The 72,089-nt window shown below is 37.5% G+C and overlaps 2 protein-coding genes across 2 annotated transcripts; one reads left to right on the top strand and one right to left on the bottom strand.

Annotated features, from left to right (window-relative positions):
* The first annotated feature begins 4,509 nt into the window (after positions 1-4,509).
* On the top strand, positions 4,510-9,317 carry ERMN (ermin). Its single transcript, XM_090280054.1, has 3 exons — positions 4,510-4,884; positions 5,519-5,611; positions 8,469-9,317. The coding sequence occupies exons 1-3, from the start codon at positions 4,644-4,646 to the stop codon at positions 8,960-8,962; spliced, it is 828 nt and encodes a 275-aa protein (XP_090136180.1). The 5' UTR covers positions 4,510-4,643; the 3' UTR covers positions 8,963-9,317.
* A 6,124-nt stretch (positions 9,318-15,441) lies between these two features.
* On the bottom strand, positions 15,442-61,297 carry GALNT5 (polypeptide N-acetylgalactosaminyltransferase 5). The gene is made up of 10 exons (XM_090280042.1): positions 59,322-61,297; positions 44,869-45,035; positions 42,722-42,841; positions 32,525-32,660; positions 31,852-31,971; positions 30,205-30,322; positions 28,918-29,241; positions 24,320-24,400; positions 21,045-21,206; positions 15,442-17,502 (listed from the first exon to the last, which is right to left on the bottom strand). Exons 1-10 carry the CDS (start codon positions 60,770-60,772, stop codon positions 17,362-17,364), a joined length of 2,820 nt encoding a protein of 939 aa, XP_090136168.1. The 5' UTR covers positions 60,773-61,297; the 3' UTR covers positions 15,442-17,361.
* Between the last annotated feature and the right edge of the window lie 10,792 nt (positions 61,298-72,089).

The raw sequence follows: 72,089 nt of genomic DNA, 5'->3' as shown, positions 1-72,089 counted from the left end.
GGATACTGATTGATTTCATTGTGTTATGACATTTTATATTTCTGTTTTTTCAATTTGTAATGTTAATCCCTTAAATGAACCATTTCAGATAATTCTGCCTCTCACGGACATTCAGGGTTACAGACTTCTATGGATTATTGTAGGGTTTTGAGCTGAAAGTTTGCATATGGTACCACTCTGGTTCGGAGAGGTGCTGAAAGTCCAAAGCGGTGATGTTATCATGTGTCAAGCTAACTAGTCTAAACTACATTTGCCAGAATTCCCTTTGCTCGCTAATTCCAGAAAAAGAAAGGTGGGCTAAAAGAGACATTCTTGGGTGAAATCTCGAGGGCAGAAGTGAAGCAGCAGCTATTCCGTAACTCACACACGCTGCTGGTTCACCTGTGCTGGGGGTAGCACTGGGCCTGCAAGTGCTCCACCTTCCCCTGCTTCTTCCTGCAGCTTCTCTGAGTCCTGGGTCATGACCAGGGGACAACTTCTGGAGGACTTTGGAGGACAGAGACAGTGAGAACAGACACAACTTAGTTCATCCTTTTGTGTTCCAGCTTGTCCTTGTGTCTCCAGCTTGCTCTTGCCTAAACATCCATTTTCCCTTCATACTTCCTGCCCTGTAGATTTTAAGCTCCAACACAAGACTCAATGACAGACTTAAACAACTTAAGCAGCAGCCACAATTGTGTAAGATCAAATCCCTTCAGAGAGACAGATCTCTTAGTAGTTCTGCCTTTCTGTGTCAGCCCTGATTGATACAATACCCCTGTCTCAATTCAAGCAAATATATGTTTGAAAAAACATTGGCCTCAAGCTGCCAGGATAAGAAAACCAATCTTTAAATATATTTCTTATTTTTAATTCGGTGCTCATTGGTTGTATGAACTATAACATTTACCTGTGGCTTGGCTTTTCACATATTATTAAAGGCCTGGAGCTTATGGCTTTTCCTCAAATCTTGTTTCTGGACCTAACATAGCCTTAACATTAATCATTTGGAGTTTGACAAGTGGAATGTTGATATTTATATACTTTTATTTTGATACTTTACGTTCTCATGTGAAGATCCTATCATTATCATATTTTGTTTTGAATTTAATAATTGATACATTTCTATGATGCCCCTCACTACTAAGTATAATAAATAGAAAAAATCCAGTAAATAATCTAAAAGATGTCATGTTTCATGCAGTGGAGATTATGCAATGGTGTTTGAGTTGAAGATCATTAGTGCAAATTCTAATCTACCTTACAGGTAATAGGTTGTTACAACCAATGGGTGGCAACTTACCTCTATATGAATAAAATGCCCTATGTTTTATTTTTTTGTTTGGTTGACTCATCTTGGTGCTAAATATATCTAGAGTTGCCAACTACTTGTAGGAAAATTAATACATATTGCAAACCAATCACCTGACCCCCGTTATTCTGCAGGACAGTGTAGCAACACTGCTTTTTATAGAGGTGAACACACTTGTTGGCTGATGCTACTGGAACTATGGATCATTTTTCTATTTTTAAAAATATAAAATAATACTAATGCCAGGAAAATGTCAAAGCATGGTATGAAAAAGAAGATACTTTAAAAAATTAACTCCCATAAAAACTAAGCCAGAGGTATAAATTGCAGGTTGCTATAAGGTCACAGAAATCTAGGGGTGAGAGAGACTAACTAAACCTCTACTCTGCTGTGTCCTGGAACTGACGTGCTTGGGAGCCTCCAGGGATGTGAGAGTGATTGGAGACAGGTCTTAATGTTAATGTGAGCATTGTATGTTTATTGCTGGGCGTTGGGTAGAACTAGTATCACTTCCTGCTCTTGAGATTCTCACAATCTAGTATTCCTAGCTTTGGTGACAGTTTCTGCATCCTTCCATCTAAGTCTGTGCAATATTTTCTTCTTGCCTTCGATCCTGGGCTGTTTTCACTCCCATCAGTGGAATGGACTGACCTGGCCCTCAAGCTTCAGATTCTGATCTTTGAATTAAGTGATTAATTCTGTTGTTCCTGGTGATAGGAAACTCCCCAGCCCTCCTAAAACTCTCCTCAGCAGCTGGGGTGTCTATCTTGGGAAGGGGTTCCTACCACCTCAGGCACTCTGCTGCCTTTTCCCGGCCACAACTACTTCTGTTACACCTTGCTGCCAAGGTGGTTAATTCATCAAGCTGGAGCCCAGTGGAATTTATGGTCAAAGGAAACATGAGTACCCAGGTCAGGGATGGCATCAGGTTTGACCTACATGACAGACTCTCATTGGTAGTCTTTCTAGTTGTGTGACCTTAAACAAGTTCCTCTCTCTGTTTCACTTTTCTAGTCTGTTAAAGGGACTAATAATAGTACCTACCTTACAGGGCTTTTATGAAAATCAAATGTGTTGCTATTTGTGAAGCTATTTGAATAATACCTGGCATGTAATAAGTGCTATATAATGGCTTGTCAAACAAATTAAGGACAAACAAATGAAGGGTAACAGACAATACCACCCAAAAATATGTCTCTTTCACATAAGGATTATGTTGAGTTAATAATTTTTGAGAAACAGCAGACCCTGGAGAAGTTCTGAAAACAAAGCAGATGATGTAGGAACATTCCCCTTTCGTGGGGAAAATGGACATTAATAAAGAAAATCTCTATAAATGTGTTTCCCTCTCTGTACCAGCAAAAGAAGGATGACCCTAACATCACAAGAGAATTTAGTCAGTGGAGAAGGCATAACAAACTGCATAACAAGCCTTGCCCTTGTTTACATGCTTTTCCTGATAATGCCTCATAATGGCTCCCACCCTCCTCCTCAAACATTTCTTTCTTTTATCTTTAGTTGAAAGTTGTATTTAAGTTGGTAGTAGCTTGGGCCATTTCAGGGAGTTACTTAGTTTCCCTGGGTATCCCCTACGCATATGTGAACTACACATGTTAATAAACTTCTGCTCCTCTTTCTCTTGTTTATCTTTTATTTTTTCTCTCCTACACAAACAAATAATTAGTGTCTTGGGTAGAGGGGAGATAGTAATGGCAAGGGGAGAAATCTAGGATCCATTTGAGATGTCTTCAAGGTACTTGGGAGAAGGATGGGACATTTTCATGTATTTGTCATTCTTGACATAAACCTTAATGAGTTCAGCTCTAGATGCAACTTTAAAGGTGATAAATTTACAATTACTATCCAACCTTTCTTCTACTATTTAGAAAGGAACTAAAATATTTATCTTAGGAGTAAAATCTATTCATTTATTCAATAATATATATATTTTTATATTGAGTACCTGTGTAATTCAAGGCAGATGCTACATGGTGAGGATACGTGTAATAAAATTAAACTTGGTTCTTGCCCAGACAAAGCTTTGGTTCTAGCTAGTGAAAGAGACATTATAGATAATTGTTCAATCACTACTTTAATAACAACTGTGAAGAGCACTCTGAAGGACAAAGATAATGTGTAGCAGGAGTCCTGTCTTAATCCTGTAGGTCAGGGAATGTGTCATTTAAAAAACATTATTTCAGCCTCAGAGCTGAGCCTTAAAAGGCCTGGTTAAGACAGGGGTTTGGCCTTGAAGAGGAGAAGGCCTTCCAGAGTGGCGGGTAGCTTTAGAGGAGACAGCATGGCAAAAGCTCTGGGAACATTTTGCACTATATGAGATCCAAAAAAAGAAAAAGAATTGATGTCTTCTTGAAAAAAGGAAGGAGTGGTAGTAGCAGATGTTTTGTATATTAACCTGTTTCCCCCAAGGGTAGACACTGTGGGTGCTATAGAGCTTTACTAGCATCATGCAATATCAGTAGGGAGAATATTTCTGATTTGGGGAGGCAAACCTTCATGGAGGAAATTATATTAGGGCTTTAAAGGTTGGGTAGGGCTTTAATAGGTATAAATAAACTAGAGGATAAGAAGCTATAGACCAAATGAATTACTATAAAATTGCAATATTTTTGGTATTAGCAAGATGGCAGAATTTTTTTTTCCCCTTTAGGTCCTTTCTCTGGGCTCCTGAAAGCATACCGTGGAATCTGCTACCAGAATCACTTATAATAAAGTTGTCCTGTTTACAGGTTTTTGATAAGCTGTTTTATTCTTGAATAAATAAGAAATGATGCTATTGTTCCCTACAAAATAGCTGAGTCTTTACTTGAACAAAATCTGTTTGGAAATGTTAAGCTGGTTATGCAGAACTAATATGCATCAAGGTGGTCATTCTCTCTGGATTAAAGCTGTGGAACAATTGTGGCTCCTGTTACAAGGAAAATGACAAAGGACCATTATGAAGAGGGACAAAAATCTCTGTTCCCAGAGGGGGGCTGACAAGCTGAAAGTCCCCCTCTACATGCCAACACAAAAGCCCGATTGCCTCAAATTGTTTGTCTATGTAAATCAAAAGGCAGCCATTAATTCTGCAGTTGGGACTGCTAAGCAACAAAGAAAGTGGCAATTGGCCCCATTTGTGGGCTGGTGGCAAATCTGACAAATACCATTGCTTTTGTTCCAAGCTCTATCTGGGCACCTGTAGAAAAAAAGAAGCTTGTTATTATGCACTGAAGTAAATATTCTTAGAGTAGGAGTCGGAACTATAGGACTTGAAGGCAAGAGAACATATTATCCAGGATCTATTTCCTCAGTTTCCTCGAGGCTCTCTCTAATTTGGACTCAGCTCTACATCATGACAGATGTTCCAGTGACATTTAGTCAGGTGGAGTGCAATGGGGATACACCGCCTGAAAATGGTAAACCACCAATCACTGAAGCCAATGAGGAAGCCAGTGATGTGGATAGCGCGCCACCATACTACAGGATAGAACCCAGCCTTGAGGATTTACTCACAGAAGGAAACCAGGAGAAAAGTGAGAAACTACAAGGGAAGAGAATGCTTAACTGGTCCATGGATAAGAAGATTCTAAAAGGTAAAACATTTTCCTTCTCTTTAATTTGTTTGATTTGATTTGTAAACTCACTCAGGATTCTTTTGATAAATTGCTAGGACAGGGATAAGCTGTACATCTTCCCATTCCTGTCTCTCCCCAAATGTGCCCCCTTTCCTACTGTGTCTGAAAAGCATAAGGACTAGACCTCTGCTGCAGGTCAAATCCAGACATGCATTTGACAGCTCTGTGACCCTGGACAACTTTCCTAGCCACCTGAAGACGTAGTTTTCTCAGTAGAAGGGAGAATAATAGTGCAGACATTTATCGGGTTGTTGTGAGGATTACACGGTATTGGGCAAATGTTAGCTACTATTATTTATTAAGGACAGCCCCATTAATACTTGAGTGAGAGGAATTCAGTAGTTCAAGTTTTCCTTCTACATATACCTTAAAGTGTCTGAATCATGGTTATATACTTTAGATATTAAAAGAAGATTATTATGTTTATAAGTAAAAGGAACCAATGAAGAAATGAGGTGGAAGAGTAAAATAGTTATTTTAAGTGATCACAATTAAAAATAAAAGGATCTCTGTAGTTAAAGTTTAAATTGATAATTTATTTAACCTTGAACTACTTAAATATTAAAATATTAATCTTTGTGTTTTTTTCCAGAAAAACCAGAAGAGAATCTCTTTATTGTTCATAAGGCCATCACAGATCTTTCTCTCCAAGAAACAAGTGTTGATGAAATGACACCCAGAGAAGGTAAGAGGGGCCTACCTCCACTTTGTACACAGAATTTGTTTGACTGGATATGGGCAGCAGTTTTGGCATGGGATGTTGCATGAGTGTGGTATTGAGAATCCAATCCAGGCAATGCCTTCCAAACCTCAAAGCTGCTATAGGCAGATAAAGGAATCTTCATTATCTGTGGGTTCCACCTTAGAAAGTCGTCTAGAAGCTTTAAGACTAAAACTGCATGGACTGGAATAACTGATTGACACATTCTGACCTGATAAGACACCTGTCTCTTAATAAGTCAGTTCACTAAATCAACCTTTCTTTTTGAGTTAGTGTCTCCAAATCTGTATCAGGCACTTTGAGAAATGTAAATATTTATCTTAAAAGTTTACCATTGATATAGTTTTAAATAACCATATAAATTTATTCTATCTAAAAGAAAATTCCAGGCCTCTGATCTAAGCACAAAATGGTTACCTATTTCTTGTGAAAGAAATCTCCCAAATTACCAAGTTAATTTTGATTGTGTTTTACAGAAAATGGGAGAATAAAGAAAACATTGGTTTTTAAGTGACTATATTGTATTTCAAATAAACTCAAGAGACTAAGAGATATACAATCTTTCAGACTTTTCTTCTAAGAAGACACCTACATTCAAGCAATTTCCAAATTAAGTGAAGAATAGAAATTATTATTTATGTTCTTTCTTATAGCCATAAATGCCTTATTTCAAAATTGAAGTCAGCTTGTTAGATCTAAGCAATTTAGTTCAGTTAGAACCTTAGCAGGAAAAATAAAGTAGAGATTATTGGCCGAATTATTAAAACATCACGTAAAAAGTAGATGCCAAAGAAGAATAAATGTGACTGGCAGTTTCCTGGGTTTGTCCACTTTGCCTGGACACCTTTCAGACTATCCACTGACCACATGCAGCGGTCTTCTGTGTAGACACTTAAGGAAGAATGTTGTAAGCAACAGGCATTGTCAAACTCTTACATTATCACAGATAATTTATCAGACTTAAGCTTCAATAAAATGAGCTAAACCTCTTTTCCCTAATCTTTCTGCTTCCATTGTAGTTCTTGGAGGCAGGGATCACATCTTCCACCTAGTGCCCTTTTCAAATTTCTAATCAGAAAGCCAATGGAGACAACAGTTTTTTAGGATCTTTCATTTTCATCCAAAAAAAAAACAAACCAAAAGCAGTCTGGAATTTCAGATTAGTGGGTCTCAGTGTGAATTTTCCCCTTAATGAATCCTTTTGTGTTTCGTGGAACATATGTGTTTTTCCTGTAAGCTAGAGGTATGCATATGTTTTGCTATCTTGTATTTTCACAATGGCAAACAGCTATAAAGTCTTCAGAGAAAATACTCCTGGGTCAAAAAATAGAAAGATGCTAAAAATACTGAGGGAAAACTATGATTTAAATTCAAGAAGAAATTTCATGCATGACAACTTTATGCCCAAGTCATGAATATGAGCAAAAAGAACAGTTTCTTTGGTTCTTGTGGAAATGAAGAAAACAAAACTAAGCTCAAGATGATAGCAAAATTCTAATGCATATTTATTTATAGTGTAAAGAACATTGACTGGGCACCTGTGTACAACTAGACATAAGTGATAATCGATCTTTAATTCTGTTTTTTTAAGTTTACAATTTGAGTCCTGTGGTTGGGGGGGGAAAAAAAAAGAGAGAATGAAAAATCTTTGATGGAAATGAAATTGTGAACATCTTTCAGTGAAAATAGAAAATTGTGGAAGGCAATGGCAAAGAGAAACCTCATCTCTCACTTTAGTTAAAAACTTTTATAGTGTTGAAAGGGAATAGTGAATCCAGGCCTGACAAGGAACTCGACCCGGCAATGTTTATGAATCATGCACATTACAAACTGAAGCTTTCTACACAAGTTCTCTAGGTGTGAAAGCTCAGAGAACTACCTCTACTTTCTTATAATTCATTCTTTTTTGTATTCCCAACAAATACTGTTGAGAATACACTGATATGATCTGTTTGTAAAATGAAGTTTGCAATGAATTAATCTTTTTAGAAGTCAGGACAGGGTATCAAATAACTTGAATTAATTAGTTGTCATTAGAGACATGTCTGAAACAATAGGCTAACCAAGCACTATGTACATATGACCTCAACATTATTTTTAAATCTTGGGTCTCTAGGAATGAGTGGCAGGTATGAGGCTAAAGTGTGTGTGCTTAGGTGGGTTTGGTGTTTCAGTTAGCTCATGACTTCTGATCATCTGTGGTCCTCTGGTCCTCCTACAACCCCTGGTACCTTAGGACAACTCTGAGCAGTGTGGTGGCAAGTACTAAATGTGCTACTGTGAGTATGACCAGATGTGGGCAGTCATTGTTTTCACTATTGGAAGAAATCCATTTTTTCCCTTGTGAGATACTTTTGTAATTTTCCTTGAGGAAAGTGTATGTATGCCTGTGTGTATTTAAGATATAAGTTCAAATATTTATTTTATATATTCACATCCCATCATGACAAGCTAAACAAAATGTTTAGAAGTGTGTCTCAGGGAGTACCAGTCTCACTCAATACAGCGGCCCACAACAACAACAAAAAAACCCATAGTCTAATGAAGTAAAATTGTCAACTTTCTTGGAAATTTATAATGTTCATTAGCATGGCTTGGGTAAATTCTGAAGAAGCTTATTTAACTGTGTTTAATGCAGTGTTTTCCAAACTAATTGGATAATATCACCCATTTTATTGTATGAAATATATTAGTAACTCACAAAATATTATTTTATAAAACATTTGTGGGAAAATGATTGTCCAGAAAAATAATTTGGAGAATAACATCTGAGTATTTTGGAACCTCTGCACATATCAACTACCAATTGATTTTGCTGCAGGGCATCAATGGAAGAAGATTCCTCTGAGCAGCAGTAACCAGGAAATAAGTGGACAAAAGGAAAAAATTGCTGAACAACTTCTGGAAGAAAGAGAAGATGAGGGTAGGAAGAATAAAACTTACCAGGCAACTGAAATTGAATGGCTGGGATTTCAAAAATCTAGTCAAGTTGATGTGGTGCATGAAGAGGAGCAAGAGGTTTGGGATGAAGAAATTAATGAAAACGATGATGAAGATGAAGTTCGAGTGATAGAATTTAAGAAAAAGAATGAAGAGGGTTCTCACTTAAAAGAAGAAGGTGATCCAGGTGAGGACTCCCCACTGAGCAGCCCCAGTTCCCAACCTGTGACACCTGATGAGCAGCCAGCTTTTGGGAAGAAGAGTGATATTTCCAGAAATGCTTATTCAAGATACAACACAATATCCTATAGGAAAATCAGGAAGGGGAATACCAAGCAAAGAATTGATGAATTTGAGTCTATGATGCATTTATAAACTAACTGAATCTGAGAAGTTCTTATGCCCACTAATGCAAAGCTAATTCTATTTTGCAGAGATGCCTCTTTGTAGCCCTTATTTCACTTATCCCCTTTAAAGATGTGGAAGCTTACTTTCTGTTTTTCTGTAGAATAATGTAGAAATAATCCTAGACAAAATTTAGTCTGGTAACTTCAAATCAGAAAACTTTACATTTATTCATGGACATTTGCTTTTAAAAACTTCACTAACATAATGTTATGGGATAAGCCCTTACTGGCCAGAACTCCTGGGAAATCTGGCATAATTTGTCTTTAAAAGGAGCAGTGCTGGGAAATGTAGTCATTAAATGAAGAAACTTATTTGAATTGATTCCAATGTGTCTTTTGGGGTCTTTCTTCCTCTACCTTGAAGCTGATAGAAAATCTGTTATCAACTCTTTTTTAACTTTGAAACATTATTTTATAGACTCTGGCAATAAACTTTTCAAAATACTTTGCTCTTCTTGTCTTCAAAAATAATTTGAAGTGGTTTCTTTGGTATCCACAGAGTGAAAATTCTGTATGGGCCTTCTTCCTCACTGTTACCATTCACTGAATTTCCTCACCAGAGGAGCTGAGCAATTGTTATTTAGGAGAATTCTATTTACTAAATGTTGCCTTTATGCTCTCAAGATTAATTAAGTCCATTGTGAGGTTGACACAGGGAGGGGCTAAAAAATTGATGGGCAATAGACTAAAGAGTTATACTGGATAGTTTAATTCCTGTGACAGAAAATAAAATCGTGTCTAGCAAAGTTAATGTCATTAAAAATGAAAATGAGAGCTTTAGCACATTTTAAGGAAAATAACCCCCTTTTATTATCATTCTTTCCCTTATTAATGATACATCAGAATAATTTTATTTCCTTAGAAACCCAAGACAACTCTAGTCATAACTGTACTAGTTACTATGAAAATGGAAGTAATTATCTTAGAATGTTCTCAAAGTAGAGCGTGAGCATGTGTTTTTAGTGAGAAAGCTCTGATAGTCGTTGGGAATATATAATTTGCTGGACCTCAGCCCAAATCAAGATGCTTAAAACCGTGCTTATGGAGTTTAATCAAACCAGTGTGTCAAATAATGTATTGAATATTTATGAAAAGGAGAGTCTATATTTACATAGATTTCTTAGATAGTTTTATAATTTTTTATTTCATGTTTCCATATATCTTATCCTGTACTTTCTGTCACCACAGATAAAGAAATGTTTTGGCCCTGCAAATAAAAAGACAATTCCTTATTGTCTGAATGTAATACAGTCTTCATTGTACTATTCAATCCTTTATTTCTTTTTCATTTTGTAAAAAAAAAACAAAACCCTGGTTTAGCTCTTAGATTATTGCTTATTTATGTGTAACAAATCCCACACATTCTAATGACAATTTTTTTAATTCTTCCTGGTCATATTATATATTTCCATGGTATCATATACTTTTATTTAGTGTTTACAAGACTCAATTTTGAATTAAGATTGCAGTGTTTCCTTTATTCTTTCAAATACTTTGCAACTTGATCATATAAAACTTCTGCCATCCTTAATTTGTAGAACCTGTAGAATTCATTCTTGACAAGGCAAATTTCCAGAATAAAGCTAGGAAAATTGGGTCTTTATTGATAAACTTAGATAGAAAATTGATGTACTAGGACAATTTCCTATTTATTTAGATCCTCTAAACCTGTCTACCTGGACAACCTATTTTGTTTTCTGGATTACTGATGATGCCTACAATTTTCTACTTAATTTCAAAGCTCAGTATTGTGTTATCCACCATAGAACAGGGCCATAGTGCTAATATACCATTAACAGAGCTTGTATTTTAAAATATTTCAGGGGAGGTGATGATGTGGTGGTGGTGGTCTATGCCTTTGTGATCTGGCCAAGCAACTAGCTCTTCTGGAGCAGGTGTGCGTGTGTGTGTGTAAAATATAATTAACACTGACCTTTATAGCTTTGTATCCTTTAATGAGATGATTAACCAACCATGAAAGATTTTGTCAACAAAGACATTTTCAGGGTATATTCAATGCGTAAATACTTAATGCTAGAGGATGAGGCAATGTAGTTGCAAAAGAGACTGAAATTATTCTTTGGCATTGCCCTATGTTGCTGTCCTACCTTAGGACACAGAGGTAGGTGACCATAAGTAACATGACACTGATGGGTAGCTGTTTGATTCTTTGTAATCTAGGGAAGACAGGGGTCTGGTTCAGATTGCATGAGGATTATTATTGTATTTGAAACTCATATGGGACATATTAAAATGCTAATTGTAACTACAGAGGACAGTTTACCACTTCTGTGATTCAAGGTTCATGGTTGGAAGAAGGCCTCTGGTACCTGTAGGAGGGATAATTAATTTATTGTGAAAATGCTGATATTTCTTACATGATTTTTTAATTTTCCTGAGTTTCTAGGTGAACAGGAATTAATAGCTGTATTTCTTTGTCAATTTAAAATTCACTTTTAATATAATGGTGATTTTGAAGACACAGGATATGTCAGAAGCTATATATCTATCTAGTAAGAAATAAATTAAAGAACTTCTGTGTCTGACTTGCTCTCAATAAAAGTTTGTGTCCCTGTTTTTGGTGTCTAGATTTTATTTTCTTTGGCTTCCCTTTAAAACTGAGAAAGAACCCTTGCATCTCAGCAACTATTAGTATGAACAATGAATGCTGCTTCAGAAAGCAAGAGAACACATTATTTTAATTCATCTACATTATTTACATTAAAAGGTATTAAAATGTATATGAAATTGCAAAAAAAAATATTTATAATGGGTAATATGGAAACTTTATGAAAAGTTTCCACTATTTTTATAGAAACTAAGCTATTGTTTTAGATGCATCTTTACTCCAAACCTTGAAAAACATATGTTTGTAATCATCAGGTAATACTTACAAACTATGCCGACACATTTACTGTAATTTTTTCTGCACATTTACGTAGGGTAGTATTTTGGTATACTTTCAAATGGCAAATGGACATTTCAGTTTTTCAAAGTGATAGGTAGGAAAAACATTTAAAATAATAATAGAGAATAATGGAAAAAGATGGAGCACCAGCATATCATAAAGAAGAAATATGTTTGACCATATGAGAAAGGCAACTACTTCTTTTAAAGCCTCAATTTTCATTGCTCTATAGAAACAAAGGGGCTATAAAAAGTAAGGTCAGAAGTTATAGCAAACATTTAACAATTTAAAAATATCAAACAGTAACATAATAAATAATACCAAAAGAGGTATGCAACTTATGAAGAACACAAAGCGATCAGGTCATACAATCAACATAAACACAATGACTTAGGTAGAAATCAGCAGCAGAAATCACTCAGATACATGACAAACTGTAAAATCAAATGAGAATGTCTAGTAATTAACTGCCAACTAGGGAACTTTTTGGAAATGAATTTGTAAAGTAATTTAAATTTGTTTGTACAAACTTAAAAATCAGACATTACATGTTTGATACCTTCTTTATAGTAACTTCAGTTGGCCAGAGGCAGAAACACTGGATACTTAAAAATGTTCACATTATTTCCAAATTCCTTTATATTCTGGAGTTTTAATGTAGTTCTTCCATTAGCAAATGTTTTCAGATATAGTAATCAAAAACAAAATTCACTATTTTGACCTTTGCCTTCTCTTGTTTCTATGTCCACCTCTTATAGCTAATAAGTATAAAACTAGCAATATTTGGGCAGTTGTTTTGAAGAAGAAGAATTAAAGTGTATGTATAATCCTAACCTGAATAACAAGCATTTTGAAAATTTAGAGTTTGATTACTCTTTTCAAGTATGAAAAACAATACCCAGAGTGAAAGTCAATCTGCACTTTTGTCCAGAAGGCTGGATGCAGACAAAGCTATGCACTTAAAGAGTTAAAAATGTGCAAAAATATTTCTTAATTTTCTCAATTTTTAAGTAGAAATTCTTGGTTTTACTTTCTCCCAATTCAAAGCATAAAATATAGGGACTCATATACACATACATATGAATATAAATAAATATATGTGCATATATGTATATGTTCATATACAAACATACACATATATTTACAAAGATCGGTATGTTTTTGAATGGTCAAGTACAGACAATCTGTGCTTTATTTTTATAGATATTTATGACCAATATCCTTAAACTGGAAAATTATCTAACAATCAATAATAAAATAGCCTCTGTTTTAAAAAGAATTATTTCTTATTTGATGACAACTGTCATCAGGAACTCAGCATATTAAAAGTTGCTCTATTTACTGGGAAATGAGAATTTCATGCATGTTTTCACAAAGCAAAGATTCATATAAACTTGCAGAGATCCTAACTGGAGTGGTAACTATTAGTTGACTCATTAGGTTGAAAAACAGAGGCAGTGAGTTTGCTTAGTGTGATGGTAATTTTTACTTCCTTTAAGACAGAGGTACCATCAACATCTAAAATACCATCCATCAAAACTTGTCAGGAGTACATAGTACTTTACACTGTTCATTCAAACCTGCCCATGAGATGGCTATTTGCCAAAAAAAAATATATTTCCTACATTAACTTCAGTTGGTGTTTCTTTTCTCATTGTAAGACATTTTGACTTGCAGCAATTGTTGAGTAATATGCAAAAGTTGTGAAAGCACTAGTGACAACACAATAAAGGAATATTACAAGTCTTATCTGTGTTTTAAATTAAAGGACCCCTGTATTTTTCATGTCTCATTTCTGTTCAGATCTGTCATCTTTGATTAAAGTTTGGGGATGAAAGGTTTGGTAATATTACAGAGAAGCAATCTCTCTTTGTCCACTCCTCCCCACCCCCATATTTGTTCCAGGAAATGGAAAAGAATGTGTCCAGCATGAAGTCAAGTAGGTAGACCACTGCAGAGCAAGTGGGGATTGCTAACCTTAAGTCTACACTTCAGTTGTTTAACAGAAAGGGGTGTAGATTCTATTTCCTGGCTGTACAACATTCATGAGAGAAAACAAAGAGGTTTGACTTCATAACCAAGGGATTTTAACTGAGCCCTACTGACCTGACTGCCCTACTTAAACAAAACAAAACAATCATGGCAGCATAGTGTAGTGAAAGAAACTCTTCCTCTTTTTTCTTCATTAAAAAAAATTTTTTTTTGATCCACATAGAATAGAAACTGGGTTTTTATCTTTTATGAGTGGGATGATGGGATGAGACAATCCCTCTTAGCCATCCTCTTGCCTGCATACAGATGAAAATGAGACCCACCTCACTTGAGTTGTGCACAACGGTGAGATGGAGCACAAACTGTGCCTAGCACACAGTAGGTACTCCTTATCATTTCCTTGCTTTTATCCAAGATATTGGGGGTCTTCATCTGAGGCATAATTTATTTCCTGTGTTTGAATGTAGAAGTTAAATTAAAGATGTTAAAACAAAGATGGGATTATCTGGTGCTACTCAACCTCATTCTCTTGCATAGGAGCCCTTTGGAAATCATTCTAAGCGATTCATGAAATCAAGGTTGACTGCAGAAATTAAATTCCTATAATATAACTATACCTTTGCCTCTCTACAGATCCTGAGGTCCTACTAGAAGCAAGGTATTTAAATACCTAAGGGGAATATTTCCAAATGAGTGTGGAGAAGCTAACAATGCATTGCAATCATGACATGGTGGTTTTTGGCCCAGTGAATGACAGTTGATTGAATGTCAGCAAGCAGAATTGATGAAACTTGATGCTGGTGATAAAATGGTTGTACCAACAACAGCTGTGCCATCCTTTGGGGAGGGGAGGGTGAAAGCTTTGGGTAGCTGTTGAAAAAGAGAAAGAAATTGTGCAAACTGAAAGGCTCAGAAGCACTCAGATGGTTTGCTAAGTTAGTTTTTGGTCAAATGAGTTCTGTAACATATTAACAAAACTACACTTGTGTTTAAGGTAATGAGATACATAGACATTTTTCTAAGAAAGGCAATAACTCAAGCCAATCGAGGGGAAACTGAAACTGTGAAGTCCCCAGTAACACAGCCCCCCAAGGAAAAATTCAGGGCTGATACAGACCTTAAGGTATCCCATCCGAAGATTTCTCATTAAAGTATGAGAAGATCTTTATTTGTACCTTTATTATAGTCTTCTGAAAACAAAATTTAGAGGGCAATGCTAAAGAAAACATTGGTAGTAGATTTCACAATTAGTCAACACTGTTAATTTTAGGCCTATAAAATTCTTAACTAGTGATTAGTTTTTGCATCTCAGAATAACTGAGCAAATACGTGCTAAAAGCTGTTTTCAAAATTCTACCCAAGAACAACTATCTGATGTATGAAAACAATCCTTTGTTATATTGACAATATAGATTCAAATATATCTTTATATAATGCATATGTCAAGGTAAAGACAGGAAGAACATACACTGAACAGACTATATAAAAGTTTTTTTCAGAAAAGCATTCAAATTTCTTCTGCTTTTATACCTGAAGTGGAGCATCCAAAACATAAATCATCTTTTTTTTCTGAAAAGAGTTGAAATTTTTAGTGGACTCTGTTTTTGAATAAAAATAGAGTCTTTAGACTGGGGGAAAATAACCTTCCAACATTCTTCAGTTACGTGAAGAATCGCATGAAGCACTCAGCATATTCAGTTTGGTCAGCAATTCGATAAGACATCTGGCAACCACCTTGTTTTATTCCCTACATGGCTCTGAACATAAAGAATTATCTCATTTGCTAGTCATTCTCTTATCTCACCTGCAATGTCAATTATTTGCAAAAAGCATCCCAAATATGATATAAAGAAGCAAAACTCTTTCTGATTCTTGGTTATTGCTCTGCTTTTGTGGAAATAATTGGGAATTAAAAATGATCTTTAAATTGGAAGGCAGAACTAAAGATGCCCAGGTTTATCATCAGCTCAACTGAACAAAGTTGTTTTTTTAAAAAGTATTAACAAGCATATAGCATGGTTAACCTCCAGAGACCCAACCCCAGCAAAATGGTGTACGTACCTCTTTCATAGAAATGCTATGAAACAGATTTGTTCCGGCCAATGCCCTGGGGCAGCAGAACGAGCTTTGTCTCTGGAGTGCATGTTCTAATCCTGATTGTCTCACTAACTGGCCTGGGATTTTCAGATAGGTAATATGTCTTCTGGGTATCAATTTTCTTTCCAAAATGAGTGTAAAGGATATCAGGATTTCTAAGATCTTCTCTGATATATCCAAGATTAAGGGCTCAATTCAAATCAATGGAATATTGGACTTTTCCCCAGTGTTATCATTCGCTCTCCATCTGAGGCTTGATTATCTCCCTTCACTGAGATGGTAAATCCTCTACTTTTTTTTGACCAAGTCTAAAGTGGTTTTTCTTACCCCTCTTCCTGAGGGTTGCTTACCTCATTCTCCTTCTCTTTCATTTTTTCCTTTGCTTTATTTCTTCTTTAAAATCTTTAGAGCCCAGTTTTAGCATATTCACCCAATAAATGCTGCTAAATTTAAGGCAGTATTTTATATAAAAGAACCTTAATATTTTTAATGCTCTATTTCTCCTTCATTTCAACTCCTCTTATTTGGTCCTACATTAATGTGTTCAGTGATTAAATGTACTCTGGGTTACTACAATGTGTTGTGATCAAGCCTCTTTTACTTTGCCTTTTTTGTTTCTTTTTTAATATTCATGTGAGTCTAGGTAGTCACTAATATGACTATTTTTAAGTGTAGTTTTAAAAGCACAAAATGAACTGAAAAAATGTCTACATCTAGAAGTGAATTTGCATTTGACTCTCTCAATTAAAAACATTTCCATTAACTCAGAATGGTAAAAAGCATTATATAGTAATCTAGATCAAAATCCAGCCATCAAGGAGTATTATATCAATACTATTTCAAACTATAAGGGAAACACACATGTAACCTGAAGGGATTTCGCCAAGGTGATAGCTGTGTTTATGAAGTCCTCCAGACATAGAAACTCAAGTAATCTTTTTATTTTTTTTAATTAAAAAATAGTAAATAAAAGACCAGGTTCTCACTAATTTTAACCTACTTTTGGTCAAAGGAGCTGGTTATTATCCAATTCAGTCATCATGATTAACATTGTACTTCCCCAAGTACTTCTGTCTTTACTTTCTGGTACCTGGTAAATTGCATGGGAAAGCTTAAAGGCTGATTTTAGCACTGGGCAGGAAGCAGGCAATTCAAAAGGATTCCTAGTGCTGAAGAAGGATTCCAATTCACCATTGGACTGTTTCCCTGAGTAACTTTTGATATCTCAAATATTGTGATTTTAAAAAATCTTCCATTTAAGTGCTATTCATTTTGAAATTTTAAATTATCATGGAGAAATATAGTCACCAAGTTCATTGTCATTTTCACAGTGTCTAATGGGTTCACTAGATAAAAACAACAGTTCCTCTTCAGTCTTCAAGATACTTTTCAAATTTCCACTTTTGATATGGCTTCTTTGGGTCACAAGCAGCAACTTTCAGGGTCTTCTGAGAAAAATTTCCTTCCAAGCACAATAACTGTTGGTAGTTTGCAAAAACAATGTGATTTACCTGGAGAGAAAGAGGATCTGGGAATGAGCCACAGACTGAATTTGACAACTGAGATGTAAAGAAATGGAACCAATAAAAATATAGGTATTTACATTTTGGTTATTTAGAAGTTATCCTGAACTAAATTAATAACATAAACACTGGCTTGGAACAGTATTGAATCTGTCTCTCTCTCAAACTAAGTTCTCACACTTCAAAGATGAATTTTCTGATCATATTATGTAAAGACAGTACCAGATGGCATTTGTTGTATTTGATGGATGATGGCTCCCTCACAAATGGCAGAAAAATAAATAAATAAAAAACATATCATGACAAATAGTGAGTAAATTTCTTAATTAAATCCATGCCTTAGAATGCAAATTTGGAATACAAAGTGCTAGATAAATTGTGTATTTAATTCATGAGCTCCCTACCATAATCTCTGGGTAAATAATGCCTGAGGTTCTGAAAATTCAGATGTAATTCTGAAAAAAGTCAAAGATACTTCAGGGTTCCATTATTGCTTTATATTTATTGATATCCTAGAAATGGTCAATAACCTGCTTAGAACTTGCTTTATAATATTGTTTGCCTATCAAACTTCTCAATTACCCAGGACTATGACAAAGATAATTTTAAATTATATATATGTAATACTTTTAAAATTATCAAACAGGGGTGACAATAATAATTTATTTTACAGATGCTCCTACAAAAAATATGTTAGAAAAAAATAGACTTCTGGTAAAATTATTCTAAATGCTTTTGTCTACTGAAGCATTTATAATGTAATTGAGGTTTAACTTAGATTACCAAGTGTGTGGTTGGGGTAGACCTCTGCACTGACAGGGTGCTCCCTGGACCATCATCAGCATCACCTAGGAGGTAGTTGGAAATGCTGAGTCTCAGCCTCTTTATGGGCCTACTGAATCAGAATCCACATGTAACAAACTCCCTTGTAGTACTTTAGAAATATGATGTTTGTATATGCTCAAGGTTTTTGTAAAGGAGTTAGACTTGAGCAACATTATTCTGGATTATCTACAGTGTTCTGCTGGTGGATTGTAAAGAGGTAACTAAATAACTTGTCCCCAGCCTAAAGGCACTGGATATGAGAACTAGTCGTAAAGGTAGGTATTCTATTTTCCAAATCCTAGAAGGCACCTATGAAACGATTTACTTTTAGGCAGCCATAACCCAGAGCATTTGAGGAAGGCTCAGCTAGAGAACATCTTTTAAGTGCTGATTTATAAATGTATTACATTAATAACTCATTGGTATCCAGAATCAAGCTTCCCATTACCCTTCCTCCTTCCATGAAGGTCCCAACTCTTAATGCTTTATGAAAGGAGAGAGGTGCTCCTGGCATTCATTGTCTTATTTTCCTTTTTTTTTTTTTTTTTAAGGCTTTCCTGTCTGGGGGCACTTAGAAGGTTGAGTAGGAAAACTACAAAAATACTAAAAAAAGAAGAAAGATAATTTTCAAGATATTCATCTCCATGACATCTAGCAACATGAAAAGGGGAACCCAGGCAAGAAAGCAGCTATATAACATGGCACAAATAAGGTAGCAGAACAGCTTTTAATTTTTGCTGCCTTAATTAAATCACCTGCTTTACAAACTGGCTTACCATTTAAGGGGGCCAAAATTAGACCTATATAAAAATCAGCTAGCCCTGGCCTGGTGGCTCAGTTGATTGGAGCATCATCCCATGTACTAAAAGGCTGTGAGTTCAATCTCTAGTCAGGGCACAAGCTTAGGTTGCAAATTTAATCCCCAGGGCATGTATGGGAGGTGGCTGATTGATGTGTCTTCTTTCTCACAATGATGCTTCTCTCCCCCACCCCACTCCCCACCCCTTTCTCTCTCTCTCAAATCAATGAACATATTCTTGGGTGAAGATTAAAAAAATCAGCTAATGAAGACTTAATTTCTCAATGGGGCCAATTCAGTTGGTAAATAGCCCTATGTGATTTAAAGATGACTTGCTTGTAAATATTTTCTCACCAGCTGAAAATATTTTCCATTTTCAGATTCACTTCTGGAGATAAGAATTTTGCTCTACGTCTCATAGTCTCTCTCCCTTTTTCCTTTTCCTTTTCTCCTTCTTCTCCTCCTCCTCCTTCTTCTCCTTCTTCTCCTCCTCCTCCTTCTTCTCCTCCTCCTCCTCCTTCTCCTTCTTCTCCTTTTTCTCCCTCTTCGTCTTTTTCTTCTCTCTCTCTCTCTCTCTCTCTCTCTCTCTCTCTCTCTCTCTCTCTCTCTCTCTCTCTCTCCTCTCTCCCTCTCTCCCTCTCTCCCTCTCTCCCTCTCCATTGCTGTCTCATTCCCTCCCTCCTTTGGCACAGGGTTAGAGAAGTGAGAGGTAAGATATTGTTTATTTGGTATATATTTATAGATTTTCCCCAAAACTATAAAACATACAATTAGCAGTTTATGCACTAGTAATTTCTAATTTTTCTGAGTAACTCAATAATAGCCATTGTCATTAAAGAGAAAAAAAATGTCCAGGAGGGGTTAAAATGTAACAGAGAAAATTTAGAAAATAAAAGACTGGAGAATGTGTGACTCAGGCCCTGATTTTGACCCTGGGCAGGAAGAAAAACATCCTTAAGAGAACGGTCACTGGCTATGGCATCAGAAGGAATGGAGGCACTCTAAGTAAAAAGGCGTGCTTACTTTGGGGCCAGCCCTGAGCAAAATGATGGTCTCGTCTCCATATTCTCAGTGCATTTAGTAGATTAGGTGACTACCTCTTAGTGAGATAGTGGAAAATTTGAGAAGGGAGTTCTGACATTATTTTTGCCACTCCAAGATCCTACATCAATGCTTCTGACTTTGTATCCTGTTAAAATAGAACTGGGAAAAGTTGAAAGGACTTTGAGTGAATAGTGTATCACAGGGGTGTTCTGGTAAATATTAACCACTGGACCTCTTGAAAAATACCCCCTGACCTGTAGCATAGATATAAATGCTCCCATCATGGCTGCTTTCAAGCTACCAAAGCTGTATCACCGCCTGTGCAGTTGGCAAGCTGGTAGGAGCTGACTGACTCCAGCACCCCAAGGCAGCCCAGGTGTCTGGAAACCAGAGGGCTTGAGAAGATGTGTTCCTGTTCACAAGAGGCAGAATGTGCAACAAGATGTGTACGAAAATGCAGTGGTTACTGTAGGGAGCACACTGCTTCTTGCTTTCCCCATATGCTCTCCCTCTAAGCTTTTCTGGTTGGCAATGTGAACCAATTGTAGCCTATAAGCCTGACTTTTGACATCATTAATTGATTGAAACAAATGACTTAGATGACGAGAGAGAGCAATATAACCAACAAAGTCTGGTGACTTCTATTTACAACAACTGATTTCAAATGAACTTGTAAAAGAAAAAGAGAGAACTTGATAATTTACAAAAAATATGTTAATCTCCCTGTACGAACTTTTACACCGCCTATATTGTCACATACACTTTTAACACTTCAGGCTGTTACCTGACCGTGAGGGTTTTATGTCACATTTTGTTTAAAGTTGGATTTGTGGTCAAAAAGGGATACAAATATTTTGCTTACCAGTCCTGAATGAAAGACTGTTGTTGACTTATGCAGCCATTTTAGCCCTTTGTTTCTGTTATCACAAGGGTGCAGCCTTAATGCTTCCTTATCAGGGATGGGAGCCAAGCACCATTCTTCATGTTTAATAAGTCTTAACCAAGTGTAATTAAACTGTTGCAGCTGTGGAAGAAATGAGCAAGAGAAAAATCACTTCAAGCAGGAAACACAAGTAAGGGCTTTGTCAAACATTTTTGTAGCAAAGGTTAAGAATATAGGCAGTCTGGTCAGATGTTTTGTTCTCATTTAAATCCTGGTACTGCTACTTCTGACTCTGATAATAGGAGCATATTATTAATCCTCTCTAATCTAATTTTCCTCCACTTTAAGTTGGATAGCAATTTAAAAGTCTATCTCAGGTGCTTGGGTGATGACTTGTCAAGGGTTTAGCACACAGTAAGCTCTCAATTAATGTTAGTTACACCAATACAGTTTAGTATAGTTAGTACATTTATATAAATAAATGTCATTTCGGGTGTTCTGAATCCCAGACAATGCTGGATCTTGAAGTATTGGAACATCAAAACACCATGGGATTATGGCCTTGAGCCACTGGGGCTACAGGGAGATCAAAGTCACAGTTCTAAATTACCTTGATAGAAATGAGTATGCTTCGTTGTTTAAGACTACCTAGACAACCAGACTCCTAGAGGAGGTGATAAAATCTTTCTCTGCTGACAGCACAAGGAATCATCAGGCTGCTGCTGTGAGTGACCCCCAGTTCACAGAAACTGCTCTTGAAGAAGGCTGGTGTTGGGAAGTCACCAAGGTCTAAAATAAATACTGATTCAAGTAATGGAACTGTTTTTTTATTTTTATATATTTTCTCCAGTTATTTACAACCTAGTTTTATCTGCCTGATTAACATATTATAAGGCCCTGGGTCTGTAGGAAATTTGTTGGTAAAATCATTCTAAATGCTTTTGTCCACTGAAGCATTTGTAATGTAACTGAGATTTAACTTCAATGGCCAAGTGTGCAATTGGGGTAGACCTCTGCACTGACAGGGTGCTCCCTGGACCATCATCAGCATCACCTAGGAGCTGGTTGGAAATGCTGAGTCTCAGCTCCCTCACGAAAATGTTGATTCAGATTTCATGTTGTAACAAACTCCCCAGGTGATTTATGTGCACATTAAATTTTGAGAATGTGGAAGAAAAAGGGGTTTTATGGAAAGTAACCTCACAGGATCATCTGATCATAAATTCCTCACTGCGCAGGTCATGGCAGGTGTTTAGCCCTGTCCATTTTTTTCTGTGCATCTAGATTAACACATCTCTGAAATGTCCCCTCAAAGCCCCCGTCTTCCATACATGACCACTCATTCAGACCTCTGTTTCTAAAGCATGAGAGCACATAATCCTAACTATCCTGTAATCCAATCCCCTCCTTGCTTTCTCACCCATGTAATCTTCCTTACATACCCTCCTTAATCTCAAATGCACAAAAGAAACTACATAACTGTTATTCTCTGGAGCATTTGAGACCTTACTCCCTGGCATATGCTATCAATTTGGCTCAAATAAACTCATAAAAATTTTCTACAGTTTTAGATGTTACTTACATTCATAAGCATGGGCATATGTCATAATACAAGGAAACTATGTAGCTACTAAGAGAAGCTAGATATTACCTTGCAAAGGGACATCTCAACTGGTTGAAAAGTTAACTAAAGAGACTTTTTAGGTAAGATGAAATATAGGGCTTGATGTTACAATCTTAGGGCTTTATTCCTTTTGAAGTTATTTTTTCTTTCTTTCTTTTTTTTTTTTGATAAATGTTGTAGTTGCTCCCTTGATATTAAGTCTCATTAATTCTGGAAAAATAAGTTAATTTCCAGCAAGTTCCTTTACTTTTTATTACTCAAACAAACCACAAGAAGAAGAAGCTGAAACAAAGTAACAAGACAAAAAGGGAGATGGGCATTTGTGGGAGGCAGGGGTAGCAGAATTCATACCTTTCCCTCTTAGCATCCCCTTGAGAGACTGTTTATTGAGACAAGAATTTGGGTTTTCAGATAAAATACAGGTTAATCAGGCCCAGAAAGTCACCAAATAATGAGTCTTGAAGGATTGCGTTATTTGATATTTTACTTTCATATAATTTGGACTAATTCTTGTTTTGCTTTACAACGTGTGAATTATTTTCTCTTTGAATCAATACACACGTCATTTCTTTCAATTGATTTTTGACACTTTTTTTCATGTCTCCTATCTTTCCTAATTAAGAAAGAGTACCCTTAGCTGCAAGTTTACAATCCACAGCTGAATTATAGTCATAAGATGACAAAAATGCCTTTCCTTCTAGTAGCAGCTTAAGAGGTAGAAATAAATGGGTTGTGCTTGAAAATGAAAGCAGTATCTCTTGAGTCAAATCAAAGTAGTAAGTTTTGGCAAGCCTATATTATCATCTTAAAATAATTTCTCTACCCAAGAGTGACCTACAATTTTAGGGGACTGAGTTCTACACATGAATCAATGTTCCTGTGAGTCCAATTTGGTGCTTACACCAGAAACTGTTCCCACAGAATAAGAATGGATACGGGACATGTGTTGGAGAGAGAGGGGCCGTCACCCAGAGTTGTAGAGTCCCTGCTCCATTCTGCCATGCCCCCTCCCCAACATTGTGCTCTGAGTCTGTGGGAATTTTGCTGCAGAGTTTTCCACCATGGAGCGTGGATTATGTAATTTGCATTCTTTTCTTAAGATATAAAAGAATGGGGGCAGGGGATAGAATCAGAGAATTAAAATGCTTCCTGAGATTAATTCTTTAAAAATATGTCCTGTCTTTATGTGTAATGTGTTACTTTTCACCTTTCTTTTCTTTTCTTGGTTTCCGTTATAGCAGTGAACATTTGTGGAGCATTAAGTATTAGGCATTGTTCTACATTCTTCACAAAAGTTACCTAATTCCATCCTCACACTAGCTTTAGAGTAGATACTATTATCACTGCCACTTCCTCAAGGGTTAAGAAACTTACAAAGTTAACACTCTTTGCAAGTGATGGAGCCAGAAACTGACGTCCTGGTGGCTTGACTTCAGTACCCACATCTTTCCATTTAGCGGTGGACCTTCTCATTACCAACCTTATGGTTATATAAAAATTAACTATTGTTTCTATTGGCAAAGATAAATTTCTAAGGAAGTGATGAACGTGTCATACCCTGCGCTTATCAACTACTCCAGTATCATCAACTGCAGCTCCTATGAGAGAGAGAGAGCCCAGCCCAGCATACCTTGCTGCTCCCGTCACAGTCTTCCAGAATGACTGTGGTGTTTTCAATGGAAATGCATTTACCCAAGGCCACGTTAATAAGCTAGGAAGGAAAATATAAAATATGCATTAAGAAACAAATATTTTAAAGTAGAGCAAGACATTCAGAAAACACAGACTATAAAACTACAATAAAGTTAAACGATAGTTAATGGTTTAGCAGTACTTAGCACTCTAAGATTTTAGTGGTTGCTATCTCTAACAGAGACATAATTTAATCTTGCTAAAGTACAGCTTCAACCTGTCAATTTAGGCCTGAGATTTAGCCACACAGCCAACAAACAGAAGCTTTTAGTTAACCCTTGCCTGGAATGCTGAATAGGGAATGAGCAAAAGGTGGCATGAAAAGTAGTTATTTTCTTGGCTCAAGTTTGTCTGATGCATATATTAAAAGTCAATGCATATACTTGCAATTTAATCAAACCAGGAGTTATGGGCTGTGTTGCCTGGTTGACCCCTCCAAGCTATTTGACTGCGTAGGCACTGAATCACAGATAAATTGAGTCCTTCAAGAACAGCAAATTTCCAGCTGATTCCCTGTCAGAATCATCCTAATGACTCAGACAAGGTACAATTGACTACAGGAAAGTCACAAAAGCTAATCCACAGCCAAACTTAAAGGTGGTTCCTGGCAGGCCCCCAGGTTTTTAATGGATCTGCAGGGTCAAATATGGAGGCAACTTTCTATAAGTCACCATTTGGCACAGAAGAATGTTGATTTCCTTTCTCCCTTTGACATTCTGGGCAGGGCTAACAAGATGGTGGCTTAATAGTGCAAGTTAGACTTCTCCGATTTCTAGAAATGCTGTGCAGAACCATGTTTCTACTCTGGAAAGCCTGCTGGCATGGGAGGCAGTGAGGTGTTAGTTGCCAGGGACACTTTTAGAGCACCTTCCTGTTGCACATGCCTAACCCAGAGCTCTGACTCTGGGGTGCTTATGACACAGACTGTGTAGCTCATAGACTCACCAGTGTTCACACCTCACTGCTCAGTGGGTTGTCCTCACTCTTACATGCATAGCTTAGCTGACCAAAAAGTAAGGGGCACTTTCAGGGACCAGGAAATGTAGAATTAAAAAAAAAAAAATTAAACTAAAAGCAAGTGGAGAAACTGCAAATAGTGTAAGGAAGGGATCAGCATTTTAAGGGCAGGAGAAAAACTTGGGCATGGATAAGCCAGAGAGGTAGAATTGTGGTCTTCCGCATAAAGATGCAAAACTAGACCCTCAGTGGACTGATGTCCTGGGAAAACAATTTACCCATAAGCATAGGGAGATCACAGGGAGGCTTGATTCTGCCTGGGCTAAAAACTTACAGCAACCTTCATTTGGGTTTGAGATGCAAATTTACACTATTTTGTTGAATATGAACCCTGGTAGACCCTCAAGACACAGAAACAACAATTCTAGTAGGACAGGAACTTCATAAGAAATCCTCAAAGAAAGCTCTAGTCACACGTTAAAATGACAAATATGGGAGAAAACCTCCACTGTTAATAAATGGGAGCAGTCTCAATGCATGCAAGGAATCAACCATAGTGAACTCAGAGAAGAGAGTTAATAGAGATGCATGCAGGTAAAATAATCCTGGAGATTAAAGAAAGGAAATGGCTTCTCCATTGTGCTTTGGGTCTTAACAGAGACAAATAGAAATTCCTGTATTTGTGGATTGTTTAGAAAATATTCTGTCTTCGAAGGGATTTGGGAGAACTCTGGCTTCAACACAGCTGAACAGGTGTTCTTACCCCAGTACCTCTCAGAACCTTCAGTACATTAACATTTAGCTTGCTGCTTGCTCTAAGAGAGAATCAGTGCAAGTGTTTGTCAAGTGTATTTGACCAAGGATTCCTGTTTGGGGCAGCACAACTAATAACATTGCCCCAAAGAGTATTTAGAAACCCCGGGTTCAACAGATTTTTTTTTGTAGTTATTTTGTACAATTCCATCTTCCAGCACTGAGAGGCATTCGAAGGTAAGAGAAATCGTTTCTATCATTGTACCCTGTTCCCTGATTTCATCTGAAGATCTGTTTTCCCTCCCTCTTATCAGAGATTACCGGAGAACTTTACTGGAGACACTGCTTTTCTTCATACAAAATAGTCTATGAAGTGCTAGTAAACTGTTATCCTTTATTCATTATGAATGGTTTTTAAAATGGAGTCTTTATTTTATGTTTAAAGCATTGTATCCATGATTTTAAGATAAAACATTTAAATCTTTCTTGTTTTTTAAAAAAATAGTATACCAATTTTAAACTTTTCATTTTGAATTATTTTATCGCTCAATTTAGGAAATAGGAGTTACCCCCACAATTTATCACAGAATTGTTAAACATTCGGCTATAGGCCATTTGCTAAGAGTTTTATTCAATATAAAGACACATTATTGGTGAGGTTATTTTATTTATTCCAAATATTTTTGGTTCAATAAGAAATGATTTGTTCTCATTAAAAAATAACGTCATTGGATTTAAATTCCTAAGTATGCAGGCTAAAAGAAGGGAAAACGTGAAGCAAGTAACAAAAAGTTGTGGAGTTTATTTTCTTGGAACTTTTTAAGATTGTCTATCCAAAATAATGGTTTAGTTAATCTTAACATTGCCTGGAGAAAGATCCTATTTTTTTTTTAGAGGTAGTAATGCTCCCTACTGGTTGCTTCAGAAGGAAACAAATGACATCTTTATTAAAATTTGTCTAAGAAAAGCAACAAATAGTGAGGAAAAGTAGAAAAAAATAATTTGTTTAAATTATTAATTTTTATTTTGCATTTTCATATATAATAACTCAGTCATCAGCAGATGGCTGTTTCATTAGGAGAGCTCTTCAAAAATTTCATAGACAAGAAAAGTCAGCCTTACAGAGGAGGCAAAAGACAGTTTTTTAGTTCCCTCTGGCGGTTAAAATTTAGTAATGCTCTCACTGAGATTCTGTGTAGTTAGGACAGGAAAAAATTACTATGGTAAAATTTCTTTTCTTTCCCTGCTCAAGAGATAGAATTTAAAAATATAAATTTATTTTACAGACACATCATTTTTTAAACAATTTTATTCATTTATTTTTAGAGAGAGGGGAAGAGAGGGAGAAGGAGAGGCTGAGAAACATCGATGTGAGAGAGAAACTTCAATTGGTTGCCCCTTTTATGTGCCTCAACCAGGGACCAAATCCACAACCCAGGCATGTGCCCTGACTGGGAATCAAGCTGACAACATTTTTCTCTGCAGCACAATGCCCAACCAACTGAGCAACACCAGTCAGGGCCAGACATACCATTTGAATAGTGTATAAATCCAGGTTATTCTTCCTAATGAATTACCTAAAAGAAAACATCAGATCGAACCACTTGAAGTAGTGCTATTGTATTTTGACCTGTAAAGATGGTAATTTTATAATATATTATGGTACATGCAAACAGGTTTCTTGTATCCATTTGTCAGTTGAATTTTATAAAAACAGAACAAATTTTCAGACTAGTTTCCTCTCTTTCAAGTTCTTCCAGGATTTCCCTATGCCACCAAGGAGAATGGCTTTACTAAGTCCTTGTCATCAGGAAATTTGCTAGTCAGAGAGTGTTTGGATTGCAAAATCTACTTTCTAGGAAGAACTGGAAAAAGTTGGCTTTCAGTTTCTCCTCTTCCTTAAATTTTCTTAGCTTTGCACTCTATCCAACCTATTTAACTTGGTTTCTTCCCTTTTGGTACATTACCTTGTGCCTTGGAATTTTCTCTGCTATTGTCTAACAATTTGTTATTTTTCAACCCATTTTGAAATCTATTGAATTCTGATTAAATCATATCATCCCATTGCTTAACCCTATGCAATAACTTACCATTACATTCAGAAAAATAGAGAAAGGAAGGAAGGAAGGAAGAAAGGAAGGAAGGAAGGAAGGAAGGAAGGAAGGATCCTTACCTTGCCTAGAAGAGCCTACATAATCTAACTTCTTCCTGCCTCTTCAGTTTCATCGGGTGCCATTTTTCCCTCTTTCACACCCTGACAACAGCATTCATCTTATTTCCAGTCTTTGAATGCCACAGACAGTCCCCTGTCTTGGAGTTTTTGCACAAGGACATCCTCTGCCTGGGGCTCTCTTCTTTAGAGCTTGGCTGACACTTGGCCTTCCAGACCCAGCCTCCAGCATCTCCTCAGAGTTGACCACTCTAGCTTGGAAGACTTTCCATTTGTGGCGGATCCCCTAAATGAGAGCTATTATATTGATTTACACATCATTTGCTTATTTGTTTATAATCTTTTTCTCTTCTCAATATTAAGCTCCACAAAGAAGGGGTCAAGTCTACATTATTCATCACCCTATGATTCAGTTTTGAAATACTGCCTGGTTTATTAATACTCAATAGGTACTTCCTGAATTATTTATGAGCATGGCTGCCTGGAAGTCTTCCTCAAATTTACCTTTATTTAATCCTCAACCCTGCTTTGTCTCCTCTACACTCATACTTGGTATTTATTTATAATGTAATCATTTATTCTTTCCCACACATTTTCAAAAGTGTTTTGGCATTTCATTTTTATGGAGTCAGATTTTAGTTGCTGCTTAAACTTACCACACCACAAGCCCTCACAATGGGAGCCTTCAAGTCAGGAAAAACATTTTCCAAGTACCACTTGAAACTTTTGCACTTTAGCTTCTTTCGAAGTTCTTGTTGTTGGGTGAGGTTTCCAACATCTAGGCCTTGGTCTATGAGGTGATCCCCGTGGCCATAGAACAGCTCCTTGTATTCATCCAGCCACACCTCAGCTACCCGCACTAAGTTCCGCTCCACAGTCTTCATTCGGTCTTTGGGGAAGGAATATGGGTTGTCGTTTCGGAATATGTGGCCCACTCTGGAACAGGGAATGATCTCAATTTCACCACCACACATCCACACCTGGAACAGTTTAATGATAAGCATCAATTATCAAATCATTGTCCACAAATTATGGACAGTTAACAATGTCAAGAAACCACCTGACGACTCTCCTCCGCCACCCTGTGTGAAGTAGTTTTCTCAGCTTCTAAAACCTCCTTTAATAGAAATTTAAACTCAACAAATGTGTTTACTTTTGTATATTACTGTGGACCATTTTAGGATTAGTTAAGTACTTTTTTCTTCCCTCCCCTGCAATGTAAATTTCTTTTTCCTAAAGAAATACTCATAGATCTTAAAATGTAAAACAAGTTCCTGTTTTAGTCCAATCAGGGAATGGAATATATATTTCCTTTTTTTTTTTTTAACACAACTCGAAAACCATTCTTCTTGTTCAGAAGCTCAAAGTAATGCCCTTTTTACTATTTATCACCCCACTCCATAGGAAAGCAGTTGCTTTTGGGATGCTCTCTACTATGGCTGTTGCCATGGCTTTCTTAGATATTAATTAATGATTGTATAAATACCCAGAGTTGTCTGATATGTCCAAAGTTGCTGCACTACGGCCTTTGGTGGCCTGCCCTAGAGTCTCTTTTTGTACCTCTGTCACTGTGCTCTCCAAGATGAGCCATAAATGAATGATTTAATAATGTCTAATATATTAGAAAAATGTTCCAGGAGAGTTATTTTATATTAAGTATGAATTCTACAGCATTAACACTGAATGGCAGACAATTACTTTTCCCATATTCAGATGCAGAAACAGTGCTGTGAAATATTACGGGACTCTAATAAATTTCATGAATACTATTGATTCCTCCAAATTCAGTCTTGGGTATGAAAACATTAATCTAGAGGCCCTACAATTTCTGTAAATTTTCCTTCCAGAGGCAATAACATATCTGATTGTATTATTAAAAAGAAACCATTTAAAATGATAAACTCTTTAATTGTAAATAGAATTTGAGAAACTCTTGCTAATACCTTGAATGACAGCTCCATGTTTTCTCCACCCCAAACATCAAGTCCAGGATCATATGTTCCAAGCTCAAAAAAGTAATTTTTATCAATAGAAAATAATCCACCTGCCATGACAGGGCACCTACAAAAAGAAAACTTTGTTTTTTTACACTCGCATGTTACAGGAGCTTAACTTTTAGCATAGATTCTCTGTACTGTTGCGATGAACTTAGGAGGCAATTCAGAAATGGCTACCAAGTGTGAGGTCTTGGAATGGAGTTATAAATAGCACTTAAGTGATGAGTTCCCTGATTCATGCTAGTAGAGCTTAATTAGAGTCAGAAAAGACAGGGCCTGGAACTTGGATTATCTGTATCCTAGACTATTAAGAATACATTCTCTTCATAACATTATGTTAAGTATAATCTGAATTTAGCCACAACAAGATGGAGGTCTGAAAAAGGAAAAGAGGTTCTTTAGGTGCAGGATCAGAGCAAGAGTGTTAAATTCATGCAGATCTGGGTATGAATCTCAATTTCTTCTGTTATTATCCATATATTCCTGGAAAAATTACTTAACTCAATTTTCTCATCTCTATAATGGGCATACTGCCACCTCTCTCCTAGGGTTATAGACTGGGTTACACACATAGTGTTTGATAAATGATATACTCCTATTTCACTGGCTAGGACTGTCAATCCTGAAAGTGTATACCTGGCAAGGGACAAGTGTTGTCTTAGGGATTAAGTTCAGAGAAAGCATGCTGCAGTGCATAGACTGGTCTTGGGCTTTCTCTTGGAATTTGCTGGCCTCTCTCCAACAGGGAAAGTTCAGGGCTCCCACTGCACAGCATGAGGTTGCCTGCCTGCTTGTCCATCAGGGCTAGACTTTGGGGGAAGTCTTAGGAAGCCTCCATTTTGGCTTCAGGTATAAGTTGTGTTCTTCAATCCAGCTTCTCCAGCAATAAAGCTTCAATTTTAATTCATAACCAGCATCTGTGTCTATTTATTAATTCATTCACAGAAATTGGCACCCCTCCCATGAAAAGGATAAGACTAGACTCAGAAAGAAAATCCTAACAATAGCTATTATTATTATTATTATGATACTTCTATTACTATTGTTCACTTTCTTAATTTTTACTCCTGTTGACTTTAATATTATGTGTGTTTATATAGCATTTATGCAGCATATTTAACTAGCTTAATGTCCTTTAGGTTGTAAATCCCAGAGAACAAAAATTGTGTTAGTGAATTTCTCTACATTCAGGGTTGACTAGGGTGCAATTGATGATTTAAAAAATGAGCTTTGGCAGTGGGAAATTAATTTCTCAGGAAGACTTTGTTTACTTTTGGTCATCTATTGGATAAAACTATAATTCTTTTTTTATTTATTAATTTTAGAGAGGAATGGAAAGAATGAAAGAGAGAGAAACATCAGTTTGTAGTTTCACTTATTTATGCATTGATTTTTGCATGTGCCGCGACTGGGGACTGAACTCACAACCTTGGCATATTGAGATGATGCTTAAACTAATAAAGCTACCCGGCCACAAATGTAATTCTTGATGTTCTACAGAATGACAGGACATACTTGTTTTGTGAAATTGCTTCTTATACCTTTATAAAAAGACACATGATGGCTTTCTAATCTTAAATTTCACACACTTACTTTATTACATCAGTTTCTTTAATCTTCTTTTTTGCAACAACATCTGGAGGAATTGTTCTCCAACCAAAGTTCATGGGCCACACAAAGATGCCTCTTTGAAAGTTGTCCACAGTCATGTAACTAGTCCAGGGAAAAACCGAAAGTGCTATCTGAGAACATACACATATACTTAATCGACCCGACATGTTTTGCTTAAATTAATAAAGTAAGTGCTTCTGCAGATGATTTTAGATCATTACAAACTTTAAAAAACCATTTAAAGAAAATTTTAGGTACTATTTGCTTTAGTGACCAATTGGCTAAATTGCTTATTTTTAACTTATACTTAAAAAATGTTATGGCTATTTTTTTTGAGGGGAAAGGAAACAACTTATAAGCATATATATGTATTTACCACACACCCACACAAAAAACTAATCTTAAGGAAAATAAATATTTTTCAGTTTAGTCGAATAGAAAGAGGAAAGAACTGGAAGAATTCATGATAACCAAATAAACAGATTTGCCTGCTCTGATCCTAAGATAGCTGCCATATATTTCCATTTGTTTATATCAATAAACTGTATATTTCTTTGATTTGCAAAAAATGTACACATGAGGAGTATGACGAGTACTTTTTTTTGCTACTTGCTAAAGATTCTTAGAAGTATCTTGTGGAATATGACAATATTACCTCATATCCTTATCATTGATGACTTCAATAACTGGACAGGCAACTTTCTTTCTACTTAAATAAACTCTTTCCAGAAGAGGTTCCAACCAACCAATGTTACATTCCACGTGAGAATCTAAGAATGTCAACACATCACCTAAAGAGCCAGAAAAAAAAAAAAAAAGAAGTCCATTTGAAAATGTGGTAGGAGGTCTTAGATATCGTTCCTGGAGTGTGGTTGTAAAGGCATCAGTCTTTTTTTTTTCTCATTGAATTCCTTGTCTCTCTAATTTCATTTTATAGGTAAATAAAAGAAATTTTGTTTTTTGCAAAAACAAAATTGTGGGGCAAGTATCATTTATGTTGGGAAGAAATTGCTAAGCCACTAGCATGGATAGCCAAGACTTTGCAGCAAGTACTTAGTATTAGAGCTAGTTGCTTATATCCCTCCTAAGGAGATGTGTTCCATTAATTCTGGGAGTGGAGAACTGGGATTTTGTTTCACAGAGTAGCAGGAGAAGTTTGAGATTCCAAGTTTGGCCTTAGGAATGATAGAGGAAAAACTGTGCCACATAATAGGAGTAAAAATAGTTAAAGTGGAAGAACCAGGAAGACTAGGAGGTAATATTTAAAAGGTTACAGGGGAAGGGAGGAAGATTGGGGACCTGTTTAATGGGTATAGAGTTTGAATTTTGCACAATGAAAAGAGTTTTGGAGTTTGGTTGCACAACAGTGGGGATATACGTCACAGTACAGAACTATACACTTAAAAATGGTTTAGATGGTAAATTTTATGTTATATATATTATATCATAATTTTAAAAAAGAGTTGCAAGAGAAAAATCTTAGAGGCCAGAAATATTTATTAAGATTTGTTTTAAAAAAATTAGTTGTGTGAAGTAACACTCTCTCTTCTCTATGAAAATCTCAGCAGCATCTAAATTGTTACAAATAGAATGTGTGTGTGTGTGTGTGTGTGTGTGTGTGTGTGTGTGTGTGTGTGTGTGATTAATAATAACAGAAGAAATCTGGTTCCTTGCCAGAATCCTACATGGAATCTTTGTGGCTCTAACCATCAGCAATTACAAAGGCTTCACCCAGCAGACTTCATGAAGGAAGCCACACTCCCCACGCCAGACTTGGAGCACAGTTGGTCACTGCAGTCTCTGAAGGGAATTGTAGTCAAGGACTCAGCCCTTCCCTCCCCCTCAGTTGCACACGGTTTTAGGCATATCTACATTCTCAGCCTGGGTTTTTCCATTTGGAGGCCTCTCTCTCAGACCAATATCTCTGTCTCACCTTATGGGAAGTGGATGGATCTTGAAGACATTTTTCTGCATTCTGACTCAGTATTCAGTACTTTTCCACTCCTAGCCCTTCCCCTTCTTTCTCACCCTGCCCCCAACTCCAGGGCTATAAAACAGAAGGAATCTTTTATTCTAGACTCCTTTCACAGTAAGATTAATATTTGCTCTTATCCGGCTTAGCTCTGTTCCACGGTAAAAAAAAAAAAAAAAAAAAAAAAAAAAAAGGAAATTGAAGGAGCCAGCACTTCCTTCTTGTTTAGCTTCTTTACTTACACTATTGCAGTAAGTGATTAAAGCCTTGACTGTATTTTCTTTTTGGCTTATTGTGTTAATTAATCACTCTGACACCTGGCTGCTGTCCTCTGCTCTTGACAAACTTATAATAACATTATTTGTCATCTATTAAGTGCTTACTTTATGCCAGACACTGTTCTAAGTGTTATACATTGTTATTCTATTGAATCCTTACAATAAACCTGAAGTGTTGGTCTAATTTTTATTCCCATTTAGGAGATAAGAAAACTGAGGAACAAACTTTTTCAAGGCTGCACAGCTAAGCAGCAGCATAATATTAGAAGACAGTTCATTCCATAGTTTGGGTTTTAAAAAAAATGGCACAATGAGGCAGAACTTTGAGTACAGGAAGGCTTAAGGTAAATGCAGAAGACAACAGTGGGCAAAGAACAAGATGAAAATAGATAGCAGGGTGATGGATCTTTATCGACTGAAATCTATAAGCTGCCTCTCAAATGAATGGAATTCAGTATATTATTAATTACCCGATAACAATGGAATTTTGGCATGAAGGTAAAGAACCTATCTTAGCCAAAATCTTGGTGGAGCATGTCCCTGAGCAGAGTCTTCAGGCCAGACCAGGCTGTACTAGTGAGAAGCCCTGCAACCCGGCCTGGTCCTCTCCTCTGGAGACAGCAGTCACATGTCCTGATCATGCTGAGAGAGTCCTATTTTCAGGGAATTATAGCTTGTTTGATAATGAAAGGTCATTTTCTCCTAAGAGTGTGCTCTTGCACAGTCCTTTGCCTGTTGTGGAAACGTTTGCAGGGGCCATCTGAGTGTGTAAAGCATGTAGTCATGGTCTGCTAAGGCCCCACTGGCTAGTGGTGTGGTAGTAGAAGTTGTAGGGATTTACAGGACTGTTGCTCTTCAAGAGATCTCTGAGTTGGCCAGGAGTTAATGTCATGTCTTCAAATTAGCCAGCTGATTCTTTGGAATACAAATAACAATGTCAAGTATGTTGCTAAAGGCCATGAAGGAAAAGAAAATCTGATCTGACTAGTATTGATAGTCTCCTTCATCTCAGCACTCCCACTTCTCTTCATTCAGACCCAAAGTTTAAAGAAGAGTCTGCTAGACCCTGTCCCTATCCCCACCGCAGGCTTAGAGGATCAAAGTGGCTTGGATCCACTCCCTCAGTCCCCAGTGGCAGCAGGATGTGTCCCTAAACATGTGTTAAATTCCTGCCTGTCCCTGATCCCCACAAGGCTTCTCGCTCACTTGCAGCCAGGACCCGCGGGAAGTAGCATCTGCCTAAAGCATAGATGAAATTCAGTATGGTATTTTGGGAGAAAAGAGAATCCTACCATGCAAGAATGTCACTGCTCCACGTTCATACATTTGATTTTTAAATAAGATCTCAGCAATCAGAACAAGGAGCTATGTAGATAATTTTGAGTGGGATTTCTAATTGCTCTGGATATTGCCAGTGGACATTTTATACATTGTTCCTGATTCTGAGAGGCTGAGAGGCATAATGAAATGAACATAGGATTGAAGTTACACCGAACTGCCTTTATCCCAGCTTTGCTTCTCTTAGCCACATTGGATAAGTTAATTTTAACATCTTTGAGCTTTACTTTATGGGGACATTTCTAAGATCTACCTAATACCCAAATTCTCTTTTTAAGTATGTTTTATTGATTATGATGTTACGGTTGTCCCAATTTTTTCCCTTTGTCCCTCTCCTGCCTGGGACCCCTTTCCCTGCAGCAACCCATCTCCCCTTAGTTCATGTCCATGGGTCATGCATGTAAGTTCTTTGGCTTCACTCTTTCCTATACTATTCTTTTTCTTTTTTTTAGTATATTTTATTGATTATGTTATTACAGTAGTTCCAATTTTTTCCCCTTTGCTCCCCTCCACCCAGTACCCACATTCCCTCCAGCAATCCCACCCCTCTTAGTTCATGTCCATGGGTCATGCATGTAAGTTCTTTGGCTTCACCCTTTCCTATATTATTCTTAACATCCCCCTGTCTATTTCGTAACAACCGATTATGCTCCTTAATCCCTGCACCATTTCCCCATTTCTCCCCCTCCCTCCTCCCAGCTGATAACCCTTCAAATGATCCCCATTCCTGTGATTCTGTGGTATGCTTAGTTGGATTTTGTTTTTATTTTTTAGATTCAGTAGTTGATAGTTGTGAGTTTGTTGTCATTTTAGTGTTCATAGTTTTCATCTTCTTTTTCTTAAATAAGTCCCTTTGACATTTCATATAATAATAACTTGGTGATGATGAGCTCCTTTAGCTTTACCTTGTCTGGGAAACACTTCATTTGCCCTTTCATTCCAAATGATAGCTTTTCTGGATAGAGTAATCTTGGTTGCAGGTTGCCTTTCATCACATTGAATACCGCTTGCCAGTTCCTTCCTGCCTGCAAAGTGTCCTCTGAGAAATCAACCTATAGTCCTATAGGCAACCCCTGTAGGCAACTCTCTGCCTCTCTCTTGCTGCTCCCATGACTCTGTCTTTATCTTTCACCTTTGGCATCTTAGTCATGATGCATCCTGGTGTGGTCCCCTCTGGCTCCAGCTCGCCTGGGACCATCTGTGCTTCCCAGACCTGTATGTCCATTTCCTTCGCAAAATTTGGGAAGTTTTCTTCAGTTTCTTCAATTCTTGCCTTCCTCATTCTGCATTGGTTGACTTTTTTTCTTCCTTATGTTCCAAATCATTGATTTGAACTCTGGTTTCCTTCCCTTCGCCATTAGTTTTGTGTGGATTTTCCTTCATTTCACTTAGCATAGCCATAACACCTTCTCTTGTGTGTTTGCCATACTCAAGCATATCTGTCAAGCCTGTGAGCATCTTTATCATCAGTGTTTTGAATTCTGCATCTGTTAGGTTGTGTATCTCCTCATCTGTTAGGTTGGCTATCTCCTCGTTGCTTAGTCCTCCCACTGAAACCTTGATTCGTTCCTCCTTTTGGGCCATACTTCTCTGTCTCCTCATTCTGACAGGCTCCTGTGTTTGTTTGCCTCCACGTCCCAGGTAGAGCTGTTGCTCCTGTTACTTTGTAAGGGGCAGAGCCTTAGGGATTCATCAGTGTAGGGCGACCTGTTTCACCACGTTGTGGTGCTGTATGTGTGGGAGGGGTCCGAGAGGGAACAATGCCACCTTCCCAGCACTCGCTTTTTATCCAGGTATCTCTCCCACTTCAGCACTGGACTGGAGCCGCTCTAGCTGCTGCCCTGGCCATCGTTCCCAGAGTGGGTGGGTCTACAGACATTCTAGGACTGTGCGGGCCCTTTAAACAAATGGACTCTGCTGAGAGACTGGCAGTTTCTGCCTCTGCTCCAACCCCCACTGGTCTGCACAGTCAGAAGCAATGAGGCTTGATTTTCCCCGGTGCTGGGACTGTGAGCTTCGAGCTCCGGTGAGGGGCTGGGAATGCTCCTCAGGTGTCCCTCATGACTTTTTAAAACACGTGACTGCACTTTCTGCCAGCCTGCCTCTGCTGCCACTGCTGCAGCCACTGCTGCTACCACACCACATCCTCTCTGTCCCAGCTCCGCCCCTCCTATCTCTCCTATACTATTCTTAACATCTCCCTATTTTGTTCCTACCAATTATGCTTATTGATCCCTGCATCATTTCCCCTTTTCTTCCTCTTTCCCCTCCCAGATGATAACCCTCCAAATGATACTCATACCTGTGATTTTCTTCCTGCTCTGGTTGCTGGCTTAATTTGTTTGTTTTTTAGATTCAATTGTTGATAGTTGTGAGTTTGTTGTCATTTTAATGATCACAATTTTGATCACTTTTTTTCTTAAATGTTTCTTTAACATTTCATATAATAAGGGCTTGGTGATGATGAACTTTAGCTTTACCCTGTCTGGGAAGCACTTTATCTTCCCTTCCATTCTAAATGATAGTTTTGCTGGATAGACTAGTCTTGGTTGTAGTAGTAGGTCCTTGTTTTTCATCATTTGGAATATTTGTTGCTAGCCCCTTCTTGCCTGCAAAGTTTCTTTTGATAAATTAGCTGATAGTCTTACAGGAATTCCCTTATAGATAACTCTCTTCCTTTCTCTTGCTTCTTTGAAGTTTCCTTCTTTATCTCTAAGTTTTGGCATTTTAAATATGATGTGTCTTGGTGTGGTCCTCTTTGGGTCTGAATTGTTTGAGACTCTCTATGTGCCCTGAATTTGTGTGTTTATTTCTTTCACCAAATTAAGAAAGTTTTCTTTCATTATTTTTTCAAATAAGTTTTCAATTTCTCACATTTCCTCTTCTCCTTCTGGCATCCCTATGATTAAAGTTGTCCCAGAGGCTCCTAAGCCTCTCCTTATTTTTTCAATTTTTGTTTCTTCTTTCTATTCCTGATGAATGTTTATTTCTTCATTTTGTTTCAAATTGTTGATTTGAATCCTGGCTTCCTTCCTATTACTGTTGGTTCCCTGTATATTTTTCTTCATTTCACTTTGTATAACCTTCACTTTTTTTATTTTGTGGCCATACTCAATCATTTCTCTGAGCATCCTGACCACCAGTGTTTTGAACTCTGCATCTGATAGGTTGGCTATCTCCATTTCATTTAGTTCTTTTTCTGGGATTTTTTTTCTGAGGTTTCATTTGGGTCATGTTTCTTTGCCTCCTCAATTTGGCAGGGTCCATGTATCTGTTTCTGTGTATTAGGCAGAGCTGCTTTGACTCCATATCTTGGTAGTATGGCCTAATGTACTGTAGTTGGCCTGTAGAGTCCAGTGGCACAGCCTCCCCTATCATCCAAGCTGGGTCCTTGAGGTGCATCTTTCATGTGGGTTGAGTACACCCTCCTCTTTTAATTGAGTCTTGGTTACTGTTGGCAGATCAATAGGAGGGATTTACCCAGGCCAGTCAACTGCAAGGACTGGCTGTGACCACTTACCATCAACCTCCATCCTCATTGGAGGATCAGCTGTGCAGGGCCAGGGTAATGGTGCTCTAACATGGTCTGTAGCTGTCCACTGGGTGCACTGGCCCTAAGGTTTCCCAGGTGGTGCAGGCCAATGTCAGCCCCCACCTGTGTTTTGCCTGGGGCGCCCTGCCTGAGCTATAAAGCAACCTGAGATGGATGCTACTTTTGCTGGTATGGAGATTCCCAGGTGAAGCCAAGCTGTGAATCTAAGCTGACTGCTGGTAGTGCCAGACCTGGAGTTCACTGAGGCCAGCTGTTGCTTATTGGATAGGGCTTAGGAAGTTGTGAAGCAGGAGCCAAGACCAGCCATTCATATGGAAAAGCAGCTTGGGTGGGCCCTTAAGTTGGGTGGGGCAGTGTTTCTGGGACTCTTCAAGGCAGGTCAAACAGTGTTAGCCAGGTTGATGGAGTCTCAGATATGACACCAGCTTGCTAGCTCTGTTAGGGGAGGGTTTTAAAAAAAAGACAGTGGCCTTTGCTGGCCTGTATGCCAGACAGTTCAGCTTCTCCCTGTATGCCACTAGTGCTTTTCAAGTTGCTACCCCAGTGCTGGAGCTTAGAGGGAGTGAGTCTGAGTAGGTGAGTCCATGTGTGGGCTCTTTAAGAGGAACTGCTTGGGGCTCAAGCAGTTTCTTCCACCTACTCAATCCCTACTGGTTTTTGCAGCCAGAAGTTGTAGGACTTATCTTCCTGCACTGGAACCCTGGGTTGGGGGGACCTGGTGTGGGGCTGAAACTCCTCACTTCTGAGATATTCCTCCCGAAATTTTATCCACCACACATGGGTGAGAGACCAGCCCATTCTGAGAATGTGCCCCTCCTACCTGTCTCAATGGATGTGGTTTCTTTAATTCCGTAGTTGTCAGACTTTCATTCAACTTAATTTATGACAGTTCTGGCTGATGGCTGTTCTATATTTTAGTTGTAATTTTGACATTGTGTGAAGAGGCAAGCCACATCTGCCTACATTGCCATCTTGACCAGATCCTCTAATACCTAAATTCTTAATAAATGGTGAGTATTATTTACATTTTTTCAATGTATGTTTAAGCTACAGCTCAGAATAATTAATTCAAGCTTGAGTGCCACCTGGCAGATTTTGTTATTGTTGTTTCTTAAGAGTAAGTCCAGGTAATGCTGGAGTGTTTATATGTGGGTTTCATTATAACTTATTTACTTATTTATTGGCCAACCCAGAGCCACTCAATGTGCCCAGAAGCTTTGGCTCTGTTTTGAGCATGGACTCTCACTTATATTTAGCTGACCAGCATTGAGAGATTGCTGTCAGCACAAATCAGTGCTGGAGAGTTGTGTTTAGTGTTTGTTCCCAAAGGAATGTGGACCTGGCTGGCCACTTAATTTTACATAATGATTTATAAGTGATGCTAAGGAAATCACCTGTTTTAACTTTAGCAGAAATAAGTTGTGGAAATTTACAGGACTGTTGCTCTTCTGGAGACCTGATGTCACTTCTTAAAGTTAGCCAACTGAGTCTTTGAAATGCAAACAGCAATGTCAAGTATGTTGCTAAAGGCCATGAAGGCAATGAAAATCTGATCTCTGCTCTGACTATCTGGAGTGTACTACTGAACCTGCCTGACTACAGGCTGTTCCTGGCAGGACAATAGGCCACTAGGCCAGCTGGTCAGTTTATTTCCTTGGACCTCAACTACCCTATCTCTTCTTACTTCTGTTGCTTTTGAACAGAGGCTGTTCTCTAGAGACTAATTGACCATGGCCTACCCTTTACATTTTGAAATCCTATTTTGACTCTCTAACTCCTCATTCCCAGCAGACAACTGATTGGAACTGATCTTCTTGTCTGAATCAGATTCAGATGATGGACCTGGGACCTGAATGTGTAGTGGACATGCTAGTAATCAGAGTCACTGCTTTGCCCTTATTTATTTTGTAGAAGGCTCTTTCAGAATTCTGGAGACTGATAATAGCTGGGACCAAAAGGGGTCACTTGAATTCTGTTTATATATGTCCTTGACTCTCCAATCTTGTCCTTGCCTGTGGCTTCCTTCTTTTTTCTCTAAATTCTAAAAGGTAAATTTATATGAAATAGTAGCTGTCCAGGCCTGTGAAATTCTGGAGTTAGGTTCTTATGCTTGATCCCTTTGTTTAGCTAAGGCATTCTAGAGAAAATTTCTGCCCTAGTATCTTTGCTGATCTCTGATTACAGAGACTCTTCAGATCCAGAGAGGTCTCCTGCCTGTGTGCTATTTGTGAGGGCTGCAGGAGGCCCAAGGAAGGGGCAGGGGTGGTTGGGAGGACTCAACAGACTGTATATCTTCACTCAAGGCTGGTCCTTGGGTGGTACCTGAATTGTATCATCAGCTAAAGCTGCTGCAGGATCCTAAATCCCCTTGAATTTTCTATGGAGTTCAGGCAGTTGGATATATCCTTACACAAGGCTGTTACTAACCTCACCCAGAACCCCTTTCTGTTTTCTTCCAAACTCAGGCATTGGCTCTCTGCTCATGCTACTCAAAGTGTGGGCCATGAACCCTGTCATCTACAGGAAGATAGAAACAAAAATTGGGAAGAAGTGTTTTGAAACTTCATAGTAGTTTGCCAGAGTAATTTATTAATATAGTGTCTGTTGACAATTTCATATAGAGGTATATATAACATGTATGTTATATATAATGTGTATGTTCTATATACATATATACACATGCATATATATTATATATAGTAAAGTTATGCAATATAATATATAATAAAATTATGTGTGTGTGTGTATACATATATATATATATATGTATACACACACACATTGTGATGGAGACATGAGAAGGAAAGAGGAAGCAGGGAGTGGGCAAGGGAGTGAGGGGAAGTGAGAGATTGCTTTTTTACCAATAAATGGCAGCTAACAAAAGAAGGAATGGTAGAATTAGACAAATAAATTTGTAGGTCAGTGTAATAATTGATTCAAGGATTCAAGCAATGATCATCACTGAATGCTAAACCATTAGACACAGTCTTGTGCATGGATCAAAGTATCACCCCACAAACTACTTCTCACTGCCAAAGGAAAACACTAGCTGTCAATATCTTAACCAAGTGCTCAAAATTAGTATCACCAACAGTGGAACAGCCTGACATTATGTGCATCTTGATTTGAAGCAGTAAGTACACAATTCCTATCACCTGTACAGTCAAAAAATATATATCCTATAGATAACATGAAGAAAGAGAACATTTTAGGATGTGGTCAGTTATACAAAACAAATGGCCTGTACTCTTTAAAAAAATCAAGTCAATGGTAAGTAAACAATAATTCAATGGTTGTGGCATTGTCTATTCTACATTGACAGACTAAGGAGATCAAACAGCCAAATGCAGTGCATGAACTTAATTAGATCTCAAACATCAAAAGAAAAAGAAATGGCTATATAAAATATTTTAGAGAAATGAGAAGATTTTAAAAGACAATACATTAGGTGATATTTAGGTATGAAAGAACCTTATATAAGAGAATGTCTCTGTTTTTCAGAGATGCCTAACTGAGGTACTCACTATAAATTCCTTTTCAAAAGTTCAGAAAAAAAGGTGTGCATATATAGACATGTGTCTCTGTATGTGTGTGATGAAACACAGACTGCAAAAAATGACAGATCTTTGGATATGCACTGTAATATTATTTTACATTTGATGTATATTTGAAAAAAACTAAAATGAAAGAAAAAAATCAGCAACTTCTTACCTGTCGCATTCTGTGCCCCTGCCAGTCTGGCTCTTATTAAGCCATGTCTCTCTTTGAGGTGAATAATCCGAACTTTTGGAAACTGAGACATGTATTTATCCAAATTATCTTTTAGGTAATCTATATTGAAGTTTAAGGAGAGACAAGAAATCACTTAACTAGATCTGGACAATACCAGAATTAGTGCCTCTTCAATATCAAACTCTCAAAACTATGACATGTAAATTATAAAAATTCAGTTACTGTTGACATACAATATTATATTAGTTTCATGTGCAAACCATACTGATTAGACATTTATATAGCTTACAAAGTCTTTATCCAATGAGTCTAATACCCATCTGACATCATACACAGTTATTATAATACTATTGACTGTATTCCCTGTGCTGTACTTGACATCTCTATAACTGCTTTTATAACTGGCAACTTGTACTTAATTCCTTGATAATTTTCATCCATTTCTCAACCACCCTCCCATCTGGCAATCGTCAATTTGTTTTCTGTATCTATGAATTTGTTTCTATTTTGTTTGTTCATTTATTTATATAGTTTGGTTTGTTTTTTCAATACCACGTGTAAGTGAAATCATATGGTATTTGTCTTTCTCTCTCTGATTTATTCCACCTAGCATAACACCCTCTAGGTCTATTCATGCTATCGCAAATAAAAAATTTTATTCCTTGGACCATGATTTTATTTACTGATGTCATTTTCTTGGATGAATTTTTGTCTGGGTTCAATACTCTACACCGTCTATTATTGTAAATCCAAAATCATTTTTAGTGTTGCCAAATTACACAGAGGAGGGTTCGTTCACCTTTTCTGAGTGTTTGTGAGAACAGGACAGATTTATCTTTAAATAAATGAAAGTTGTTCAACCCTTCCCCACTAACAAAAGTCCCTTCTAAAGCCCAGGGAAGAGGTTAAGCATTTTATGCAAACTAAAAAAGTTGCAAAGGAAAGATATCACAACTGTAATTGGTTAAGAACACTGTTACTTCCTAGTGTGACATCCCTGTCTATTAGACCCACTCTGTTTCGTTGGATGGCCAAAGATGCATCTAGCTAAAGGAACTTTTTTGTGTGTGGTTTGATGAGGTATTTGATATGTCTTGCCATCACTTCTATGTGTAGTTAAGCTATCAACAGATATCTCAGGGAGGAATGGCTTTTCAGAATGCTTCTACTACTCACGTTCCCACTAATGTGTTGTTTTTCTTAAAGAGACTCCACAGAAGCTTCAGGTTCCACAAAATCTGGATATGCCATTCCTAAAGACGCTATTATCTGCTTAGTAAATGCATCTGATTTCTGTTTATGCTTTCTTAAAGTTTTCAACTAGTTTTCCTTAGGCTTCTCACTGTTTCTGGAGCTCTGTGTGATCCTGGTTGGAACTCTGAGGCTCAGAAAACTGGCTGTTGTTGTGGTCATGATCAAGGTTAAGCTGTTCTATTAAGGTTTGCCACCTCTTCACTATTTTCTACAATTTTTGAAAGGGGTTGCATTTTGGGAATTCATAACATGGCAGTCATGAGACCTCTGATAGTCATGAAATCACTTACATACAAAAATTATTTGACAATCCAAAGTGAAAGATTATTCTCTGTAATAAACAAAACAGATCTAAAGCTGTACCATGGTGGATTCCGCTTTTGAACTCTGTTAGAAACTCATCTTTCTAATCCCATTGGAAATGTGTCTTCTTAATACTTACCTGAAAACATAATGTTTTGCCCTTGAGGAAGAAGCCATAAGTCTCCCATTTCTTGTTTTCTATAAAGTCTAACTCTAGTTATAGGAGAGGCATCCCATTAATTGTGGTGTATTTGCTTATTAGATCCCATTAAAAAGTATTTGTGAAATCCTAGAGAACATCTAGTTCTCTACATCACTTCTACATGACAGAGAAGTCACAGATAAAAGGAAGTTTGAGGAGGCTAACTAAACAGGGTCCTAGATGGTAGTTAGAGCTGGCTTTCTGTATCCCATAGGTGCTTGAACTCATGTCTGTAAGGCAACAAATGAAATAATGATTTGGCATTTATAAAATATATATATTTTCCAATTACCCTGTAATTTTCTCATCCATCCAAACTGCAATTGTCTTATATCAAACTTTGATTTTTCAGGATTGGTTTTCTTACCTTTGGTGCTAAAGTCATCCACCAGCAGAATCTCCTTGATGAGATGCGGAGGTGAGCGATTGAGGACACTATGAACAGACCTCAGGAGAGTGGACCACACCTCATCCACAAAGCACATAATGACACTGGTGGTTGGGAGGTTATTGTGAACTAGTTGCTTTGCACACCTGGGCCAGAACACAAACGGAGGACAAGCAATGTTTTAACAAGATCCACAAGATGGCTTTAAAAGTTTCAGAGTGCAATTGTGTGTAAATCTATGTATCTATCTATCCATCCATCCATCCATCCATCCATCCATCCATCTATCTATCTATCCATGTATATCAAAGAGGGTTCTATATTGTGCTTTTCCTTAGGGAGGGGTATAAACAAATTAAAAGAACAAAGAAAGAAAAGCCAGTAACAACGTTGTTATAAAAAGACTAATAGTACAAGACATAAGAACATCCTGTGGAGGCATCATGCTATAGTGGAAAGGACATAGGCTTTATAGATGGCTAGACACTATTTTGAATCCTACCACTAATATTTCTAAGATCCTTATTCATTGATACCTTACTTAATTTCTCTGTGCCTCGGTTTTCTTATATGTAAGATGAGGTAATGTTTCTTACAACCTAGTGGGAATGCATGTAAAATGTCTAGCACAGTTCTTGGCACAGAAATTTACCAAATGGGAGCTATTGTTATTGTAATTAGATTATGTACCACAAGAGAGCATTTGGAATTATATAATGATACCAAGTAGTTTATGATTGTATTTCCAACTGGCCTTCTGCCAAGGGCCAAAGAAAATATCTTTCTTCCACCCTGCATGTAAATACGTTAATACCAAATTACACGTATATGTGTATATATATATGATGACATATATGTAATAGACTCTTTAGCTTCTTTATCTGTTTGGGGGTTTCTTGCTATGTCTCTCTCTGCTAAAGATGAGCCACAGTTGAAATCATTTTCTGGCACTGAAATGAGAAGAAGGTCACAGTGGGAGTTGGTATTCAGGTGGGCTGTAATTGGTCTTGGTGTTTTTTCATGCTGTGCACTGCATACCGCCTCACTGCTGGCATTTTTCCATCCTCTGCCTGTGTTGCTATTCATGGGATGGCACCCAGTGGAATCTCACAAAGAATATGTGCCATCCTTTAACACAACTACTGTTAACAATGCAATAATTATGATGATCATAAGTAAGTACTATAGGGACTCTGCATTATTTCTATTTAAAACTCAAACCAACAGCATATCTTTCTTTTTTTATAGGTAAATAATTGAAATCATGGGGAGACTATCCATGATTATACTGTTAGTAAATGGTAGAGTTGGGACTCAAACCCTGGTCCAAGTCTGGCTCTAGGAATAAACATTCATGAAATCTCTTAACAGCACAAGAATAAAAGCAGCTGAAACTAGATATGGCATTTTGTGAGGAGCAGGCCCTTCTGCCAGATAACATAGTTATACTTTGCTTAGTTTGTAAGTAAGAAATAGATATGAATAAAAACCATCATAAAGGCACATTGGCACAGCCCTTTATAGTTGGCCCATAATAAAATTTAATCTTTATAACAACTACTTGAGATGCATATTATTATACTCCTTTTCAAACAGAGCAAACTGAAGCTTGAGAAATTAAATTGCTTATCCAACATTATTCACCTAGAAAGGATGTATAGTTGACCCTTGAACAACATGGGACTTAGGGAATCCGGTCCCAGACAGTAGAAAAATACACATATAATGTTGACTCTACAATCTACCTTTCACATCCATGAATTCATCCGATCATGGTCAAAAACAATATTTTCTATCTGCATTGGGGAATCTGTGACTGGGAATACAAAAGTACTGTTTTCAATTCTGGGTTGTCTGAAGGGCTGAAAAAAAAAAAAAAAGAAAAACCTGCATATAGGTTGGCCCATGAAGTTTAAACTTGTCTTGTTCAAGGGTCAACTATATACTTTTTTTGGAGAAAGAGATGATACATCTATTATTTCCTTGAATGGGTGAGTACCCTTCCTACTTGTCAACAAAAGGCTGGTTTACTTTGTATTAACAGAACTATTAAAGTAAGGGAATATTTTTTTCTACTACATTGGAATCTTCTTTGAAGTTTAGAAATTTATACATTGAAGATCATGAAAATGTTAAATTGGTGGTATCAAATTATGAATTCTAATATTATAATTTATAACTCAATTATCGAAAAGAAAAAATATTAGAGACAGAGGAAAGTGAATTGACAGATATCAAAACAGAGTCAAAATTATAGTATCTGGTTACATAATTACTAATAATTTCAGCAATTAAAAGATAATTTTGGTACCAGACAAGCTTTAAACTCTAAAATTTTTTCACAAAGCAAAATATCTCTAACATGAAAGTCCAGTTCTCAGGATCTCTGATGGTGATCATCAAAGATCAGAGGCAATAGAACTAAAGTTCCCTAAGGAGGGAATGGGGGCTGCTAGAGTACAATGAATTTAGAGTAAAAGGTTGATGAGGAAATGGAGACTTTTATAGATTATTTTGAAAGGAAACCTAGAAAGAAAAGAGATAGGATAGCCAGATGGGATGCATGGCAAATTGTCATCTCTGTTCCCTTCCCCTTTCTTGAGTAGAAAGAAACAATTATATTTATGGGCTTCAGGGAAGGTACAAATAGAGTTGATATATAGTTGAAAGAGTCAGAGATTGATATGATTATTGGTGGAGCAAGGTTTTTCTTCTTGTACGAATGAGACTTTCAGTGGCAGTTGACTCAACTGACAAGTCTTGCCTCCTTGAGTCTCTATCTTCTTTTCTGTCCCATGAAACACTATGCTCTCCTGATTTTCACCCATCACTCACTGGCTTTTCCCCTTCCGTCTCCTTCTCAGCTTTTCCCTCTTCTTAATCTCTAAACAAGATTCTCAGAGGTGGGTCCTGGTTTTTGTTTCTTCTGTGTACGATGCCACTGTATGATCTTATCCGTTTCCACATCTTTAAATATTATCTTCCAAATTTATATTCTGGCCAGTTTTCTCCTCTGAATTCCAGACTCATATATCCAACCAACTAGTTAACATCACCTCAGGATGCCTCACAGGCATCTTACACATTAGTTTGTGAAATATAAACTTTTATTTCATCCTACCTCAACCAACTAGTTCCTCTGCATTTTCCCTCTTAATAACATCATCACCCACCTTACTGCAGAAATATGGATGGTATCCTAGATTCACTCTCTTCTTGGTCATCAATGAAAGCAATCTCTAACTTCTGCCCTTTGTATTGCCAAAATATATCTCAACTCCAACTTTGCAGTTCCTCTGTTGCCACCCTTTGTTCTTGAACTTCTGTTGTCTTTCTCCAGGATTATTGCTGGCATCTCCTAACCAGATTTGATTTCCAGTCTTTATCACATCTATACTAGTCTCCTGTTTAAAATCCTTCAGTGATTCCTATGGGATAAAATTTTTTAAGAAATTCAAAATTTTTACCATAGCCTAATGGACCCACGGTATGACCTCTGGCCATCTCTCCAACTGCTTGTGCATCATCCCACTCTCACATCACACCTAGCCAATCGACCTTCTTTTAGTTCCTTAAATGATATTAAACTCCTTGAGCTTTGTTGTTTCTTTAACTTCTAGCATAACTTCTACTCACCCCATGCTTTCATGGCTGGTTCTGTTCATTTAGGTCTTAGATTAAATATTGTCACCACAAAGAAGTCTTCTCTAACCACTCAGTCAATATTTAACTGCTCTCTTTTAATTCTCTCTTATACACATCAGTATTTCTGCCACAATATTAATTTATTAATTTTCCTCTTATCTTCTGCATCTAGAATTTCCTGAGTGCAGGGCAAATCTCCCTTGCTGACTACAGTGACACAAGCTTCTAATATGGTTGCACATAATAATTCTTTGATAATTATGGATTCAATGGATGGTTGAATGAATGGAGTTAGAATGGAGTTTAAATCAAAAGTATAATGGTGGAAAAATATATTTTCCTTTGAGATAGAAAGAAAAATATGGTGGTAATGTATACTGATAAATTTAAATGTCTGGGATGAGAAGTTAAAAGAATTTGGAGCTCATACTGGAGGAAAGGTTATTTGCTTATGTAATAGTGTAGAAATTTGTGGAGAACAGAGAATATTTGGGATAGACAATATGAAAAACTGGGAACTGTACTGGCTGACTACACAGACACACACGATTCTGAGGGGCATTAAGCACTTTTCTGAATTTGCATATCCCAAAGTTTTAGTTATGATGCAAGTGTGGTTTCCTCTACCAGTGTCTGGCAGCCTAGATATAGGAGAAGATAAAGCAGATTGTTGAATTAATCCAAGTTTAGGGGTCATCAGAACAAGTGAGGGAGAAAGAAAAGTGGCAAAGGGTTTTGAGGGTACTGATGTAGAATGGTTAATGTTTCATCATGTGCTTTCATTTGGGAAAGAGGAGTAAAGTTAAGAGGAGTAGAAAATGACACGGAGGGTAGAAAAGACATCAGTGACTTCCTGTGACTTTTTAACTTTATAATGTAAATAAATAAGACATACACATTTCACGCTTAAATATTCTTTCCAATGTTTGGTGCTGAAAAATACATCAGTCCTAAAAAGGAAGGGTTAGCTGCACAAATTCTGCATGAGCCATCTTGAACAAACAAGCTTAGCCGTGAAGTCCTGAGAATTGCTTTATGGCTGAAATTTGTTTGACTGTAGGAACATCTAGTTACATTGAGAAGAGTCAACCAAAAACACTAATGCAGATAAAACTTCTTTTATTATAAAATCAGTAGATTTTTGGTCTCTTTTAGAAGGAAGTTCTAAGAAGTGTTATAATGCTGAAATTGGAGGTACAAAAAGCTCTCTGAGATTTGAGAGATTTGGGGAAGGTGTTTCCACTCACCCCATATCTGATCCTCCATTTACTGCATCCTGTCATCGTGCCTTAACTTCACCATGGAAACACATACGGAGACATTATGAATGATTTCACTAGATGCTGATATCCCAGATATAAGTAGTACCTCTGCTAACTATTGAACAAAAACATTTTAGATGTATTGAAGGGATCACATTGAAGAAGACTCTGTGGAGGATTGTATTGTACAGATCATAGTGGTGCCTGGAAAAAAGGGACAGCATTAAAGAATGGGGAAGTGGGGTACAAAAGGAGATGTGAGAGGGTTCAAACACAAAGTTTCAGAGTGTGTCTTGGTTTGGGTGGCTGAGATGTCAGGTCACTTCTACATTTATATGTACTTGGTTTCTTGCATTACCAACCAGGTTAAACACATTTTCAGGTAGCTGGAAAAATCAGCATGCTGTTTTGTACAAAGATGCTGTGGGTCGTACCAGAAAGGCTTTTAGCATTTTTAGCTCTTTCACCATTTTTATATACTGACAGTCATCTAGGTTTCACAGGTTGTGAAAACTATTTCTAGTTATCCTACGCTGACCCAAATGAAGTAAATTTCCTTTCTTCCAGTTTGCCCACTGAAACCTTGCTTTCTGCTATACTTGGGTGAGGAGTTATAGCTAAAGTAAAGTCTAATTTAAGTGTAAGATATTTCTGGGTTGGTAATCTTTTTTTTGAGAATAAGAAACCATATTTTATTCTATATGCCCATTCATTACAAAAATCAAGAATTTAGAGTCTTCAGTCCCCATGCTATTCTTAAAAATTAAATCCTATCTGTTTTGTTTGGTGGAAGTCTAGACTTCAATCATTGTAGCCAATGCAACTACTAAAAGCAAATGGGGACACTAATGTGGGGGTTTCACTGCCCTGCACAGAGTTAATACATTACTGTAGTGGGACAGAAAGATTCTGAACTTGAGAAAGATAATGAAGGACTGAGCTTTTAGTCCTTTCTGACACAATTGTCTTCATGACCAAAGGCAAATCCCATGGCTTTCCAGAACCTCAGTTTCCTCACTCTTAGAATGGAGATTACAATGCCTTCATCACAGAAAGTCTGTGAAGATTTGATGAAATCATGGATATGAAAATACTTCTTAAGATTCATGGTAAAACACCTGTGTGAGGACCTATGATTATCCACAATGCAAATACATGCATGTGACTGGGTGCACTGCCCTTTTCTCAGGCAGTCCTTTCACCCACCCCTACCAGGGGCTCATCATTTATCAAGAGACTTGAAGAGTGATATGTTTCACCTTCTTGGCTTGTGTGCTGAATCCTTAGCCACTAACTTGATTTGAATGCAGCCTATCAAATAAAAAAGGTTTCAGATCAGAAGATTGAGGGAGTGATAACATTCTCTCATGTCTATAAATTTTTCATTTTATTCCAAGACAGTCAAAACGTACTATTGTAGGTCAAGCCTCAGTGTTCTTGGATTTGAACAGAAGGTCGGGGAGAATATTTTCTCAGCTTCTATTTGCAATTCAACTACTGCCTCGTGTGAGCCTTTGGGGGCTCACTCCCCAAGCTCTGCTATCTTCAGGATGATCAGAAGGAGAATCGAACATCTAGCTGAGAAGGTTTGTCTTGAATTATATTATTTTCTCCATGACCTTAGAATTATTGGGGCTTCTTTTCCCTCACTGTTAAGAAAGTATGGTTATATAAAATTTTTACTTTTATGTTGTGTTATTTCTATGGTAGACTACTCCTGAGATTCAGTCAGAAGCGCCTGATGACTAATTTAGAAGATTTTAGTCACACTCACTACCTGTACTCCAAAGACCTTAGCAACTGAGGCTGTGGTTCCTGGGGTAACTAACTGTATATCAGCACTTCTGGGCTCAGGACTAGACATATAAACCACCAGCATCAACATTCATCACATTAACAATAGTCTATTTTGAGCAAACAGCTGTCAGAGTGAAATTGAGAGGGGAGGGAGGAGAGCAGGAGGTGGTGTGATGTGGCAGAAATAGTTCTGGGTGGAAGTTAGGGCACCTTAGGGGTGGTTCTGTCTCTCCCACAGTGCATGACCTTGGCCGAGTCACTTCCTTCCTCAGACTTCTCTATAATATAAGAGACTAATTAGATTGCTTTTGAAGCTTCATCTAGTATTAACATTCCCTGACGCTCTATTCAGCTTCAGCCTCATTCACCAATAGGGGCTTTGCTTTTCTCTGGGTCAGGAGACCTCTGAGAAAAGGTAATTAAATTGTTCTCTCTATGACTTTAAATTTTTCGATTTTTCCACTGGCCCTTAGAACAACCTTAAGGACCTAAGTAATGTGGACTCCATTTATTTCTATGGTTTCACCCCATGTGATACTTCCCACACTTTCTCAATGAATCACTCTTTTTATCCACTTTCCCCACTTTTCCAACTCCCTACCTTTCAGGTCAGAGCTCAAACACTTCTACCCTCTCTCAGGCCAGATTTGGCTGTTCTTTTGCTTACTCCTTTAGTGAATACTCTCTGCTTCCACATAATGTTGTGTTACATGCCTTTAGTGTAGAACCATGATGTTAGATTGCATGGTAGGAGCCCAGAATATTTTTCACTGCTGAGCTGTGGTTGATGGGCAGTTTTAAATAATTACCTTTTCTTAGTGCTATACAGGGAATTATTTCCTATAAATTTTCTCTCTAGTGAGGGACCTAACATGCAAAAGTTAATACCCTCATACACTTCTGATTTGTGTATAAGAGGAGAGATATTTTAAGTTCTGCCAAAGTCATATGATTATAAGAAAACAAAGGAAGGGGATTTGTATCGTATGGGGGGAAAAAGGCCCTAGAATTAGAAGTTAGGAAGTTTTCTTTTGAATCCCAAATGTGCTAATATATCATTTGGCTTTTAGAGCTTCACTTTTCTCCTCTGTAAATAATATGAAAGAAATCCTTTGTCTTTCCTTGTGCTGCTGTGAGGACTAATTAAATAAAAATATAAACATGTAAAGTTCAGTACACACACACACTGCTGCCTAGAACATAAATAAGCACTTATTATTATTTCATTTAGGTGAAACTCAGCCAGGGAGAGTTCCCTCATTCAGAGGGCCTTGGCAAACTCAATGAGGTGGAGGTGATGATGGTCACTGTGAGGGAAGAGTGGTTGAGGTCTGGGGTCTGGGAGACAACCAGCTGGTGTCGTAGATTGTTACTGAGTGAGGAAGGATCAGAAGACCAGGGGGTGAATACCAACACTGCCATTTGTGAACTATGGCCCCCGGGCAAGTTACCTTTCCTTGGTTTTCTTCTGTCATCTGTTAACAGGGAGAGGTAACAGTTTTATCCATCTGACAGGCTGTTGTCAGGATCAGACTAGCTGACAGAAGGATGATGTGCCCAGCTCATGACAGCCAATGAGCAAGTAGCCCATGGAATGAAATGACCGCCACCATCTGAATTATCTGCCACAATTTGAAACCCAGTTTGCTCTTTAAGTCTCAGTTTCTTCATAGATAGAGCTGGGATGATGATAGCACCTGCCTTGAGGAGTGGTTTTAAGGATAAAATGAGAAGGCAAGTCATAAAGACCCTTGCAAATACTAAGTTTCTCTGTATTGCTCCTTCTCTTACCTGTCCATATACCAACATTTTAGAAGCAGGGCCAATTTCAAAGATGATTTAGTTTGGAATAACAGAGACTTTTTAATTTGTTTTTTTATTTGAATTTATTGGGGTGAGATTGGTTAATAAAATTATGTAGGTTTCAGGTGTACAATTCTATAACACATCATCTATATATTGTATTATGTGTTCACCACCCCATATCAAGTCTCCTTCCATTACCATTTATTTTTTCCTTTACCCTCTTCTTCCTTCCATTACCTCACTTTCTCTCTGGTAATCATCACACCGTTTTCTGTGTCTATGAGGCTTTTTGTTGTTATTTTCATAGAGGCAACTTTACAAAGCTGCTTTTATTTCGAAAGCAAACAACAAAATGGGACTTCTAAACATTGCTCTTTTCCCCCAATTTTCTGACCCTCAAGTCAAAAATGTTTCCTTCTTGAGAGGCTCTTGTTCTGAATGGGTCAGCCAGAACAGCCCAATGGGAAGTTATTTTCTGGTATAAGAGTACCCGCGGCAATATTACAGCAAGAAGTTGATAAAATTAGACCGCTGGTTAAATTGGTATTAAATTGGGCCCTGGATTAGATGTGCAAAAAATAAGTGTAAACAGGTTTGAATTCCTACCTTTACTAATTATTCACTTCCAGGAATATTTCCAGGTCTTTGGCAGTATTTAGGAGAAAAAGTCACTGATTTGAACATTGCTCAGTTTTATAATAACTATACATTGTTTAACTGTTTTCTTCTCTTTGAATTAGCAGCCAAAATGTGTTTTACATTCTTCTCTTCTGGTCATCTTTCTCCTTATTATTCCCCTACTTATGAGGAGAGTTTGGCAGATGAAAGTATCAAAAGGCCATATCATCTTTTAGCCATATTCAACCTTTGTTATGTTATGTTCTAGCCTGCACCTTTTAAACACATTCTGCTTTTTATTTCCCCCACATGACTTTTTAGTGAAATAGTGCACTGTGCTGTAACACACGCAAGTACACATATGTGTCCAATTACAGGTACACTCACACACACACACACACACACACATGAACATGCACACACACACACTTCAAAAGCACCATTGCACTGTGTTGACCCATAAGGGTGAAAGCCAGAAAGAACCCTTTAAATCTATCTCGTGAGATTTCTTCCCCATGTCCCTGTTTGGTTTTTCAGGTAGGTCTCACAGCTTTTCCAATTAATTTTATTATAGATAATATTCTCCAATCACTACTAGTCACAAAAGCAGTCTCGTCTCATCAATGAAAATGGTCATTCCATATAAAAATTAAAAAATTTGAAATTTATTTAACTTGAAAGTTTCTCTTTTATCCAAGCCTGATAAACTTTTAGGGGCCTGAAGTTTAGAAGGATGTGTGGTCAGTTTATTTTCTCTCTCCCAGCTGCTCTTTCTCTTCCTTCTCCTCCTCCTGCCTCTCCTCCTCCTCCTCCAGTAATTCATTAGTTGTGGTTTTGGACCTCACAAGGGTTGGAAAGGGAAGGAAGGGATGGAAAGTGAGGTTCCGGAAAGCCCCCCCCAACACCCCAGTAATTTAGACTGGTTTGTGGCAAATGTCTGGTGCTATCTTTTGCTTCTCATGTGTGCCAAAAGGATAGTCTCTTTAGCTGTGTAGGAAGGAATCAAATTATTGGTTGACAGTCCCAGCTCTGGGCTAAGACAAGAAAGGCCAATTGGAATCATTTCACTGAGGGGCCTGCCAGAGTTCTGCGGGAACAGCAGCACGGAATGAGGCGTTTGAGTAAGTCACAACCACGCAGCTGCAGAGGAGGAGAGCGCTGCAATTCTAAGGGAACTTCAAAAACCAAGTGCGGGCAGCAAAAACTTTTGCATCATTTCTCTCTAAATACAGATTCAGGAAGTGCCCTCCTAAAATGGGTTCATTTTTTTTTTTTTTTGTAGTTTCATCTTAACTATAGCTGTGAGCTAAAAGGCTTCTTTAAGTAGAATAGCCCCGCATTTTCAGTAGACTGGACCAGGCTTTAACAATGCTTGCATGGTGTATTGGTTATCACTGACTGAAACAAACTTTAATAATTAACAGCAAGAACTATAAGGATTAGCTTTTTATAAAAAACAATGATTCAATATGGAACTTCAAAATGACTGTCAAAAAAGCATTTTATTTTGAGTATACTTTATAGGCAAAAGGGAAATTGTATTTTACTTACTGACATAAAACATTTTTGTTAGAGAAGTAAAGAGACTTTCCTCTCTTTACAGTAAAAATATTATTTAAAACCAAGACAGTAACAAATATATGCATTAAGAATAAACATGAATTAATGAATATATCAGTGTTAGAATAGAATGTGTTTATCTTTAGCCTGATACTAACATATTCAATATATTCAAAATGAAAAATTATGATGTCATGATGTCATTATTAATTTATAAAAGGACTCACCGCTAGTTTCATTTGAATATTTACCTCTCATTTACTTTTTTCTTTAGGTTTCGCCTGGGAGAATGTGATGTCACATCAATTGCTAAGATCTTATTTACTTGTTAAAAAAATAGACTTAAAAAACATAATTTTAGAGAAACATATCTTTTAAAACCATATTGTATAAACTTGTATCTTTTGAGTGCACAGCACTGTGCTCAGTGCTAAGGAGTACAAAATAAAGTAAAAGACAGAGTTTTCCTCAGAAGATTATAATTTCACTAAGAAGGCAAAATAGACCCTTAAGGCTTGAGTTAGTGAAGAGCTGACAACAAAAAATGTTCCAGTAACCATGAGTGCCTGAAGGTCATTGGGATGCAGAGGCCACAGTCAAATCATGGTCCAGGGGCAGGTAAGTTTCAGCTGAATTTTGGGCAGTGTCAAGTTAAGATGTATGGGCAAGAACAGTGAGGACCACACAAGGTGAGAGGTGAAGATAGGATGGTGGACGGCTGTGGGAAGGGACTCGTTAATAAAAACATCAGTGGATGATAATGAGCATAATATAGAGGCAAGTGTAATGAGACTAACTTTTTTCCTGATCAGGGCCCATACTGGAGAGAATGTCACACCCAGAAAGCTATACCGACTCTGCAAGGAGCAGAAATGTGGTAACGCTGAAAAAGACAGTGAGAAAAATGCTGGTAACAGAGGGGAGTACTTGTGTGTTTGGAAAAGGCCATGATTGCAACTTAACATCTTAGAGATGGGTTTTTGAATTCAGAAGAAAAGAAGCAAAGAGCAGGTTTGGAAAAGAGAGTCTGATTTTAGAACTATAGGAGATGAGGTTGTCCTGCTTGTCTCCTCTGCTTCTCAATGTCAACCTCCTCCTAACATATCCCTTAAGTCATCCACAATTAGGAAGATATTAACTAATAACTAGTTATTATTATCATTAATGAGGGAATTCAGTTTAACTGAACATAGCAGTAACTGCGTTAATCAATCTGTAATGGTGGATTTGGGGGAAATGTAAAAGGCAGTAAAGGAGATATTCCCCAGAACTCTTAAGATGTAACAGTTTCAGTGGGCTGCTGCTGTAGCTAATTTTAAGGCCAGCCCTCCTCTCTTTCTCTCCCCTTCCCCCACAGACTTTCTTATTATATTCTATAACAATTTTCCCTTATGCTTATTTTTAAATTTTATATCTTAAAAATCTTAATGTGCCATCTCATATACTTTTTGAACAAGCCTGAAAATAAATAAAATCAAAGTAAGAAAACTTCACTCCAATTCCTGCCAACCCAATGAATCAAATATTTTTCATTTCTATTTTCTTCCAACCTTTATCCATACAAATACATATTTTGTACATATTTGTAATCAGTGTGTTTGAGTAAAGGAAGAAAAAAGGATTTGTCTTCTTTCAAGGAAGCGTGGCACAAAAGGGCTGTAACTACTTTGGGGGGTCCCATACATAGAACCCCTGGGGTGTCACTTCCATCCTGTTGGTGGAATGTAGCATCAGGTAGGCAGCTTGCAGAGAGCAGCTATGTTTAGTCAAGGTGGGTTGTGTGATAAGTGGGAGGAGACCTGGCCACATGCTGTCTGACTCATCCTCCCAAGCACACGTGTCAGTTTCTCCTACAGTCTGACAGCCTCCTTCACGAGACAGAGCATGACTGTAAAAGCAACTTTCCCAGGCTATAACCCTTAACCTCCATGGACCAAATTTCAGAAACTAACAAGTGCTGGGAGTCAGCAAGCCTTCAATAAATCACGTGCATAATCGCATCATTATTACTTGCTCTTGGCCCTCACACAATTGCCCTTTCTCTGATTTGGAACTGCAGCCCGTGCTTCTATGCAGTGCCTGATTCTTCCCCAAGATCCATAGCAATCTGCTGGGCTGCTCAAGGGATGTTGAAATGAAGCTACTTTAACTACTACTTCAAAGCTGGCACATATATAAATCATGTAAGATATATGTGATATGTAATATGTAATATACAGAATTTCAGATCAGAGCTAGTCTAATACAATTTTTAGGATTCTTTGAGGGGGGTTGTAATCAGCAAGAGATAAACACACAACATAATTTTGAGCACAGATTGAAATCATTTCTCTATAATTGCTGTCTCTATGACCACAAACAATTTAATTTTCTAGGCCCTCAGTTTCCTCATCTTTATTTTGGGTGCATTTGTGTTATCCTCAAGGATGTGAGTTTCACCAGAGTGAGGAACATGATGACACAGTGGCTGGTCTAGCAGGTAATTAGTGCATATCTGGTAGCCATTTGCCAAAAGCTGAGAGAGTGGAAAGTGGGCTCCTTCTAGCTGACATCATGCGCTCCTCTTAGTAATATGAATACAGGCTCATTTATATCTGCCTTTCTCTTGGTAACACTGACTACCTAGATCACAAAAAGGAGTTTTCTGCAGAAGCCAACAAAGTCCTTGTTTATATACCACATGTAGTGAGTTTGAATCTTGATGTTCTCTAATTCCATCGTTTGACTCAGGGACCTGAATATCAAGATATACCTGGAGTTTGGATATTACTGGGTAGTGACTATATGGCTACAAAGCACCCTAACTTATAATAGCATTAAAAAGTTGGGGGAACCCAACTGTATTGAATCAGAGCCTATAGCGGTGACTTGATACACATTCTGGTGATGTAATTTTACAGGAATTTAATTCCTTGAAGCACTGGCTTGTGAAGGCTCATTGGGCAGTTTTAGAGCTTTGCTATTTTGGGAAAGTGGTACAACTTCAGAGCACCTCATCTGTTAATTTGAAGCCATAATTTCTGCATCCCCTTTTCTAGGGCTCTCATGAAGTTCATTTGATGTCTATGCAGGCTCATTGTAAATAGTGCAACTCTAGAAATATAAGCAGGTTTTGTTAGTTATTGGTTGATTGACTTTTTCCAACATTGTTATTCCTGTATAATTGAACTCCTGAACTACAAAATATTTATTTTAATTTTAGGGAGAAAAGTCACTTCTTCATTTACTATTATGATGATCATTATTCATGATTAGGCAGAATTTTGCTGGTTAAGAAACAATTTTAAGGGGGCGCCTAGAAGGATCACTCTTTGTGCTCCATTCCCAAATATATTCCTGACAAACTTGCTAATAATGTAAAGTTTTGAAACTGGGAATTCACTACATTGTTACTCATTAAATGGAATTACATTTTAGTTTTATCACTTATATATCTTATTAGGAATTGAGTTCATCTAATCATTTTTATGTTTTCAACAGAGAAAATGAAATGAAACATAAGCTAATAGGGACAAGGGCCAAAGACTCAGAGAGGTAAGAGCAGAAAGGAAATGCGGTGGGTATGGGGATATTGGAATTTTTCTTTTTGTGGATGGTAGATCTATGTACACTGTGTCTAACAATTAATACTGCTTTAGTTCTCAAGGTGACCAAAAATCATACAACATTATCTAGAAATAAGTCTTCTCTATCTAAGAGCCAAAATATGTGGTGTGGAGGAAAAAGTAAAGAAATGGATCTTACCCAAGTGGTCGTGTATCTTCAATGGCTCTATCCACTGGGATCAAATCGCTGAGGTAGACATTAAAGTTTCCTTCTTTCCATCTTCTTTCTGCCTCCTTCTCCTTTCCATGGGGAACAACTACAGGACGTCCAAACTGACCTGGAGCTTTGGGATCCCTTGGAGCAAGTGTCATATCAATGCTTAATACCTGGTGCATTTCATGGTCTTCAGGTAAAAGGGCTTTAGTATGACTTTGGTTGAGTTCTTCATGCTGGGCCTTGGTAGTGAAGCTGATTCTTGCTGGCTTTAGCCCCCCAGCTAAGTGATGATTGGTTTGAGACACTGTTGCTCTCTGTAGAGCAAGTAAAGAGAACGATGCCTCAGTTCTCCTCCTGGAAATGTGTTTCCCTTGGCTTTCACTCAATACTAAAGGAAATATAGTTTTGCTTTTAGGATTGGGGACCTGTTTGGTGTCTGTCTTTAGCTCCTCCTCCTTGGTTATAATCACAATATGGCTTTCAGAGAAATTGAGTTTCTTCCCACCAGCCACTTTGGCTCCATCATTCTTTGGCAAACCTGACAGTGTCTCATTAATAGATTGCTTCTTTAAGAGATTTGAATTGGCAATGAACTTGGGAAAGGGAAGGTTCTTATTGGATTTGTGTTTATATGCATTTAGTTCTTTGCTCTGAGTCTCAGTTTTATTTAAGGCTATGCCTTCCCTAGATTTTGGCACTGGTGGGCTGGCAGAGTGTGTCCTCTCATTTGCCACTGCCTGTGATTGCTGCTTTGATCTGTCACTATGAAGCCTGATGGTCACATTCAGGTTCCTTTCAGCTGCTTGTTTTGATGTGTCACTGCTCTGATTATGTATCTTCTGGGCCTCCTGGTTTATACCAATAGATCCTGTGTGTACAGATATTTGGGGCAATGACGTTCCTCTTGCTGCTATGAATGTGGTTTTCTGAGGTCCCTGAGCTGTCATTTGCTTTTGTGTCACAGAATTAGAGTAAGCTTCTGGTTTGATGTCACGTTCCTCTGTCATTGGCTTGATAAAAGTCACAAGGAGGGTCTGCAGATGCTCAGGAGGCCACAGAGGTGCAATCTTGACACTTCCTGGAGCATTCTGCATTTTTCTTTCCCTCTGGGTTTGTTCCAAATCACCTTTAACCTTGAGCACATGCTCCTCAGTTTTTCTAAAGTTCTCCTTGTCCTGTATGCCCTTCCCGTGTCCCCTTAGTGGATGCTTCATCTCTTTTATGCTGCTGTAAAGGATCTTCATTTGGTCTGGCTGAACTCTGAGCCCTATCCTCTCCCTTCTGACAATGTCTTCCTTCAAGACCCTAGTGTTGATCTCACTGAATGAGAGGCGGAGAGCTGCCATGTCAAAGAGCAGCCAGATGATAGAAGCTGCGAATATAAATGCCAGGACTCGCCCACTTCCTCGGAAAAACTTTCGGATCTTGTTCATGGTACAAAAGCGTCCCTTGCAGCCTGCCCTCCCTTTGAGCCTGCTTACCTTGAGTGGAGAGAGACCTGAAGTAGTAGTAGCAGCAGCAGCAGCAGCAGCAGCAGAATTGCCAGAAAATGCCCCCCTCCCCTGAACACAGCAGGAAACAGCAGTCCAAGGGGAAAGCTCAGCTCCTACTGCTTGTCAGTCCCTGCCAGCGTGGCATTTCACAGGAGAGCATCTGTGCCTGCTAGGCTAACCACTGGCTAAACACTGCTAAACACTGTCCTTAGGTTACTCTGGGAGCAGTTGATTCCAGCTGCCAGACATTTCAACATATCACTCGTATTGTCTCCGGGATCCCAAGTTCACCTTCTTACAAGCCCAAGAAAAGGTGGGGGCCAGGCTGGAGCTGCCGCTTCTCTCCTCCCAGTTCTCAGTCTGCACGCTGTAACTCAACACCACTTCTCATAAGAAAAACATTTCAAGCCATTACCCAGAAAACTTCATTCAGCTCTCACCTTCTGCCTTACGTGAGAGCCTGTATGTTTTCAGAGCAATTAAAGTAAATGAAAGCTAACTTACTTGGAGGGCATGTGTTCCTGGTTTGTAACCCCACCTACCCCATTCCTGCTTGTTAACCCTGTTGTACCCAGGTCTCTCAATGACCTGCCTGAGCAATTAATCACTGGCCTCAATGTTTCGGCTTTAAGAGATAGCAGCTTAAAGAAGGGGCTTAATGTAAACTCAATGCCAGAGGTGGTTAGGTACTTCAGCCTTCCCTGAGTGATTATCAAAATGTGTCTTTGCAAGTCAATTGTTTATTTTAAACTAGTCCATCTATTTTTATTTTTTGATTTAATAGACTTGTATGCAACTTGTCACATGCTATAAAAGTTTTAAAAACTTACTCTCAGTTTTGGTACTTATCACAGACCACAACAGTTTGCTGACTGCATTGAACTTGGGCCAGACTTTGAGCGGCACTGGCAGACAGGTAGAAGAGTGGTGTCTGCATAGGCTTTGCCTTTCAATCACTCTGAAGTCCCTCCAATTTCTGATGAATTCAATAGGGGGTCGGGGGTGGGCGGGGACTAGAGATGACAGTTGATCTGGCTTCCCAGGTCTTTCTAATGTAAAGCCAAAGTTGAGCAACAGTTGTCTACCACAAAAATGCCTCACTGCTCCTTTTTTGTTGTTTGTTTGTTTTTGAATTCTGCCCATAATTTTTGTGAAATTCCTCCTCAAAGTGACACTTAATAAAAGCTGTACATTCCCAGAAAAAGTGAATCAGAATCTGCATTTTAACATCACCTGTGGTAAACATTGCCCATAAGGTTTGAGCAGCACTTCCAGGAGCACTGTTTCCCAAGGAGCTGTGACATTAATGTAGCATTAGGAGGGGTATAGCGTCCCCACTCTGAGATTACCTTAATCTCCCAAAAACCTGGGAAAGAAAAAAAGGAAGATTCTGCATTCTTTATACTGATGCTGTTGCCTTGCATTTAGCCTTTAAGTTTATACTTTGCCTCAAGGGAGGGAACTCTGATAGATGTAACCATGGTAACATGTTTGTTGAATCCCCGATTCTCCATTTTATTCAGTGACCACTCACTCTGATTTGGAATACCCATATGGATGGCAGCATTGGTAGCTTCACTATTTCCTCCATGCACTTTGCCTTGCTCCATTTATCCTTCCAATGTCTGTTGAGTGTTTTCCATTGTGCAGGTCCTATATTTGGTTTTGAGGGATATTGAATAAAAAGACACGGTCCTTGTCTTTGAGATTTCATAGTCAGGTAGTTGGATACAAACAGGTAGGCACATATATAATTCACAGTAAGTAATATGAGAGAATAATATCCCAGATTCTATGGGGTTGTAGTTGTTTTAGAATGCATGGATGACTTTTGGAGAAGATATCCTTAGACTTTAGGGACGAATGAAAACATAATTAGCTATGCTCATACTGTGATCCAAGAAGATAATTATTAGTTGGATGATGAAAGGTAGATAAATTAACAAAAGCATAGAAGTGAAGCGAGAATACAGTACCTTATAGGAAGCCCAAGTTTCTGAGAACCAGGTGATTGGAAATGCAGGCTTTGGTGCTAACTTGTGTGTGTGTGCGCATGCGTGTGTGTGTCTTTGTGTGTGTGTGTGTATGCCTAAGATGTCTCAAACACTTTGTTAAATTCTTTCCATTGAGTTTCTCACTCAATCTTCACAATGGTGAGGAAGATACACTTAAAACTATACAGTGCTACCTCCGATCTTGTCAGCTTCCGAACTGATCAAACCAGAAACAATGTTTCAGCACCCGGTGCTTGTCCACCACCATCACCCTTGCTAGAACGCGTATGAGTCATGATGCCACTCTGCAAGAGAAAAGGCTGCGTCAATCTCCACTTGCTCTCCACTTGCCAGAACAAATTAACTAAGAGCACTGAGGTACCACTGTACTTTGTAATCAAGGAAACAAAAGCCTAGGGGGGGTGAAGCAACTTGTAGTAGAAATTAGAGGAATTGGATCTTGAATAAATGACTGCAAGATGCTATAATCCATGTACTTAAATACCACACAGCACTGCTTTAGCTGTGTGACTTTGCAAGTTGGTTAATCTTGTGTGTTTACTTAGCAATGAAAAAAAAAAGAAAATAATTTCTGCTTTGCAGGTTAAGGTGAAGTTAGAGAACATGATTTAAAGTTCTTGTTATACAGAATGCACTCAATAAATGATAGTTACTGCCATTAATATTGTTGCTAATGCCTTGCTGTGATAGAAATGTGGGGTGCAAGTGGGATACAATATACCACTTGTGCCAAAAATCAAATAGAAGACTAATAACTGACATGATTTTTTACAATGAGGCAAGAAATATATCTGTGTATTTTATTTTGATTTTTGCTGTTCTTATTTTATTAGGTGACATTGTTTCTGCCCCTAATAATCTTAACACTTCACTGAATAGAAGACCTTTGATAAAAAACAGCACAATTAATAAGAATCCATGTTCTAAAATAGACTGAGAATTTTTTCAGTATCAGGGATAAGAGATGATTTATATTACAGTATTATTTAAATATGAAGTAGAATGTTTGAAAATATTTTACCATAAAAGATTTGTCTTGTCCATCCACATCCCTACCCCAAATGGCAGCTGAAATTACTCAAACTCCTGTGAGAATAGTCAACATTTGTTGCATCCTTACTATACTTGACAGCTTTGAAATTTTGCTTGTAAAATATTCTGAGTCTTAGATCTAAGAACAATGACTTCTCTTTCTCTTAATAAAAACATAAGTTACTTGCAACAGGAAAGAAAAATGTTAAGAAAAATAAAGCAGAGTCTTGACTTTAATTTGGGTAAAGTTACTTACTAATTCTCGCTTAGACTTCAGTTCTAGCAGACATAGAATTTGGAAAAGGACATAAAAGTACATAAGAGAGGATAGAAACACTAAGTCCCACCCAAAAGAAGGAGTGGATTGATAGATAGCCAGACCTGGTCTAAAGTACTGATGTGGCTCCTCAAAAGTTCTCTTCCCAACCTCTTCTTCCCTGGCAAGTCCCCAGCAGATAGACATCTCTCCTCTTTTTCTTCTCTTGTCTGGACACATATGATGGTCAGCCCATTGACAAAGTATGGATAAAAAGAAACAGAAAACAAAGAAATTAAGAAATTTTACCTTTAATTGAAGTCAACACACACATTATCCAACAAGTGACCTTTCATAGGTAAATCATACTGTTTTTTATTTTAGTTGCATTAATGTCCATGTTACCAGCAAAAATTAAATAGATAGGTGGGTTGGCTATTTTAAATACTCTGACTGTCATCTAAAATTGTACCTTTAGTCAGTCAAATTTCTCAAGAATGTCCACATGCTTAGTTGAAATGGACATCAGCCTGAAAATCTAGTTATGAAGTGCTCATTGGGAGGCTCTTGGAGGGCTTATTCTCATTCTTATTTTGAATCTACCTGTATAGTAAAAAAATTGAAAATATATTCTAAGTTTCTTTTTTTTGTAAAATGGGCATATTAGTGGGAGGACATTCTCTTTACTTCATTGGTTGCCAACTTGTATGCCACAAGAATTTGTAAAACATGCATTACCTGACTATTTATTAAGTCAGGGACACTGACCTCTTTTCCTTTATATTGTCGAAAAAAAAAAAAAAAGGTCAACCCAACAATAGCCACACAGTGTGAATGAAGCAAAATTATACCTAATTTTTTGTCAGATTGGCAAAAAAATATATTGCAGAATTTTAGTAATTACTTTATGAGTGCGATGAGATGAAAAATGTTCAAAGGATAATCATACTAACAGCAGCCATTTGTTGAGAACTTACTGAGTGTCTGCCACTAGATTCTTCCAGAGTATGTCATAAAGTGTTTACCGGATAGCTCTGTATAAATAGAGTGGGATCTGTACTCTTGTTCTATTTTCATTGCATGTTCTCTGAATCATCCTCATTATTAATCACTAGGAGTTCAATAAACATGTTTTTATTTCTATCTTCAAATATCCCAGTGGAAATATAGAATCGTAGAAGAACTGGTTCCAGTTCTTTGACTGTGCATCAAAAGTTACACTCTCAGGGTATTTGAATGTTTCTTGACTGTGTGAATATGATCTAAGTATTAACTAATGGCTATTGTCTTTTATGGTATTTATAATTGCTTACCCTAATTATAAAGGATATAAAGGAAAAATATAGTTAAACATATATTTTAAAGAGAATAATGACAATCTATAGATGCATCACTGACTTTGAATTTAGGTTTAAATTTGGGGATTCCAGTTAAAGACTATATGAGGTGAGGAAATTTGAAGAGAAAGCTGAGTAAATATTAAATATAATTTTGCTTTCTTATTTTAATATCTCATTTTTTTCTTCCAACACTTTTTTGAGAAAAAGATAAATTATACTCAACAGGATAACACTATCCTGTGAACAAAATCTACACACACACAAATGTGAGTGCTGAAATCATAATTTAAAGACAAGAGTTATTGCAAAATTCATGGGTAGCATAAAAATACAAATGAGTAAGTAGGTCAGGAGTGGAGTCCTAGAATTTGCACTTATAATATTTCCCAATGAAGTTTACGGTGCTAGTCTGAGGACCACACTTTGAGAAACATTGGCTTTTGCAGAGAAAAAGGAGCCTGGAAGAGAAATGTTTGTAGAAGATAATGATGATTTTGATTGTGGTCATGTTGAGTTTGAATTAGCAATGATGTATTTGACTAGAGAGAGATATCCTTTCTCAAAAGAAAAGTTGGCTTAGATTTTAGGAAAGAACTCAGGGCTCAAGGCTTTTGTGGAAATGAAAGCATATATTTGTTACTGCGCGCATAAGATTACTCAGATACTGCATGCACCACAAGATGAGAAAATGGCCGGGAAACTGGTAATAAAGAAGGTAGAGGAAGTGTTTAAGAAAGAGGATGAGAAATAACAGTTAGAGAAGGAAAAGGCTGGTAAAGAATAATGTCATAAAATTCCAGAGAGGAGAAAATGAAAAATGTTCAACAGCATCAGATGTTTCTAAGAAGTAAAACAAAATATCTAAAAGTAGTCCTTTAGATTCACCACTTGAGTTTATTGGTTACCTTAAAGTTTGTTTTGAATTAGGTGAAATTCATATAATATAAAATTAACAATTTTAAAGTGAACAATTCAGTGCCCTTTAGTACATTCACAATATTGTACAACCACCACCTCTAACTACTTCTAAAAAATTTTTATCACCCCAAAAGAAACCCCCGTATTCATTAAACAGTCAATCCTCATCCTCTCCTTTTCCCAATCCCTGGCAACATAATCTGCTTTCTGTCTCTATTCCGTGTATTTATATTAAAAAAAATAATACAATATGTGAAACTTTGAGTCTAGCTTCTTTTACATAACAATGTTTTCAAGGTTCATCTACTTTGTACCATGTATGAGTACATGCTGAATAATATTCTATTGCAGATTTATACCACATTTTTTTTAACCCACTCATCTATTGACTTGGGTCGTTTCCATTTTTTGGCCATTAGGAATAAAACTACCATGAACATACAAGTACATATATTTGTTTGAAGACCTGTTTTTAATTCTTTTATGTATATACCTAAGAGTGAAATTGCTGGGTCATATGCTAATTTTGTTGAGAAACTGCTGAATTCTTTTTCATTGAGCATTGTATGGGTCCCAATTTCTCCATATACTTGCCAACTCTTGTTAGTTTTCATTAAAAGTTATTACTATAGCCATCCTTATGGTGAAGTGGTATCTCATTGTGGTCTTGAATTGGATTTCTGTAATGACTAATGATACTGAACATTTTTCATGTGTTTGCCGGTTATTTGAATATCTTCTTTGAATAAAAGTCCATTTAAGTTCTTTGCCTATTTCAAAAATTGGGTTGCCTTTTTGTTGTTGAGTTGCAAAAGTTCTTTTTATATTCTGGATATTAGATTCTTATCAAATATATGCCTTGTACATAATTTCTCCCATGCTGTATGTTACCTTTACTTTTCATTTTCTTGAGAATGTTCTTTGATACATAAAAGTTTTTAAATTTTAAAAACATCCAACTTTTCTATTTTTTCTTTTGTTGCCTGTGCTTTCAGTGTCATATTTAAGCATGCTTTAGTAATAAAAGGGTCATTAATATTTATCCCTATGTTTTCTAGAATTTTATGATTTTAGCACTTATATTAGGTCACAGATACATTTTGTGTTAATTTTTGTATATGTTGCTAGATGAATCACTTAAAAAGAGTGGTGAGGATAAAAACAAAGAGAAACTGAATAGAAGGAATATAAGTTTTAAAAAAGAATTGTGGTTATCTTTACCGAGTACATTAATTGTGTGTTTTCTTATTTAATGTCTGACCCCTCACTAGGCTTTAGGTTCCATAAAAGCAAAGACTGTATTTTATTCATCATTAAATCCTTAGAGATCAGCACTCCATCAATATTACTCTTCATCATGTTCTAGGCACTGAGAATACAATGATTAAAAAAGAGAAGGTTTCATGCTCCTGTAGTTCACAGTTTAGTGGGGGGGGGGTACATAAGTTATTAAACAGACAAACAAATGTAATTTTACGTAGTGATGCATGCTAGAAAGTGAAATAAAGGGAAGAGAGAGAGAAAAATGAGGATACGATCAGGGAAGCTTCTATAAAGAGAAACCATCTGAGCAGGAACCTAAATCAAGTGAGGGAGTGAACCATGGAAAAATCCGGGACAAGAGATTCCGGATGGAGAAAACAGAGAGAGCCAAAACCTCAACGTGGACATCAGCCTGGCATTTTGGGGACTGGTAAGAATGTGAGTGTAGCTGGAGTAGCACAGGTGAGAATGAGAGTGAAAAGAGATGAATTGGGAGAGATAGATAGGGGCAAGTTTTCATAGTTATTTTACTGTGTGTATGAATATATTGGTCAAAAGAGATGGCTAATATTCATAGAAATACATATATTACCTCAAGTAGTCTTTTCTTATAATAACTTTTGTGAAGTAGCTGCTAATATCCCCATTTTATAGGTAAGAAAGCTAAGGCACAGTGACATTAAGTAACTTGCTAAAGGTCACACGACCAATCAAATAGTTCTGCATCCAGGATGTGAATCAGGTAGTATGGATTCACTAAACTAGTATTTCATGATCTCTTTTTCATTATTGGACTCCACTTCCTGGGAGAAAAATTAAATTAAAAATCTCTCTAAGGAGACAGGAATTAAATACTAAGAAATACAATTTTGTCAAGTAGAGTTGAGCTTTGGAGGACCAGAAATGATCGTAATACTTTAGAGTTTTTGCCCCCTCCAAGAACCAATTTTTGCCCCCTCAGGGCAATATCACAAACACGTGGTTTTATAGTAAAATTTTCTTATCAATAAATGAATGCTTTTCTTTTTTTATTAATTTTTTTTATGGTTGTTCTTTTACAGTTGTTTCATTTTTCCCTCATTGCTCTACCCTGCCCCACCCACTGCCACTCCTCTCCCACAGTCAAGTCCCACCCTGTTGTTCATGTCTGTGGGTCACTTATACTAGGTTCTTGACTAGACACTTCCCCTTCTTTCCCCTCTTCTCCCCCTCCCCCTTCCCCTCTGGTCACTGTTAGTCTGTTCCTTGTTTCCATGCCTCTGATTCTACTTTGTTCATTTGTTTTGTTCATTAGGTTCCTGAATTAGGTGAGATCATATGGTATTTGTCTTTCATGTCTGGCTTATTTCGCTAAGCATACCAGTTCCATCCATGTTGTTGCAAAAGGTAGAAATTACTTCTTTCTTTCTACTGTGTAGTATTCCATTGTATAAATGTACCACAGTTTTATATCCACTCATCACTGATGGGCACTTAGGCTGTTTCCAGTGTTAAGCTATTGTAAATAGCACTGCTATGAACATAGGGGTGCATAGGTTCTTCTGAATTGGTGTTTCAGGATTGTTTGGGTATATTACTAGCAGTGGGAACACTGGATCAAAAGGCAGTTTCATTTTTAGTTTTTTGAGAAAATTCCATACTGTTTTCCACAGTGGCTGCACTTGTCTGCATTCCCACCAGCAGAGCACTATAGTTCCCTTTTCTCTCTGGCACTTGTTGTTTGTTGATTTGTTAATAATGGTCATTCTGACCAGTGTGAGGTGGTTTCTCACTGTGGTCTTAATTTGCATCTCTCTGATGGCTAGTGATGTTGAGCATTCTTTCATATGCCTATGGTCCTAAATGCTTTTCTTATAAATAAAATTCTCACTTATAAATAAATACTTTTTGTAATTTTTCTTAAAAAACAGAAACATAAAAGGGATAAATTGGTACCTTGATGATCCTACCTTTTATTTGAGGATGGACAAAACTTGAATGTTTTTGAAGACTAAGGCATAGAGATGATGATATTGAAGATGAAGGGTGAATAAAAGCATATCAGATTACAGTGAGGTCCCAGAAGAGACTGGAAGCCGTTTAAGAACACAGGTGAATTATTTAATTTATTTTAGATATGACTGGGAGCTCATTTCATTTTGAAATTGTTCCAGTGCTGATAAGGATGAGTGGAGATGAAAAGAAGGGAAGTTCAGGGAGTGTGTGGCCAATGCCTTTCAATAATTTTAGATACACACAAGGCAGACAGTGAGGAGGAGTTGGGGGTAGGTGGGAAGGGAATCAATGTACTTGGTAAAGGTTGGAATCAGTTGTTATGAAGAGAAAGAAACACCTCTAACTCAGAACAAGAGTACGAACTGTCAGAGAATTTTGAGAATCCTGCTGACATTTAAACCAATGCTTCTAATCTCGGGGAAAATACACTGAGTCATGATAGAACAGTGGGGATCTGGACAGTCCCACAACATTCATGAGAAAGAATGTTAAAGGATGGTAGGGGAGCAGATGTGGAGTGGTGATTTCTGACCAGCTTGGTGGGGAGCCGGATGTCATGGAAAACTTCTTGAAGGAAGTGGGATGATTGGATCTTGAAGCATTGATAGAATTTTTACAGTTTAGAGTAGGAAGTAGATACTAGGGTTTACTTCTGTTCTTATGTTTTTCGTGTGTGTGTGTGTGTGTGTGTGTGTGTGTGTGTGTAGATATTATTCAATGACCACAGGCATGTAAGGGGCTTTATCTTTTGAAAATCTATCACTAATCATATAAAAATAATTTGTCTGTCCCTTTTGGCAGAAAGTAACTTTTCAAGCTGGGCGCACAAACAGAAACTTGATTGATCTTTAGCTGCTCTCTGATATCATTCACTTAAAAGTTTCAATGATTCATATGCAAGACTTGGCTTTAAAAAAAAAAAAAGGCCTAGGTGAATCTCTTTAGAGTGGGGCCAGAGTCAAATTATCAGGTGAATTGAAAATAGTGCTTGGTGCCCAGTCCTTTGTCCTTGTCCCTAGGAGCTCCATCTGCCTAACTTGGGCCACCTGTATGGTATTCCAGGTACTACACCAGTAATGCCTCAAAACATATCCTGACCCCTCTTCCTCTTCTCATCTGTCCTGCCCTGAAACCTGCCTTTTCTCTCTGTGATCATCATTTCAGCAAAGAGAATAGAAGGAAGAGGAGAAGAGTAGCAGAATAAGTGTTGTGGGAGGGGCAGGCAACAGTAGCTATGGAGGGCATTTGAGGGCACTTTTCATGTGCTGTGAAGAAGTGGGATGAAATGAAAGCCTTTCAAAAGAGCTAGATGCTGCTTCGTATTTCTTCCTACCACCACCAACTCAGTTTCTGCCCCCAGAAGAAAGATCAAAATAACTTTCTGTGGAGTGAAATGCTGACAACGACCTTGGATCCAATTTTGTTATCATAAGCTGGAAATAACCCTTCCATTTGAGGCTTGCTGAAGAACTGAACTGTGAAACTCAAATTACAATGTGAGAAATGAAAGAGATTTGAACTCGGGGCCCTTTGGACATTTTCCTCAATATCAAAGAAGGATTTTTATTTCTGCTCTCTGAAAATAGGATAGGAAACAGACAAGTGGTAATCTAACTGAGAAATGATGGGAGCAATACCTAATTGGAAATGAAACTAAGAGAAAAAGAAAAATGGGTTCAGGTTAATGTCAGGCTTGCAGTTACCAAGGGACCTGAATTTGTTTACATTATCACGTATTTCAGAGTTACTGAATGATTTGAAGTGTCTAAGAGTTTTCTTTACCCTTGGGAGCAGAGGATTAAGTAACTTTTCAAGGCTGGCCCACAGCAGACAGGAGTAGGCAAGTGTTCACTATGGTTGAGCTAAGAAATGTAAACATAGCTTTAACATTTCCCACCTTCTTTCCGGAGGGATGAAATAATCCTGGAAATAATTAAATTCTGTCCATGAATTGGGGCTGAATTGGAGCCATGCAAAGAAGGAGCACATGAGAAATAAGAAAAGATGAGCAATGTGTATATTCTACATGTGCGCACACATGTGTCTATATATTTATATGTAGACACACAAGCTCCATGTGTGGCTTATGTTTGTGTGTGCATGTAGATATTTATACACATGAATATGCATAGCATTCACAGAGTACATCCAAACAAATACAGACCAGATGTGCTGACTTTGAGGTCAGTGAGAAAAAGAGAGAAATGAAATGGCTTTTGAAGACATTGTTCATACTACCAGGTATACTGCTTTTGGAAGGGCATAGATGTTTTATGCATGTTTGTTTTGGGTAACAGGAGACTCATGGGCAGCATAATAACTGCTTCAAAATTGTGGGTATCATGTGAAAATAGGATGCAACTCATTCCATGTGGTTCCAGAGGGTAGACAGGAGCCTGGGACATAGCAGATTTCTCTTCTAAATAAGAACAATTTTC

This window comes from Furipterus horrens, unplaced genomic scaffold, assembly GCF_987537825.1.
Source record: "Furipterus horrens unplaced genomic scaffold, mFurHor1.1.pri manual_scaffold_1, whole genome shotgun sequence".
Classification (NCBI taxonomy): domain Eukaryota; kingdom Metazoa; phylum Chordata; class Mammalia; order Chiroptera; family Furipteridae; genus Furipterus; species Furipterus horrens.
The sequence above is the reverse complement of the archived record's forward strand: the minus strand, read 5'-3'. Positions and strand labels throughout refer to the sequence as shown.

Bases quoted from the DNA above. Each gene is read 5' to 3' on its own strand.
- GALNT5 (XM_090280042.1), bottom strand. From the start codon at position 60,772: ATGAACAAGATCCGAAAGTTTTTCCGAGGAAGTGGGCGAGTCCTGGCA. The intron at 21,207-24,319 runs GTATGCTGGGCT...TTTCTTCCACAG, and splicing joins ACTGTGACGGGAGCAGCAAG to CTGCAACAGTTTAATTACAC. The intron at 17,503-21,044 runs GTAAGCAAAATA...CTTTCTCTCCAG, and splicing joins CAGTCTTTCATTCAGGACTG to GTAAATCACATTGTTTTTGC.
- ERMN (XM_090280054.1), top strand. From the start codon at position 4,644: ATGACAGATGTTCCAGTGACATTTAGTCAGGTGGAGTGCAATGGGGAT. The intron at 4,885-5,518 runs GTAAAACATTTT...GTTTTTTTCCAG, and splicing joins GGATAAGAAGATTCTAAAAG to AAAAACCAGAAGAGAATCTC. The intron at 5,612-8,468 runs GTAAGAGGGGCC...ATTTTGCTGCAG, and splicing joins TGAAATGACACCCAGAGAAG to GGCATCAATGGAAGAAGATT.